General features: G+C 36.8%; 3 protein-coding genes across 3 annotated transcripts; 2 read left to right on the top strand and 1 right to left on the bottom strand.

Annotated features, from left to right (window-relative positions):
- The first annotated feature begins 23543 nt into the window (after nucleotides 1–23543).
- On the top strand, nucleotides 23544–46553 carry LOC104245177 (germin-like protein subfamily 1 member 1). Its single transcript, XM_009800744.2, has 2 exons — nucleotides 23544–23861; nucleotides 45625–46553. The coding sequence occupies exons 1-2, from the start codon at nucleotides 23544–23546 to the stop codon at nucleotides 46294–46296; spliced, it is 990 nt and encodes a 329-aa protein (XP_009799046.2). The 3' UTR covers nucleotides 46297–46553.
- Nucleotides 46554–53313: 6760 nt separating this feature from the next.
- On the bottom strand, nucleotides 53314–54921 carry LOC104245179 (probable galacturonosyltransferase-like 9). The gene has a single exon (XM_009800745.2). It carries the CDS (start codon nucleotides 54654–54656, stop codon nucleotides 53532–53534), a length of 1125 nt encoding a protein of 374 aa, XP_009799047.1. The 5' UTR covers nucleotides 54657–54921; the 3' UTR covers nucleotides 53314–53531.
- A 7988-nt stretch (nucleotides 54922–62909) lies between these two features.
- On the top strand, nucleotides 62910–66369 carry LOC104245181 (uncharacterized). Its single transcript, XM_070159658.1, has 7 exons — nucleotides 62910–63164; nucleotides 63231–63977; nucleotides 64134–64253; nucleotides 64772–64915; nucleotides 65021–65618; nucleotides 65744–65808; nucleotides 65938–66369. The coding sequence occupies exons 1-7, from the start codon at nucleotides 62910–62912 to the stop codon at nucleotides 66367–66369; spliced, it is 2361 nt and encodes a 786-aa protein (XP_070015759.1).
- Nucleotides 66370–72089: the final 5720 nt, after the last annotated feature.

Genomic DNA, 72089 nt, shown 5'->3' with positions numbered 1-72089 from the left:
TGTCCTAGAACAATTCCAAAATACAAAAAGGATCCTCCTAGCAACTCAAAATAGCAGAAATAAATACGGGGAAAGCAGTTAATAGGGGATCGAGGCGTTAATTCTTAAAACGACCGGCCGGGTCGTTACACATACACTAGTGGCTTGCACTCGTGAACAATCGGGTAACCTTTGGCCCAATAGAAAATTTACTTCCTAGTAGGAACTTTACTACCGAGCAAAAGATTATCTAACCATCATAATAGTTCTTCGCTTCCATGTCTTGCTGTTTAAAGGTGTTACTTTTGCTGAAGATGTTTTCTTAGTAGTATGCACTCAAAGCCACAAATAGTATACTTAATTTTTAAGAAATGAATAGAGGCTTCCCTGTGGATCATTCCCCTTCTTTTCAGGGGGGAAGAGAATTATAAGTTTTTGCATTAATAAGCAATTGCATTTTGAAAAAACGCTAATAACTTCTCGAAATCTATATAGGCTCAAGCTATCAATCGTTCGAAATTGCAGAAAAACAAACAGATTTATTCCTAACTCAGCAACTGTGAAGAAGCTGCTGGTTCCCCAAGTACGCGTAAGCATACGTGGCCGTCAAGTTATAAAGTGACTCAAAGTCTGATGTCGAACCCACAAAGACTTAGATTAACCATTAACTAAGCTAAGTAAAATCAATTTACTGTCCAATATAATCTAAAGTTTAACTTTTCTATTACAAGTACTATTGTGAAATTTAAACACGTAACCAAGGGAGATATAGATTCTAAGGTTGTGGTCGGTTTATCAATCCTATTGAGTTCGTAATTACAACTATTAATCCAAATTAGTTATAGTTTCTAGTTGACCGATTCGTTTATATAAATAGCATGTTCCTATAATACTATTAGTCTATCCATAATATATCAACCATATATTCCTATGGTTTTGAATCTATCATGAACGAATATAATACAATATTCAACTAAGCAAGATTGTTAGGTATATTCTTATACTAACCGCGAAATCATTCCTCGAGCCACGGGTTTAGAAACAATCTCTCTCTAATTCTACTCTAATCTACACACGACTTTCCCAAGCATAGCATAAATAGTTAATAGAACTCAACTGCTGGCCAAAAAAATAAACAATTATGCATAGAATTAGAGAAATAACCAAAGATGATAACTAGAATTAACGGTAATATAATTAATAAACTTCAATATTCATGATAACCACAATTCTAGAACGTGGAGTTTAGCTCCACATAGACATGGTAGCAAAATAATGAATCAAAAAATAAGAAGTAAAGATTACTAAATTTGATGGAAGAAAGATGGAATCTGATAAATTCCGGCCTCCACGGCGGCTCTATGCTCTCCCCTCGTCTAAAGTCAGGTCTAATCTCCTAAAAATAGTGTTTAATGACTATTTATATGTGTAGGGAAAAGGCCTAGACGAAATAACCAAGTCCAAAACTGAAAATGAGACAAAATAGACTTGAAACCCGGAACACGCAGGCTCGTGACAGACCGCGCCTAGAAAGCTCAAGCGCGAGCTCCATCTCGCTTCAGCCCTCATGTCACCTGCTCTAGTGCGAGCAAATTGGCTCGCTACGCCTTGCTGCTTCTTCGATTCAATTTTGCTGCCTAAATCTTCTATATCACATTGTCTCTTCCTTTCAAAATCCTTTGTATTATTTCGTTTTTTGTTGTCTTTGTTATACCCTACAGTACTATGTCGATGTTATGCCCCATAGTAGTATATTACGATGATGTTATGACACGCAGTATTATAATACAACGATGTTACACTCTGTAGTATTGTACGTTGAACTTGTCATAAGTTAATCGACGTAAGTTTGAGAATGTCACGATCGCGGTTTGCCCTCCGTGAACCATCGTAATGGCACCTAGTCCCTATGACTAGGTAAGCCTAAATTGCGTAAGATAAACCAAATTGCGGAAATGAAACAATTAAAACAAAATGAAGAGTAATAAAACAGAGTTTAAAAGTGCCGCTCGGCATACACAATTGTCACACCTCCTTTTTCTCACCCCCGAGAAGGGAGTATAAGAGAGTTTTTCCAATTTAAGTGACAATCGAAACGGGATTTTTTATTTAAAATTCAGAGTCGCCACTTGGGATGGTTTATTTTCTGGTGTCTCAAGTCACCGGTTTATTTTATAATCCCAAATCGAGGAAAATTCGACTTTCCTTTTGAAGTCCGCGAACCAAAAATTCTGAATAAGGAATTCTGTTAACCTGGGGAAAGGTGTTAGGCACCCCTAGATTTCGTGGTTCTAGCACGGTCGCTTAAACTATTAAAATTGGCCTATTATTTGATTTTAATACATGTTTTAGCATATGGTATATTTTAACTTACTAAACCGCTTTTAAGTATTTTTAAGGAAGATTCGACGTTATCTAAAACACGTCTTGAACCACGCCACATGAAATGCACCCGCGGTCCGCGACACATTTTATTTAACGCTGTTGAGATTTGGATTTGGGTCACATGAAATGCACACCCGAGTTTAAGGAAATTAATCTAAATTACGTGCCTAAAGCAACTACACACTTTCAAGTTTGTCAGGGCCATAGAAAATTCAACTAAATGGCACACCTCGATTTCTAAAGAATTAAAACTAATTAAGTGAGGGTCATGCATTTTGAGATTTTATTTGGCATGGCACACCTCAAATTATTCTAAAGGGCTTTATTATTCGAAGTTGTTATAATCGGGTCACATAAAATGCACCCCCGAATTTTGAAATTAGGCATCGTACCTATATCACGAGAACTGTACCCATAATCACGATGGTTTATTAGCGTGCCTATATAAAGGTCATATTTCCTAAACCACTTTATTGAAAGTGGTTTCATCTACAATAATCCCAAATCAATAATAAATCATAACTTATTAAAACTAAGAATCAAACCAACTAATATCTTTCCATTCTATATCAAAAAAATATTCCAATCACAAGAAATTAAGCATCTCACGTAAGAAGGAGAAAAACAAAACACTCAAACAAAAACGATGTCCTTTGTGACTAAAACAAAAATTGCAGTAAGTCAATTTACCACTAAATGCGCAGCAGAATCTATATCTTTATAAGATGTAAGAAGCTTTACACAATAAATGAAGTGAAACAGTTTCTGTTCCAATTAAAGTATCATATTCAAACTAAGCATAGACAAATCAAATTAAGGGAAAGTTTTAAAACAACACAAAATAACAGAACAATCATATGCCAATCATAATCATCAAAGAAACAACGAACACGAAGAAAACCTCAAACAGCCGCAATTTCCGATTCACAAGATCTCGAGCTCAGATTACAAAGCAAATCAAGCATTTGTTTCGCAAGGAACTAGAAACCGGAACCGCGAAAAGGACAACCTCTTGAGCCGAAACCCATTGATAAAACCTCGACAAACCTCGCCTGCCTCAACTCCCAGGCTCCATGGTTGCATTTTTTGGTAGAAGAAATGGTGTTTCGGAGCTAAAGTGAGGAGCTATTTCGATGAGTTGTTTCAGACAAGGCTTTAGCTGCGTTTTTGATTGATTTTTTGGTTAGTTCCGGGGTTAAAGTTTGAGCTATAATGGGGGGTTTATGGTTGCCTAAGGAATTAAAGATGGTAGAGTTCATTTATCTCTCAAAATGAGAGAAATTCCATGGAGTTTGGACTGCTCATTCCTTTGTCGAAGTGCTGCCCTCTTTTACTTAGGAAATTTTTGGAATTAGGTTCTTCAGGTCCTTTTGTCATATGCCGCTGATCTCTTTTTTGTTGTTTGATAAATCAAGAAGATTCGAGTTTTTGGTTGGTTTCTTGCTGATCGATGGATTCAATGGGGAGATGAGGAATTCAGATGGGGAATCCCAAAATTTTGCCAAAAGCGGCGGATCTCCTTTTCTTCTGTGTTTTTAGGCATTTTTTTTGTCCCTTTTATTTTAGGTGTTAGATACTATATATAAGGGTAGGGATTAGGTTAGGGGTATGGGCCTAGAAATTATGAGTTTGGGAATTATGGGCTAAGTCCAAAATTAGACCTAAAAATGGGTTGCTCGAGCCCAAGTTTTATACTTTCTCCGCGAACGGGACTAAAATACGACCCTATTTATTAATTAGTCCTACTTAAATAAAATAACTGTTAAAATAAGACTGACCATTAAAACAAACTATTTTTTGTATTTTTCAAAGTTAAAAATGACTAACAAAACATTAATGGAATAATTTTTGTAATTTTATTTTTCTTGTAATAAAATAAAGTAAAAGAGTAAAAATTAGTTGAAATAGCTATATTAGGCCTAAATTAAATATTTACATGCCAAAATATGAAAAATCTTGGGGAGGGTCAAAAGTCACATGTCTACAGCTGCCCCTCTTTGACTGGAAACGCGAAGAGTTTTCAAACAAAGAACGATTAGACAGGTTTTTGACCCTACCCTTATTTGGAGAAACTAAAACTAAGAGAAAAGGGGAATGTGACTGAGCCCCGGTATCTGAGTTGCCTACATATCCTTGGTTATAAAGGAATCAGGCCACGTGTAGTTCAGAGGTGAGTGAGGCGATGGAGTATACCGAGGTGGAGAGCCGGTCGAGGTGCCGTTCCGCCGAGGTTCCGGTCCGCGGTCCTGATGTTACATCAAAAATCAAAACATGAAAAAGACTAGTTAAGTCTATCAACTACGAGTTACAAGATTCCTATCTATAAGTCTTGATCTTGGTTCTTCATGAAGACATTGGATTTGAACCTTGACGCTTTCTAGTTGCAGGTGCTAGCTTGTTCTTCTTCAGCATTTCGGATCAAAACTAGGCATGCAGTGCTTGTGACCTCGGCCATGTATTGAGCAGCCCACATCTTTCATCAACTTCAGCATTTGGATTAACTTCTTGACATTCTCTCTTTTTCCTTATTGTGACTAACTTATGTTGATCACCTCGGACTATTGACTCGCATTCTTGCCACGAGCTTTTTTTGTTGCTGACTGGAATTGTAATCTGAGATGCTTTCCCTTATTCTCCAGGGGGACGCCTGACTGCTGAACTAGAACCATATTCCCTTGCTCTCTAGGTGGGCGCCTGATTGCCAAAACTTCAACTGTATGCCCTTGCTCTCCAGGTGGGTGCCTGATTGCCAAAACTTGAATTGTGTTCCCTTGCTCTCTAGGTGGGCACCTGATTTCCAAAACTTGAACTGTATTCCCTTGCTCTCCAGGTGGGCGCATGATTACCAAACTTGAACTGTATTTACGTGCTCTCCAGGTGGACGCCTGATTGCCAAAAACTTTAATTGTATTCCCGTGCTCTCCAGGTGGGCGCCTGATTGCCGAACTTGAACTGTATTCCCGTTCTCTCCAAGTGGGCACCTGATTACCAAACTTGAACTGTATTCCTGTGCTCTCCAGATGGGTGCCTGATTGCCAAAACTTGAACTGTATTCTCATGCTCTCCAGGTGGGCGCCTAATTGCCAAAACTTAAACTGTATTCCCGTGCTTTCCAGGTGGGCGCCTGATTCCTGAACTTGAACTGTATTCCCATGCTCTCTAGGTGGGCGCCTGATTACCAAAACGTTGAACTATATTCCCGTGCTCTCTAGGTGGGCGCCTGATTGCTGAACTTGAACTGTATTCCCGTGCTCTCCATGTGGGCGCCTGATTGCCAAAACTTGAACTGTATTCCTATGCTCTCCAGGTGGGCGCCTGATTATTGAACTTGAACTGTATTCCCGTGCTCTCCAGGTGGGCGCCTGATTACCAAACTTGAACTGTATTCCCGTGCTCTCCGGGTGGGCGCCTGATTGCCAAAACTTTAACTGTATTCTTGTGCTCTCCAGGTGGGCGCCTGATTGCCAAAAATTTAACTGTATTCCCGTGCTCTCCAGGTGGGCGCCTGATTGCTGAACTTGAACTGTATTTCAGTGCTCTCCAGGTGGGCGCCTGATTGCCAAAACATTGAACTATATTCCCGTGCTCTCTAGGTGGGCGCCTGATTGCTGAACTTGAATTGTATTCACGTGCTCTCCAGGTGGGCGCCTGATTGCTAAAACTTGAACTGTATTCCTGTGCTCTCCAGGTGGGCGCCTGATTACTGAACTTGAACTGTATTCCCGTGCTCTCAGGTGCGCGCATGATTACCAAACTTGAACTATATTCATGTGCTCTCCAGGTGGGTGCCTGATTGCCAAAACTTTAACTGTATTCCCGTGCTCTCCAGGTGGGCGCCTGATTGCCAAAACTTTAACTGTATTCCCGTTCTCTCCAGGTGGGCGCCTGATTGCCAAAACTTGAACTGTACTCCCTTGCTTTCTAGGTGGGTGCCTGATTTCCAACACTTTAATTGTATTCTCGTGCTCTCCAGATGGGCGCCTGTTTGCCAAAACTTGAACTGTATTCCCGTGCTTTCCAGGTGGGCGCTTGATTGCTGAACTTGAACTGTATTTCCGTGTTCTCCAGGTGGGCACCTGATTGCCAAAACTTGAACTGCATTCCCGTGCTCTCTAGGTGGGCGCCTGATTGCTAAAACTTGAACTGTATTCCCGTGATCTCTAGGTGGGCACCTGATTGCCAAAACTTGAATTGTATTCCCGTGCTCTCCAGGTGGGCGCCTGATTGCCAAAACTTGAACTGTATTCCCGTGCTTTCCAGGTGGGCGCCTGATTGCTGAACTTGAACTGCACTCCTGTGTTCTCCAGGTGGGCGCCTGATTGCCAAAACATTGAACTATATTCCCATGCTCTCCAGGTGGGCGCCTGATTGCTGAACTTGAACTGCTTTCTATCCTTAAAACTCGTGTTGTTCTCCCTTGCTCTCTAGGTGGGTGCCTGATTTCAACAAAATATACAAAACAAAGAGAATTTTCTGCCCCAGTTTGGTAGTTGGGCGCATCTGTGAGTGTTAATTGAATCATGTTACCAAATATCTCTAAGAATTTGAAAGCTAGATCCCATTATCCAGGAGGTTCCTGAAAACTCTTATATAAATGACAATTTTAAAGATGAATTATGCTTCCTAAAGGTATGACTTCTGCTAAATCTTGTTACCTAAGAAAGTTTTAATACTACATCCCATTATCCAAGAGGGTCCTGAAAATCAGAATCAAGTCTTATTTTAATGCGTGAAAACTTTAAGGCTAAACTATACTTTCCTACAGCAGAACTTACACCAAATCTTGTTATCTAATAGAGGTCTTAAAGCTAAGTCTCATTATTCAGGAGGGTCCTGGAAATTTCAAATTGAATCCTATCCTAAGAATAAAAACTTTAAAGCCAACTTATATTCCTTTCGGGGTATACTTATGCTAGATCTTGTTACTCAAGAATGTTTTGAATTATAAACTAGGTCCCATTATCCATGAGGGTCCTGAGAATTTATGGTCAAACCTGTCTGGTGCATGCTTTTCCTTACGTAGGGTTTCTTTGAAACAAACAAAATTTTCTACCCCTGTTTCAAATCAAGAAAATCTTGTCAGTTTTAAAAATATGGTGGTTGGTTTGTGGCCTTTACTTTGAGGGCGATTGCTCCTTCACTTCCCACGACAACTTTGATTTCTACTCGAAGACCTTGCTTGTTTATTGACTAACCATTTTCTTTGTCCCCCGTATCACAGAAAATACCTTTTCTACGTTCAGACCCAGTACCTTCTATCTGTTGCATTGCTCATGAACTGACATCTACCAAACCTTTGTGTCTCACATGAATCCTTAAGCACGTCAATTGCCACCCACTCAGTGCGTATGTTGTTCCTTCTTGACTTAAACCACTGGCCTTGGCCTTGAGGTCTATTGCTCCATCACTTGCCATGATAACTTTGATTTATGCTTGGAAGACCTTGCTTGTCACTAGTTAACCACTTTCTTTTGTCAATTTTATCACAAAAAATACCTTTGATCCGTTCCAACCCAACACCCTCTATCTGTTTCATTGTTCATGAATTGACATATACTGATCCTTTGTATTTCACATGAATCTCAAAGCATGTTGATTGTTACCAACTCAGGGCGCTTGCTGCTCTTTTCCTGATTTATGCCACTTTGATATGCTAGCCAGATCCCGTTTTGTGCAATTGGAAAGATGGTGTCAAATTTTGAAGTCATTTCTCACTTGTTCTGTCCAAACAGACTCAGGAAGAGGAAGTAAACAAGACAAAAGGAACAGAGTAAAGGACAATGGAACGAGACGATTCCTAACAAGAAAACTACAAAGTAGAAACTTATCAGATTTGGATATCAACTCTAATGACCATGACATGCACCATTGGAGTAAGTGGCCTAATCTGTCAAGCAAATCTGATGTCCAACTCTTGTTGTGCCTTTTCACCGTGAAACTGGGCTTTAATGCTCCGATTATCCAATCCGATTCCTGATCCTTATTCGACTTGTAGTGACCGAAGGGTTTTCACTATCAAGCCTCTCTCATTTTGTTATTTCTCTCGACTCACTGTCGCCTTATGGTGCCTGTGAAGGTTTTCACCAATAAGACTCTCTCTTTTTGTTCTTTTCTTCTTATTTCCTCCGATTCTACAGATGACAAGGCATTAACCATGGTAAAACATCATATGCTCCTGGCATGGCTAACTCAACACTCTCAAAGATTATCTGGGAGATCTTTTTTGGACTGTAATGTGGCTTTTGGACAGGATTAGAAAGAAATGATATCATAAAGGCTCAAAATAACTAGGACAATAGGGTTAATTTATTTACAACTTTTGGAATCTATTTTAAAAACTATTGCCCCAATTTCTAAATCAGGGGTATGAAATATTTTATTTGGTATGACTGAACCGTGAGGCTACCTACGTATCTTGTGGTGACAAGAATCAGGTCAAACGTAGTTCACAGGACTACTTTTGTTGTTGCTATTTTTCTTTTTCTTTTCTTTTTCTCTCTTTTTTTCTTTTCTTTCTTTTCTTTTTTTTCCTTTTTTATTTCTATTTTTCTTTTCTTTTCTTTTCTTTTTTGAATTTTTCTTTTGGTATGAACCTTTTCAAACAAACCTATTGGGACATAAACCTTTTTTTATGACTCTAACTTGATTCCAAAAGAGGGGAGGTCAAAGAAACTAGTACAGGCTCAAGAGGGTATCAAATGGTATAAGTTTTTGGGTAACTGAAAGAGGGCCTCCCAATCCCTGAAAATGGCAAGTGCAACACATGCAACTGGAAATAAAAATTGAAGATCATGCACAATATTTCTTTTGCAACTTCGGCATTGGTATTACTGATATGCCTTCCACTTTTCTCTAGCGCCTTGTCAAGTGCAGAACCCTCGTTGGGTGATTCCCTTTTCACAATGGATATCCTCCGTCAATTCGGAGACAACTTTCTTGACTTTATCTTGTAACTTGAGATGCACTTGAACTCAAAGTTGCTTGCTTCAAATCCTCCGGGATGCACTCTTCTTTTGACAAATTCTTGTTACCCTATTAACTTCCCAAATTATCTGTCTCAGTTTCACACAGTTCGGGCTTCAAATGATCTCAAAATTATGTACTTATTTCCTTCAAATGCCCCAGTCATCTTCAAAATTGCTTCATTGCTTCATGAGTAAACTAACTTTTAAGACTAGGCCTAGAATTATGTGTGCATGTCATGTCACTAGAGCGAGCAAAAGAGAACTATAAATGAAAAGAGAACTAAACAAAAAATGACTAGAAATAACAGAAAACAGAAAATTACATTAAACAGATGGTGAAAGAGTTTGAACAACAAAACAAGTAAAATAAACTGGGGTTACAACCCTGGAACAAACCTAGACAACACTAAACGAGTTACTACGAAAAAATAAACTAGGCAAAATAAAAGGATAGAAGGGTTTGAATCAAAAGACAATATCCGGATTACAACCCTGAAAATAACCCGGACAACAGAAATGACAACAATATAAACCACCAAGACTCCTCTCCAGCTAGCCAAGAGATGGAGCGTCTTTCCAATTACCAAGCACGACATCTTAGCCACTGGGTTCCATATCAACATTGCCAAAACCATTAACAACTTCAATATCATTAACATCAGTCAGCAAGTTCCCAAGAGGATTCGCATGCTCCCTGTCATTGTCATTGATCACAATTACCCCTTCTTGAATCATTCTTTCTATTTTCCTTTTCAAAGAATGACAATCTTCAATGCTATGCCCTTGGATATTAGAGTGGTACATGAATCGTACAGTAAGATCAAAGCCTTTTGCATATGGGTCTGGAGTATAGCCGAGGAACGGCTCAATCAGGCTAGAATGCTTTAACTTTTCAAACAAGCTTGTGTAGGACTCCCCAATTGGCGTGAAACTATTTCTTTGTCTTTGTTCTCTTCCCTTCCCCTGTTTCCTGGGGTTGTTGGGTGCTCGAAAATGTTGTGAAGGCAAGAATACATTATGCGGTGCTGGTGCTCGCCATAGGGAGCGACCTAGTGGTTGGATAGATGACCGGACATTGTTCGGAGGATAATATTGAGGTGGATTATGTGGAGCTCGAGGATAGGTTTAGAATTGGAGTTAAGGCTGGGTATATTGGTGAGGCGGGCCCTTTGGTCCATGTCGTGACTCTGAAACAACCATGGCAACATCATCGCGATCATTCTGACCCAGCAATCTTTCTGTGTCGTTCTCAATTGCTTGTGTTGTTGCTTTTAAAGCAGAATAGCTCATGATCTTGCTCGACTTCAACCCATCTTCTACCATTTCTCCCATTTTTACCACATCATTAAAAGACCTACCCACAGCCGTGATCAAATGCCCAAAGTAAGTTGGCTCTTGAGCTTGGAGAAAGTACTCGACCATCTCTTTTTCTTCCATTGGGGGATTGACTCTAGCAGCTTGCTCTCTCCATCTGAGCCCATATTCCCTAAAGCTTTCATTAGACTTCTTTTCCATCTTGGTGAGGGAGATACGATCCAGGACAATTTCTATATTGTACTGAAAGTGCCTGGAAAAGGCCTGAGCCATATCATCCTACGTGTACCACCTGCTAGCATATTAGCGGGTGTACCACTCTAGAGCTTCCCCACTCAGACTTTGATTGAAATACGTCATCAATAATTTGTCTTTCCCACCGGCGCCTCTCATCTTACTACAGTAGCCTCTCAAATAGGCCACGGGATCTCCATATCCGTCATATAAATCAAACTTTGGCATCTTAATCCCATCAGGCAGTTGGACGTCAAGAAACAAGCACAAGTCATTGTAAGCCACGCTCATCTGGCTCCCTATCCCTTGTATGTTTCTTAAAGACTGCTCTAAGATTTTCACCTTCCTGGATATCTCATCTTGCTCCACTGTCTTAGCAGGCTTTTCAGTTTCACCGGGAGGCTCAAAATGAGGAATGTGAGAATATGGTCCGAGACTTTGAAAGTTGGTTATAGAGCACAGTGTTGGGCATCGGGGACTTTGAATACAGTCTCATTAGAGGATCAAGTAAAAATAGTTAGTGGAGGAGCTGTAAGAGCATGAGTGGCCAAAGGAGCGGGATATGAGGTGGTTTTGGCGTGTAAAGTGTGAAAAAGGTCGTGGGGAGATATCAACAGTAGTGGGAATCTGGATTTGTGATAGTGGTGGGATAGTTGCAGGGTTTTCAGTGTAGTTAGTGGAGAATGAAGGTGGAGGATGCCTCCTGATCCAAGACTGATACATTTCTGCCATCTATTGTTTCACCCTTTGGACCTCCTCTTTCAATTCAGACTCCGACTCCACAAACTCCCTTGATGGGTCAACAACTCATGTGCCCAAGTTTTTGCTAGTCATGACTACCTTGCCCTTTGACCTTGTGTTGTATGGACAAGTTACCTTAAGAACCACAAACCAACCACCCTTCTGCTATAATCAGGAAAACAAAGAGGAACAAAATGAAGTCATCATATTAGCGTTAGGGCATTTAACAGCTAAAAATATCACATTTCGTGCAATGCACCAAGCAACAATTAACGGTTCAATAATGACTTCGAGGGTCACACGGTCACTTAGCATCATCCCAATTTGTCCATTTGAATCTTCTCTTTTCTTTGCTTTTCTAGCACTTGCTTGCTCATTTTCCTTCCTCTTTTTTTTTTTCTAATTATCACTCTTTTCTTTCCTCTCATTTCTCACGCCCCATAATTTCACCTCTTTTTTTCTTTTTTTTTCCTTTTTTTCCTTTTTTCCTTTTTTTCTTTTAATAATAAAAAAATGATTCGATCGAACCCTATGTAGGTTGCCTATGTATCATGACGCCACATGAATCAGATCTTTGCGTAGTTCGGGAAGATCGGGAATAAAGTAAACAAACTAACGTTCTCTTTTTCTTTTTCCTACCTTAATGACTACTCTGATGAGAAAAGAGAAATAAAAGAATTAAAATCCCCTTTTTTTAAAATTTTCTAGACTCAATGTTCTATAACATATTCTAAACTCAAGCTTAACAAACACTCTATGGGAAATTATTAAGGAAAAAACCCTAAGAGAGAAAAATATTTTTTGATTCTTTTTTTTAGGAAGGAAATCTAAACAATAAACCAAAGAAAAATATTTTGAATTTTCATTTGATATCCTTGAAGAAAGTTTTCAAAATGAGAAATGAAAAAGATAAACAAAAAAACTTTTTTTGGATTTCAATTTTTTAATTACCTAAAGGAGAAATTTTTAAAGATAAACAGAAGATAAGGTATGTTATTTCTTCTATGTACAATGTCCTAAAGTTCTTGTAAAATAAAAAGAAATTTTTTTTCATTCATTTTTTATTAATTTCCCAAAGAATAACCTCAAAAGAAAATCTTTTTGGATTTTTGGACTTAATATCGTAAAGAAAACTTTTAAAGAGGTACTAAAAGGAAATTCTCTTTTTTTTTTGAATTTTTAGTCTTAATATACTAAAGGAAATATAAAAGCAATTTTTATTTTGATATTAATTGCCTAAAGGAAAAACCACCTCAAAGGAATTTTTTTTGAGTTCTAGAATTAGTATTCTAAAGAAACTTATAACGGGAATGTGAAAACACAAAATTTCTTCTTGGTTCTTTGATTTATAACACACTTTTTTTCAATACGAAATAGTAAATACAATAACAAAAGACTCGACATTACTGTATAAAACTAGAAGGTAAAAGAAAACATAAAAAGAAAAATAGATTCAAAACACAAAAAGAAAAATCCCCTTAAGCAACTCCTGAATGATCCTGACTAGATGGTCTCGGGGTGTCTGTCATGCTCAAACTCCGGTAGGTAGATCCGCACCTGTATGAGAAAACTTTAAACCAACGCTATGTGAGACAATAACACTCGCTACTGGACACATGCAAGACATGATTGAGGCTATTTTTGCAAAATGACTTATTTAGCCAAAAGGTGACTAGAAGTGCAAAATTTGGCTAAGACCCCGCAAAGCCAAGAACCTAAGATTTACTAGGAAGACCGGACCCTATGTGGGTTGCCTACGTATCACGCCCCGAAAGACGAGAATCAGGTATGCGTAGTTCGAGCAGATTGGATACGGGCGAGAATTAAAAAAATAACTAATTTATAGAAAACACATTTTTTGTCTTTTTTCGAAAAATGATGAAACATGTAAAATCTTTTGGATTTTCTTTTCTCTTTATTTTTTGATTTTTTAATTTTTCGAAAAATGATAAAAAAGTGCAAAATCTTTTTTTTTCAAGCTCTTTTTTTCCTTAACAAAAATGTGACAGGAAACATAATTGAGCCCTGCTCGCTTTATCTTCACACTTCAACCTCTCTTTTTTCTTTCTTTTTTTATTTTTTCCTTTTTTTTCATTTGCCCTCAACTATCATTGGTCCACCAAATAACCTTTTTACCCTTGAAGAAATGCAACATGTAGCACATAGGATGCATCAGGATGGTCTGTTATTTTAGGGTACACCTGTCCTAGACGGACCCAACCCCTGTGTTGAGTCCCCTAAGTCAAGTGCACATGATGCAACAAACGTTCCTACTAGGGATCTGGCATGAGGCTGAGTTATTCTAGGTTTAAAAACCTGGGTATTTTTGTTCTAGACCTGGCTTACCTGAGCGGACAGCTCGAGCCGAGGAGGGCAGCGTACTGGGAATACAGAAGCTTCACCGGCTTTGCAACTTGTCCGAACCTCGTTCTAAAATTGGGATATGACTCTAACAGAAAAAAAGTCACACGAAGTGTACACTTTCCAGATGATTTAGAAGACTCATAGAGAGGAGGGTTTCGAAAAAATTTATATATAGTTTACAAATATCAAAGCGGTAAAAACATCATTTAGCAGATTAGGCACTAAACATGTAAAAACTCAGATAATAAATAAAGCCAAATATAAAAATTATCCTAAGCTCGAATTCTTGAACCCTGAACTGAAGATTCTGGGTTACTTTCCCCAGCAGAGTCACCAGAGCTGTCACACCTCCTTTTTCTCACCCCCGAGAAGGGAGTATAAGGGAGTTTTTCCAATTTAAGTGACAATCGAAACGGGATTTATTTATTTAAAATTCAGAGTCGCCACTTGGGATTGTTTGTTGTCTGGTGTCCCAAGTCACCGGTTTATTTTAGAATCCCAAATCGAGGAAAATTCGACTTTCCTTTTGAAGTCTGCGAACCAGAAATTCTGAATAAGGAATTCTGTTAACCCGGGGGAAGGTGTTAGGCACCCCCGAATTCCGTGGTTCTAGCACGGTCGCTTAAACTATTAAAACTGGCCTATTATCTGATTTTAATACATGTTTCAGCCTATGGTATATTTTAACTAATTAAACCGCTTTTAAGTATTTTTAAGGAAGATTCAACGTTATCTAAAACACGTCTTGAACCACGCCACATGAAATGCACTCGCGGTCCAGCACACATTTTATTTAACGTTGTTGAGATTTGAATTTGGTTCACATGAAATGCACACCCGAGTTTAAGAAAATTAATCAAAATTACGCGTCTAAAGCAACTACGCACTTTCAAGTTTGCGAGGGCCATGGAAAATTCAACTAAATGGCACACCTCGATTTCTCCGCGAACGGGACTAAAATACGACCTTATTTATTAATTAGTCCTACTTAAATAAACTAACTGTTAAAATAAGACTGGCTATTAAAACAAACTATTTTTTTGTATTTTTCAAGGTTAAAAATGACTAACAAAACATTAATGGAACAATTTTGTAATTTTTATTTTTCTTGTAATAAATTAAAGTAAAAGAGTAAAAATTAGTTGAAATAGCTATATTAGGCCTAAATTAAATATTTACGTGCTAAAATATTAAAAATATTGGGGAGGGTCAAAAATCACATGTCTACAACAATATTTAACTCTCAAACCAACACATACTTCCAAGACCCGGAAACCCATGAATCACAAGCTAAGGATCACTACATAGTGATCTAACTCCAGAATAGTCTAAACAAAATAAATACAAAAGGGCTATAACTACACAAGAGAAAAGAGAGTGACTCCTCGGTCTGCGGATGCAGCAGATATACCTCGAAGTCTTCGGAAGATCGCCTCGCCTCAAGGATGGTAGGTCTGAGTAGAGGTACCTGGATTTGCACATGAAAAACATGCGCAGAAAGGGCATGAGTACACCACAGCGGTACTCAGTAAGTGTCAAGCCTAACCTCGATCGAGTAGTGACGAGGAAGGTCAGGGCCCTACTGAGATTAAATAAATATAAAGATGACAGGATAAGATAAGCAGTACAATTGAGAATCTATAGTAAGAATCTATACAGGATAATAAGGAGCACAATAACGGAAATAGAGATAAAAGGCAAAACACAAGGAAGTACCACTCATAACAAGGATGATAACCGGGAATCTCTTGGTATCCCGAGGATCTCTTGGTATCCTCAATATACGTGACAGGGATCTCTTGGTATCCTCTATGTATACAAGGGATCTCTTGGTATCCTCAATATATGCTAGGGATCTCTTGGTATCCCGAAGATCTCTTGGTATCCTCAATATACGTGCTAGGGATCTCTGGGTATCCCGCACCTCAGTCCAGATCATAAATACGTACAGGGAATCTCCCGGGATGCCGTCTCGTAGTCCCAAAGTAAAAACACACACAGCAGCAACACAAGAATACCCAATTAATGCTAAAATTTGTACTAAGTAAACAGTTAATTCTAGTCTAACATGCTTCACGTAATGTAATTAAGGCAGTTTGATAAACAGTTAATTCTAGCCTAACATGCTTCACATAATGCAATTAATTCTAGCCTAACATGCTTCACATAACAAGGATGATAACCGGGGATCTCTTGGTATCCCGAGGATCTCTTGGTATCCTCAATATACGTGACAGGGATCTCTTGGTATCCTCTATGTATACAAGGGATCTCTTGGTATCCTCAATATATGCTAGGGGTCTATTGGTATCCCGAGGATCTCTTGGTGTCCTCAATATACGTGCTAGGGATATCTGGGTATTCCGCACCTCAGTCCAAATTATAAATACATACAGGAGATCTCCCGGGATGTCGTCCCGTAGTCCCAAAGTAAAACCACACACAGCATCAACACAAGAATACCCAATTAATGCTAAAATTCGTACTAAGTAAACAGTTAATTCTACCCTAACATGATTCACGTAATGCAATTAAGGCAGTTTATAGGCAATTAAGTCAATTAAATATGTTTTTCTAAACTAACAACATGCTAAATTCGCAAGTAGAAAAAAACGAAAAAGGAACTCAATTGAAATACTTAAAGAAAAATCGAATTTTCAACAATTAGCTCAAGTACGCACTCATCACCTCACGTACAAGGCATTTCAATTATCAAATATATCATATCCTAAAAGGAAGGTCCCCCACACAAGGTTAGGTAAGCCACTTACCTCGAACCAGCTCAAATCAACCCGAAACCACGCTCTTGCCACGAGTACTCGACTCCAAATGGACCAAATCTATTCAATTCAATTGCATAATGTAAATAACACTTTAAGTAACTGATTTTACAATTAAATTCTAAGCTTATACGTGAAATTAGGTAAAATGACCAAAACTCCCCTCGGGTGCACATCTCGGAATCGAATAAAATTTATATTTTCAGAAAACTCGCACTCTCACAAGTCTATACATAACAAGAACACTGAAATCAGAGTTCAATTGATCCTTCAAATACCCATGTTAAGGTCTCTTAATCTCAAGCCATAATTATCCATTTTTCCCAAATATTTTACCACTAGTTAGGTCTTTAATCACCTATAAACGAGTTATGAAGTCAAAAAAAATTACCTCCAAGTGATTCCCCTTTGTTTCCCTCAAAAGCTTCAATCCCGTTCAAAAATGGTGGAAAAATGAAGAAGGGTCGCAGATTGAGCTTTTAAAACATTGCCCACTAATTTAATAAAATCCTTCACTGTGATCGCGGTCCATCACACGCGTTCGCATAGAACTGGCTCTCTTCCCTCTACGCGATCGCGTACACCCAATCGTGTTCGCATAGAGTAAACACTCAACCCCCTGCCACACGCATCCACATTATGCGTTCGCATGCAGCCTCACGCGACCGCACTGCTTTGGCTCCTCACACTTCGCGATCGTTGGCCAATCCTGGAGATCACATAGAAAAAATTTTGTCGCCTCACCAACAACCCAATGCGATCGCAGCTCCACTATTGCAATCGCATATAAGGATACCAGATACCGGTAGTTCAGCAATTCCAACAAGTTCCAAAATGACCCGTAGAGTATCTGAAACACACCCGAGGCCCTCGGGACCTCATCCAAACCTGCCAACCATTCCTAAAACATCATTCAAACTTGTTCCAACCTTCGGAACGCTCAAAACAACATCAGAAGACCTATTTTTTATCAGATTCAAGCCTAAAAATTCCAAAAACTCTAAAAACACGCTTTCGATCAAAAAGTATATCAAACCTCGTCCGAATGACCTGAAATTTTGCACACACGTCACATTCAACCTTACGGAGCTACTCCAACTTCCGGAATTCCATTCCGACCCTCAGATCAAAATCTCACTAACGAACCGGAAACTTCAAAAATTCAACTTTCGGCATTTCAAGCCTAAATTAGCTACGGACCCCCAAAACAAATCCGAACATGCCCCTAAGCCCGAAATCACCCAACGGAGCTAACGGCACCATAGGATTTCCATTCTGATGCCGTCTTCACACTTTTCTGACTACAGCCAACTTTCCAACACTTAAGCTCTCATTTAGGGACTAAGTATCCCAAAACCCTCCGAAACTCAAAACCGAACATCCAGCAAATCAAAATAGCAGAAATAAACTTGGGGAAAGCAGTTAATAGGGGATTGGGGCGTAAATTCTTAAAACGATCGTCTGGGTCGTTACACCTCCCACACTTAAACATTCGCTCGTCATCGAACGAGCATAGAGACATACCTGAAGTAGTGAAAAGATGCGGTTAATGGCTGCGCATATCCTGCTTGGTCTCCCAGGTTGCCTCCTTGACCGGCTGACCCTGCCACTGAACCTTTACTGATGCAATGTTCTTTGACCTCAGCTTTCTAACATACCTGTCCAATATTGCCACTGGCTCCTCAACATAAGATAAATCCTTGTCCAACTAGACTGAACTGAAATCCAACATGTGCGACGGATCACCGTGATACCTCCGGAGCATCGAAACATGAAATATCGGATGAACTCCTGCCAAGCTGGGAGGTAAGGCGAGCTCATAAGAACTTCCCCAACACGCCTCAATATCTCAAAAGGGCCAATAAACCTCGGACTCAACTTCCCTTTCTTCCCAAATCTCATAACGCCCTTCATAGGCGAACCTCGAAGCAGAACCCGCTCTCCAGCCATATAAGAAATATCACAAACCTTTCGGTCTGCATAACTCTTCTGTCTGGATTAGGCTGTACGGAGTCTATCCTAAATCACCTTAACCTTCTCCAAAGCATCCTGAACTAAGTCTGCTCCCAATAATCTAGCCCTGCCCGGCTCAAACCAGCCCACCTAGGATCTACACCGCCTACCATATAAAGCCTCATACGGTGCCATCTGAATGTTGGACAGATAGTTGTTGTTGTTGTAAGAAAACTCCGCCAATGGCAAGAACTGATCCCAAGATCCTCCAAACTCAATCACACATGCACGGAGCATATCCTCAAGAATCTGAATAGTGCGCTCGGACTGTCCGTCCGTCTAAGGGTGAAATATTGTACTCAACTCCACCCGAGTACCCAACTCATGCTGAACAGCCCTCCAGAATCACGATGTGAACTGAGTACCTCTATCTGAAATGATGAACACTAGAATACCTTGCAGACGAACAATCTCCCCGATATAAATCTCCGCCAACCGCTCTGAAGAATAAGTAGTACACACAGGAATGAAATAAGCAAACTTAGTCAGTCAATCCACAATCACCCAAATAGCATCGAACTTCCTCAGAGTCCGAGGGAGCCCAACTACAAAGTCCATGGTGATCCGCTCCCACTTCCACAACAAAATCTCTATCTGCTGAAATAACCCACCCGGTCTCTGGTGCTCATACTTCACCTACTGGCAGTTGAGGCACCGAGCTACAAATCCAACTATATCTTTCTTCATCTGCCTCCACTAGTAGTGTTGCCTCAGATCCTGATACATCTTTGTGGCACCTGGATGGATGGAATACCGCAAACTATGGGCGTCCTCTAGAATCAACTGTTGAAGCCCATCAACATTGGGTACACAAATCCGACCCTGCATTCTCAATACCCCATCATCAACAATAGTCATATCTCTGGCATCACTGTGCTGAACCCTGTCCTTGAGGGCAAGCAAATGAGGGTCATCATACTGTCGCTCCCTGACACGATCAAATAAGGAAGACTGAGAAACCATGCAAGCTAGAACCCGACTGGGCTCTAAAAGATCCAATCTCACAAACTGGCTGGCTAAGACCTGAACATCCATCGCCATAGGCCTCTCTAATGCTGGTAAATAAGCCAAACTCCCCAAACTCTCTGCCCGACGACTCAAAGCATCAGCCACCATATTGGCCTTACCTGGTGATACAAAATAGTGATGTTATAGTCCTTCAGCAACTCTAACCACCTCCTCTGGCGCAAATTTAGATCCTTTTGCTTGAACAAGTGCTACAAGCTCCGATGGTTAGTATAAATCTCACAGGGAACCCCGTATAAATAATGGCGCCAAATCTTCAGGGCGTGAACAATGGTAGCTAACTCAAGGTCGTGAACAGGGTAATTATTCTCATGTATCTTCAACTGTCTGGATGCATAGGCAATCACCCTACCGTCCTACATCAACACCGCTCTGAGGCCAATCCTCAAGGCATCATAATAGAACGTATAAGACCCTGAACCTGAAGGCAATATCAAAACTGGAGTTGTAGTCAAAGCTGTCTTGAGCTTCTGAAAGCTCGCCTCACACTCCTCCGTCTACCGGAATGGAGCACCCTTCTAGGTCAACCTGGTCATAGGGGCTGCAATCGATGAAACCCCTCCACAAAACGATGGTAGTAGCCCTCCAAGCCAAGGAAACTGCGGATCTCGGTAGTTGAGGATGGTCTGGGCCAACTTTGCACGGCCTCTATCTTCTTCGGGTCCACCTGAATACCCTCACTCGATACCACGTGGCCTAAGAATGCCACTAAATTCAACCAAAACTCACATTTCGAGAACTTAGCATATAACTTCTTCTCTCTCAGAGTCTAAAGCATAGTCCTCAGGTCCTGCTCATGATCTTCCCGACTCCGAAAATACACCAAAATATCATCAATAAAGACAATAACCAGCAGAGTCGCCAGAGCTGTCACACCTCCTTTTTCCGCACCCGCGAGGGTGCAAGGGAGTTTTTCCAATTAAAGGACAATCGAGACGGGATTGGTTTATTTATTTCAGAGTCGCCACTTGGGAGATTTAGGGTGTCCCAAGTCACCAATTTTAATCCCGAATCGAGGAAAAGAATGACTCCATATTACAGTCTGCGTACCAGAAATTCGGATAAGGAATTCTGTTAACCCGGGAGAAGGTGTTAGGCATTCCCGAGTTCCGTGGTTCTAGCACGGTCGCTCAACTGTTATATTCGGCTTGATTATCTGATTTTATACAAATATGAACTTATGTGCAAATTTTAACTTTTTACCGCTTTCATAATTATTATTATTATTTTTTACAAGGAATTGCAACGTTGTGAAAATGTATCTCGAACCGCGTTACAATCAATGTACCCGTGGTCGTCGACACACTTTGACTCCGTTGAGATTTGGATTTGGGTCACATCAATGTGCACCCGAGTTTAAGAAAATTAAATTATTAAAGGCGCGCCTAAAGCGACTAGCGTATCATCTACTTTGGGTAAGGCCGTGGAATTTTGCTAAACGGTCCATCCCGAAGTCTAAGCAATTTTAAAGCAAATATTTACTGAGGGCCCCGCAATTTTGTTTTTTTATTTGGCGATGCTCATCTCATTCTTATTTTAAGGATAAACCTACAGTGACTACATTTCTTCTATTAAGTTTGTCTTTAAAAATAAAAGAAAATTTCTCAATTAATTACATGCTGAAAAACATAACTTATTAGTTATTAGTTTACGGCTAATGTGAATGGAAAATTGCGATCGACTTGGTACAAAGAAAAATTGCTTTCATTTTATATTCTATTATTCAATAATACTAGAACATGAGATTGACATACCATAATATCAAAACAAATTAACTAGTATTTGATTAATTTAAACTAACATTATTAGATGAAGAAGTTATACATATGCAACCCCATTACTCATTAATTAATCGACTACATTTTTATACAAAGAAAGGAAAATTATATTCAAACACAAATCTAAACAGGAGGGATTCAACAGGAACAAAGCCTGATTAATATTTCATTTCGCTTCAAGCCGAGAGTGTACAAATGTGTACCTGGAAATGGCAGTACAAGAACAAAAGAAGGAGAAGTCAGCAGCAATAATAACACAGCAACAGCAGGTTCAGCAACGCCGCAAAACCAGTAACAACCAGTAGAATAACCCAGCAACGGATTGAAAAACCAGCAATACCAAAGCGCAATTGCAGTCAAAGCAGAAGAGAGACGGATACAAGATGCAGTAGTTTACTGATTTTGAATAACACTCGAGGAAGGACAAACGAAAATTATTCAAGTGAAAGTTCAAATTGTCTTTCTCTTTTCAAAAACTCTACCACACTTCTTCAGATTTTCAGAATGTATTACTCTCAAAAATATTCTCCCCCAAAAATCTCTCTAGAAAATAATCCTCCTTCTCCTCCTCCTCCTCTATGTCAAGAATGACTCTTATTTATAGCAAGACTTTTGTCTTGAACCTCTAACCCAAAATATTCCCCCAATGGCATGCTTTGCCCCCACTAATTAATGTTTTCTTTATTTTAAACATTTGTCCCCCATGCCTACATGCTTTGTCTCCCACTACATTAAATAAATATATCAATCCCAACCCATCACATTTTGTCCCCCATGCCTAACATAAACAATTACAATATTCTCCCCACTACATTATGTCTTGTCCCCCATTAAATTAAACAATCATATCAAACCCCACCCCATTACATTTTGTCCCTCATGCTTATATAAAGAATTATTCAAAATGTTCAATTACCAAACTACCCCTCCGGCCTTATTGCAATTACCATTTTACCCCTGAACATACTGCAATTTACCAAACTACCCTCATCAGCTCTAAACAAACAATTAATCAAACTTAACCAAAATATAGTCAATATGACCAATTTCTCAACAACTTCAACAACAAATCATATGAACACAGATGAGCAACAAATTCAAATTAATGGAAATAAATTAACCATATCGGGAACCAATCCTTGTTAACTTAGACCAAAAATGGACGAGCAAGGAAGCAACAATATTAACAACACAACACATGATTCAAACTAAATCAACAAATCAAAAACATAAACTCACATTAAATCACTGGATTAAAAATGAACTTCAAACAAAGATGAACATGAATTAAATCTATTTTTAAACAACAAACATGACGGATTCAAACGATTTAAACAACGTTAACAATTTCTGGAAAAATATATAACAACATGAAACAAATTGAAGAAATAATCAATTAAATTTCAGTTTGAATCTGACAAACATTAAACTAACAATTCCTTTTCTTACAAAAATAAATAAAATTAACATGAAATAAACATGAAAAACAACTAATTAAATTTCCATTTGAATCTGAAAATTAAATCAACAAAACACATGAACAAACTAAAAAAAATTAATTCAACGATAAACATGAACAAAACAAGAATCGAGCATTTATAGATTTTAGATCCGAGAATATCAAAACAAAAATAACGGACAAAATAAAACGCAAAATCTACTAACCGGATCGAAACGAAATATGTACGGACTGTTTTGACGACCCCAACCAAAACTCGAACAAACGACGACGAACACGAACCTAAGAAGCAACTGAAGCAACGCCGAAGCAGTAGCAGCAGTTGACGCAGCAGAAGCTATGAAACAGAAGTAGTTGGGGTGCGTTTGGTTTGTTTGTGCGAAGAAGATGAAAGCAACGATGAAGCAGTAGGGGAGGTCGACGGACAGTGGCGAACAAAATCAGCAGCTGGACGCAGCTGAAGCAAGCTACAAATGGAGATGCATCAACACTGTTTTGAGCAGCCATGGCTGCTCGTCGTAGCTGGACGCGGGCAGCAGTAGTGACGCGTCGGAGCAGGCTGCAGCGCGACATAGTAGCAGCAGCGCGAATGGAGATGCAGCAGCGCGACACAGTAGCGTCGACTTGCCGGAGGAGAAGGTGCAACGATGGATGTTGGTCGGAGCTAAGGCAGCATGACGAAGAAGATGAAGACGTGAGGGGTCTGTTTGGAGGGTGGTTGACGGCGAGAAGGCAGCCATGGCTTCTAGGGAGTGGAGCTTGGGAACCCATGGTTGTGTGTTTGGAGTTTGGAGAAGGAGAAGCAAAGGGAAGGGGGCGGATGGTTTAGGTTCTTAGGGTTTTGTTTTCTTTTCTTTTTTTTTTGTTTTGTTTTTATGTTGGAAAGAAAATGAAAAATGAAGATAGGGGTGTTGGGTATTTGGGTTAATGGGGTGTACCGGGTCGACCCGGTTTGAAATGGACCGGGTCATAGGGAAGGTTGGACAATTTTTTGGGCCTGTGGCTTACAATTGAAGAAGTGGCCCGATCCGATTTTTCTTTGTATTTTTGCTCTCTTTTCTTCTTTTATTTTTCTAAAAAATACTTAAATTATTATTAAGAACTAAATTAAGTTATAAAAGCGCAAATTAACTCCCAATAACAATTAACACACAATTAGGTAATAATTGAGCATAAAATTGTACAATTGGACATTAAATGCTAAAAATGCAAAAGATGCCTATTTTTTGTAATTTTCAATTTTTGTAAAACAAACTTAATTACTAACAATTGTATAATTAAATCCTACATGCAAAATGTGACATATTTTTGTATTTTTTATTAATTTAACAAATAAACATGCACAGACAAATACAAATAATTATCCAAAAATGTCACAAAATTCTCAAAATTGCACACCAAGGAAAATCATTTTATTTTGAATTTTTTGGGAGTAATTCTCATATAGGGCAAACATCACGTGCTTACAACGGCCAGAACACACTGTGCATCAAATGCATAAAGGCTGCTGGGGCATTGGTCATCCCAAATGACATAACAAGGAACTCGTAATGACCATACCGAGTCCTGAAAGTAGTCTTCGGGATATCTGGCTCCCGAATCTTCAACTGTTGGTAACCTGAGCGCAAATCGATCTTAGAAAACATCGGTGCGCCCTGAAGCTGGTCAAATAGGTCATCAATATGAGGTAAGGGATAACGGTTCTTCACTGTAACCTTGTTCAATTGGCGATAATCAATACACATACGCATAGAACCATCCTTTTTCTTCACGAATAAGACAGGAGCACCCCAAGGTGATATATTGAGCCGAATAAAACCCTTATCAAGCAATTCATAGAACTGATCCTTCAACTCCTTCAACTTAGGAGGAGCCATACGATACAGAGGAATAGAAATGCGCTGAGTGCCCAGCAATAGATCAATGCCAAAATCAATATCTCTATCAGGCGGCATGCCTGGAATATTCTGGAAACACATCAGGAAAATTCTATACTACAGGGACTGAATCAACCGAAGGGGTATCAATACTGACATCTCTCACATAAGCTAAATACACGTCACACCCCTTCTCAACCATTCGTTGAGCCTTAAGGAAAGAAATAACTCTATTGGGAGTATGATCTAAAGTACCCATCCACTCAACACGCGGCACACCTGGCATAGCCAGCGTCACGGTTTTGGCATGACAATCAAGAATAGCATAATGGGGCGACAATCAGTCCATGCCCAAGATAATATTAAAATCTACCATGCTAAGAAACAATAAATTGACTCTGGTCTCAAAACCACTAAGAGCAACCAAACACAATCGATAAACGCGGTCCACAACAAGAGAATCTCCCACGAGAGTAGAAACATAAACAAGGGAACTCAAAGAATCCAGAGGTACACCCAAATGCGGAGCAAAATAAGAAGAACCATAAGAGTAAGTGGAGCCTGGATTGAATAGAACCGATGCATCTCTGTGACAAACTAGTATAATACCTGTGATCACAGAATCAGAGGCAACAGGCTCGGTATGGGTAGGAATGGCATAGTATCTGGCCTGGCCTCCCCCTCTAGGGCAACCTCTACCTTCCCGACCTCCACCTCTAATTGGCTGAGCAGGTGGGGTAGCAACTGGAGCTATAACCATAGCTTGAGAACTTTGCGGAGTACGTTGTGGCTGAGAAGTCTGTAGAGATGCACCCCTCCCAAGTCTAGGGCAATACCTCACCACATGGCGCATGTCGCCACACTCAAAACAACCTCGCGGATGATGTGGCAGTGGAAATTGTGCGGTACTGTTACTCTGAGGCTCTGAACACTTGAAATACTGTGAAAAATCTAAGATGTAAACTGAGATGGCTGACCCAAAAAATCTCTATCATGCCATAATCTTCCTCCGAAATAAGGACCAATGGGTCTCTCCAATCTACGAGGTCTCCTTACTTCACTATACTCTCTCTCTCTCCTGACCTTATATATTCTCTCTCTCCTGGACCCACCTGTCCTCTACTCAGCGAGAGGTCCTCACCACCCGCTAAACTGGGACGACAAGCTGCATCATTATGACATCTGGAACCCGACCAATGAGAACTCGCTGCTTTGGAGTGGGGATGGCAGGAGTCTAGATCCCTTCCCTGATCTGTGAAGTAGGTGGTATAACCAGAATCAATCATGCCTGAACTAATGTACCAAACATGCTCAAGAACTATGCTAATGTCTCTTGGAGTGCTGGAGTAATAGTAGAAGGCATATCCGATGCCTGGACTCTGGCTGGAACTGTTGGTGGATCCTCAGTGGCAGCTCGCGCAGGTGCTCTAGCTGCACCGCATGCACGTCCTCAGCCTCTACCCCGGCCCTGACCTCTGGCGGCACTCGTAGGGGGCATGGGTGTCTGATCATCTCTGGTAGCATGTGTTCTCACCATCTATGAGAGAATGGAAGACAAATGTTTAGGATTGTGATGTTAAAATCTCGAACGATAGGGAAATCGAATGAAGTGAAATTTTCCTAACGGTTACATAGCCTTTCGTAGATAAGTATAGACGTCTCCGCACCGATCAGTGAAACTCTAATAAACCGGCTTGTGACCCATGACTCTTATGAACCTAGAGCTCTTATACCAACTTGTCACGACCCCGGTTTGCCCTCCATGAACCATCGTGACGGCACCTAGTCCCTATGACTAGGTAAGCCTAAATTGTGGAAGATAAACTAAATTGCGGAAATTAAACAATTAAAATAAAATGAAGAGTAATAAAACAGTGTTTAAAAGTGCCGCTCGGCATACACAATATTTAACTCTCAAACCAACGCATACTTCCAAGACCCGGAAACCCATGAATCACAAGCTAAGGATCACTACATAGTGTTCTAACTCTAGAATAGTCTAAACAAAAGAAATACAGAAGGGTTGTAACTACATAAGAGAATAGAAAGAGACTCCTCGATCTGCGGACGCGGCAGATATACCTCCAAGTCTCTAAAGATTGCCCCGCCTTAAGAGTGGTAGGTCTGAGTAGAGGTATCTGGATCTACACATGAAAAACATGTGCAAAAAGGGCATGAGTACACCACAACGGTACTCAGTAAGTGTCAAGCCTAACCATGGTCGGGTAGTGACGAGAAAGGTCAGGGCCCTACTGAGATTAAATAAATATAAAGATGACAGGATAAGATAAGCAGTACATTTAGAATCTATTATAAGAATCTATACATGATAATAAGGAGTACAATAACAGAAACAAAGATAAAGGCAAAACACAAGGAAGTACCACTCATAACAAGGATGATAACTAGGGATCTCTTGGTATCCCAAAAATCTCTTGGTATCCTCAATATACGTACCAGGAATCTCTTGGTATCCTCTATGTATAAAAGGAATCTCTTGGTATCCTCAATATATGCTAGAAAACTCTTGGTATCCCGAGGATCTCTTGGTATCCTCAATATACATGCCAGGGATCTCTTGGTATCCCGCACCTTAGTCCAGATCATAAATATGTGCAGGGGATCTCCCGGGATGCCGTCCCGTAGTCCCAAAGTAAAAACACACACAGCATCAACACAAGAATACCCAATTAATGCTAAATTTCATACTAAGTAAACAGTTAATTCTAGCCTAACATGCTTCACGTAATGCAATAAAGGCAGTTTAAGCAAATAGGCAATTAATTCAACTAAACATGCTTTTCTAAACTAACAACAAGCTAAATTCGCAAGTAAAATAAAATAGAAAAAAGGAACTCAATTGAAATACTTAAAGAAAAACCGAATTTTCAACAATTAACTCAAGTACGCACTCATCACCTCACGTAAAAGGCATTTCAATTATCAAATATATCATATCCTAAGGGGAAGGTGCCCCACACAAGGTTAGGCAAGCCACTTACCTCGAACCTGCTCAAATCAACCGGAAACCACGCTCTTGCCATGGGTACTCGACTCCAAATGGCCCAAATCTATTCAATTCAATTGCATAATGTAAATAACACTTCAAGTAACTGATTCTACAATTAAATTCTAAGCTAATATGCGAAATTAGGTAAAATGACCAAAATGCCCCTCGGGCCCACGTCTCGGAATGAGATAAAATTTATATTTTCAGAATCCTCGCACTCTCACGAATCTATACATAACAAGAACACTAAAATCATCGTTCAATTGACCCCTCAAATACCCATGTTAAGGTCTCTTAATCTCAAGCCCTAATTACCCATTTTTCACCACTAATTAGGTCTTTAATCACCTATAAACGGGTTATGAAGTCAAAAAATGTTACCTCCAAATGATTCACCTTTGTTTCCCTCAAAAATCTCCCTCAAAAGCTTCAATCCCGTTCAAAAATGGTGGAAAAATGAAGAAGGGTCGCGAATTGAGCTTTTAAAACACTGCCCAGTGATTTAATAAAATCCTTCACTGCGATCGCGGTCCATCACACGCGTTCGCATAGAACTGGCTCTCTTCCCTCTATGCAATCGCGTACACCCAACCGCATTAGCATAGAGTAAACACTCAACCCCCTGCCACACGCGTCCACACTATTCGTTCGCATGCAGCCTCAGGCGACCGCACTGCTTTGGCTCCTCACACTTCGCGATCGCGGGCCAATCCTGGCGATCACATAGAACAAATTCTGCCACCTCACCAACTACCCTATCCCATCACATCCCCACTATTGCGATTGCATATAAAGATACCAGATACTAGCAGTTCAGCAATTCCAACAAGTTCCAAAATGACCCGTTGTGCATCCGAAACACACCCGAGGCCCCCGGGACCTCAACCAAACCTGCCAACCAATCCTAAAATATCATTCAAACTTGTTCCAACCTTCGGAATGAAACAACATCTGAACACCTATTTTTCATCGGATTCAAGCCTAAAAATTCCAAAAACTCTGAAAATACACTTTCAATCAAAAAGTCTATCAAATCTCGTACGAATGACCTAAAATTTTGCACACACATCACATTCAACCCTACGGAGCTACTCCAACTTCCGGAATTCCATTCCAACTCCTTGGATCAAAATCTCACTGACGAACCGAAAACTTCAAAAATTCAACTTTCGGCATTTCAAGACTAAATTAGCTACGGATCCCCAAAACACAATCTGAACACGCCCCTAAGCCCAAAATTACCAAACGAAGCTAAAAGAACCATTGGATTTCCATTCCGAGGTCGTCTTCACACTATTCCGACTACGGTCAACTTTCCAACACTTAAGCACTCATTTAGGGACTAAGTGTCCCAAAACCCTCCGAAACTCAAAACCTAGCATTTCGGCAAATCAAAATAGCAGAAATAAATTTGGGGAAAGCAGTTAATAGGGGATCGGGGCATAAATTCGTAAAACGACCGGCCGGGTCGTTACAGGGAATGAGATTATTTTGAGATTATAAGCATTATGCTATTTCAAACAAGTGATGAGAAATTCGTAAAGGTGAGAGGGTAAGCAAATCGAAGAAAATGAATTTCATTGAAGATTGTCATTTTGAGATAAAATACAGTCCAAGCTATAATACCCTGTATTTATGGACTAGTGTCACACAAGGTATCACATGACCATGATAGTAAGATGTATAAAGTGTATTAAAAGTGAGTAGTATTTTAAGTAATTTGAGATAATTCTTAATTATGTGGGTAATTGGTTAATTATATGATAGTGGAAGATTATCAAATTAATCAAAAAATTAGTGGTTAATTAATTAAGATTCTGGATAAGCTTAAGAGCCTCCTAACATGGCAACAAAGTCCATTAGGAAGTGTGACTCTTAAATCACTATTCAAGGTGGTAAAATTTATGAGATTATGTGGCTTAGTCATACAAAGTGTGGGGCCCACACCACTTATATAAAAAGCCTCTCAAAATCATAAAATTGAGGCTTATGACTACATGTAGTAATGAATGAAGATCATTTAGGTTGTATCTTAAGGCTATGCTAAGATGAAGATTATTTAGGTTGTATCTTAAGGCTATGCTAAAGGATGGAGCTCAATTAGCTTGTTTGAAACTTCATAATACGATAAAACGTAAGATTTGAGGTTCTAAGGGAGTACGATGCAATCTTTCTCAAGAATATTATACGGATTTTTTCCTACTTCGATCTGCTATTACGTGTTGTCACAATTGACGTGTGTTAGAGGGATTGTCAAGAGAATCGGCTCAGGTATGTTAAGGCTATCCCTTTTTCTTTTGGCATGATCCATACAATACAAACAAAATGAGAAAATGCACAACTTCCATAAATGACTCTATTCATAGAAATACTAGAGGTTCCTATGTTCTTGATTTCCCGTGTGTCTTATTCTATCATCTGTTCATGGGTCTCAGAAAATATGTAAGTTGATAAATTTTATTTCATGATATTAATCAAAGGCATAGTGGTCTTATGACACTCCGAAAGATTTTATTGACGTACTTCTCATGCATTGCATTTATTTATATTGGCCCACGACCAGATGGCATTATATGTGTGTATATATAGTGGTATTAGAGCAGTTCGGTCCTAGGGAATCTACAAGCCGTGTCTAGTAGAGTCTTGTTTATGGGTGTGTTGTGCACCACACTTATAAGCAGGGGGCTACAGCGCATTTAGGACTATCACTCTTTTTTCTTACTCTAGATCATGTGTTAGAGCTCAGTTGTAAGAACTCAATTTCCTAATCTCTATCTTATTCATAATACGACGATGTCTACATCCAGAATGACGGTTGAGTAAGAGATATAGCGGTAGAAGAGTTGAGTCAGAGGAACGAGACTTTGCATCATGCTTATGATGGATAAATATGAGGTATTCAGCAGATCATGTGTATACTAAGATGTGTAAGCTTCTTGGTAAGGATCCCTAAGGCAAGAATGCCTATCCACTCTTATGATAAAAAGGAATAAGAGAATCAGAAGGTCGATACAAGTTTCAGCAAGTAAAAGAAACAAGGTGAAGAAGGATACGAGGTACCTAGTTAATGAAGATTAACAGTATTTACAATTCAAGAAGAGAAATATAAGCATTTTAAGTTACCTTCAATTGTAATAGAGGTATGTACAATTGGTCACACCCATTTCAATTATGCCCTATGGGGGCTAACAGGTGTAGTTTAAGGGAAGGGCGAGATATTAGGATCTGGCTGGGGTTAGACTAACCCAAAATGGTGGATGGATTGTTTGCGTTAGTTGACATTTTCGAAGGGTATTGCTAATAGATCTTCTTGTGAGACACCCAGATGACGCATTCTAAAATAGTATAGCTAGATATGAGCACTACAAGGATAGGCACTGGAAGCCTTGAAGGGATAAATATTACCTTAGTGTGGCTCTCGTCCCTAGTAGATAAAGAATGTTCGACAATTCGAAGAGCCAATGGATGGATCAAGGGAAGCTAAAAGCAAAAGAATGTCTTGTTTGAATTTTTCAGAATAAAGTGATAGATATAGATGTTAGCGTGAAATAAGAAGAGAGTTAATGAAGCATTATGAGTAAGATGTAATACATGGATGAAAATAGTAGATCAAAAAGATGATAGTATTACCGAGTCTATAGTCAAGTGAAGGAAAAGATGAGAGATGACAGGCCTTGAGACAACAAAAGAGTATAGGCCATAAAGTCATATCTTCACTTCGAGAAATAAGTTCGTGACTCCAATGCGACTACCAGAAGGAAAAGTTAGACCCCCGAGTAATAAAAATCAATATGGGCTGATGAACAGGATAACTAAACATGATTAGAGACATAGTGATTTGGTAATAGTCCGCATCATGAAGATTTCAAAGATTGCATTCCAGCGATAATTAATGAACGACAGAAGAATAACCTTTAAAGGTCATTCAGGAAGACACTTCTCCAAAGCAAGCAATGTGAGCAAAGTTAAGCTTAATGGACTATGTGTTCTAGTTACACTAAGTAAGGAATTTTCTTATCCTTAGTAAAGAGGGATTACCGCAAGGCGAGTAAGGGTCATCGATGATGTGAAAAGACGTCAAAGATGATGAGATAAAACATCTATACATAGATCATCGTAGCACTAAATCTTAGTACTCCCATAAAGGGGGAATATGGAGTTATGTGGCATTAAGTCGGAATTAAGTAATTCTAGTAACTATGGAATGGTAAAAGAAGAGTGCGGAAAAATGAGAAAGGGATGATATTGCACTTATCCAAATCCTACAGATATGCTATGATTCCAGAACATTATGCAAACACGACGTCAAGGAAAGGAATTAAGGGTCCCTGTCCGAGATGTTATTGATAGATAAGGAGCCAGTGCGAGATGTAAATTAAGACAATGGAAATAACCCAAGAAAGATTACGCAGAATATTGATATGAGAATGGGACAACGAGTAGTTAGTAATTTATTCAAGAAGAGCCTAGTTATGGCTAAACAGGATGTTACAGACTAGCCAGCAGATCGTGCAAGATAAATATAGTAAAACCCAATATAGTAAATTCAACCTTGCAGTAATGTCATTGCAATACTTGAGAAGTATTTAGATAGGAGTTGGGGGAGTTAAAGGTATCGTATAAGTATTACGGGAATAAAAGAGAGTGACACTGGGAAGACAGTCAAAATATCATTTCAGAAGCAACCCTACAAGCTCTAGGGCATGGAAATAAGTAACTACGGATAATTATAGGCAAGCAAGGACATCAAAAGGTCCGTCGAATATACAACGTAATAAGCTCACAACTCTACAAGAGTTAGAGGATCCTCCCTAAATACTACAATGAAAGACTAACTGAGGAAGTAAGGAAGAAAGCTTCAACATAAGCTCAGTAACCTAAGGACGAAATCGTCTTATAACAACAGTCTCACAACAACATTGTATGCCCTCCATAAGAAAATGGCACCTAACGTGGCTAATGAACAGGAAGTAAAATCATAAGTGATATTCAAGATCATATAAGTTGTACGGAATTCCCATGTGTGTGGGCACTAAGGTAAGCTAAGTATGCACGCAACAAGGGGCAGAAATACCAGGAAAAGTAATTGCTTATATTTTAAAAAAAAAACTGAGAAGGAATGAAAAGAATTATTCGATTAATGACCCAGAGTACATTATGAATGCACTTAAGAGTTCGGAGTTTTATTGATGCAGCATATATGTTGACAATCATACAGACACAGAAGACTCCGGTATAAGTTAAAAGAAAGAATTGAGCACAGGGCATAGATAAAGGATTGAGTTGTTAGAAGATTATATCATGGATATTCCATAATGCCCATGAAAGGCTAAAGTAATAGCTAAAAAATAGGAGCCGCAGATCGGAAGATAGCTTAAGCCTACATAAAAGCTGATCAGAAGGAAGAGGAAACTAAAGAGTTACATCAATCAAGTAAATCAGGAGTCTGATTATTGGACCCAGAAAATTATAGAAATCATGGTTGAGAACATTGCAGGATCACTCTTAATATAAGAGGTACAAGAGAGAAAGTACAACAACCATATTCTATAACGGCCCTATGATAAAGCCAGTTAGAAAAGTATCAGCCTCATAAGAAGTCAGTACGAAGCTCCTACCAGATTGTGTATGCACCAGAGGTGCAAGTATTATAGTAGAGCTTCCATTTATGGGCGTGAATTATACCTATGTAGAAGGGAGGTCATGGAAGAAATAGAAGATATGATGCAAATTTTTAAGGTAGTAAGGTAAAGGTGAACAACATACGAAATACTCAAATGCAGAAGGTTGTGAATAGTCCATACTTCGGATAAAAGGCTAAAAGTGTGGGGATTCAGTATCCAGGAATAATAGCGGCATCGTCAGTAGCATATCTTCCATCCTATGATTTCTAGGTACTGAGAAGTCTAGTTAAGAGAGTAGAGAAGAGTTAGAAATGATGTGATGTCTCGCTTGATGTTCCAGAATAACACAAGAAAATCTATGGTGCAAGTAACTTGAAGGAAGGTTGATCATATAAATAGATATGTGTAGGTCACAAGCTAAAGTATGGTAAAGCAACGAGGTTTTAGGAAGACAAGAGTAAGGATAAGAAAGGGCGAGTGAGAAGATGACGAGAATGGATAAATCCTCAAGATTAAGCCCATGAAAATAAGAGAGTTGATGGTTTCTCTAAGTTATAGAAAGCTCAGTATAGCCTGAATGAAGTCAAAGGAATTTTAGACTAGTAGCATTTAGAAGAGATGGAACGTTGCCCCGGTAATATAATGAGGGTGTAATTGTGACAAATATAGGATGACGTTTGGGCCTTCGATTGAGTAATGATTTGAAGAAGAAAAGGGGGAATTTGATAAATTGTACGGGATCAAAATACCCACGTAAGATGAATCATATTGGGATGATATGAAATAGGGTTATGGAAGTATAGTATCGCCCCCAAGTAGATCAGAAAAATCACTTCAAATGCTCCTCGATGCAACATGAGCCCTAGTGATTATGTAAGAGGTTTCAAGTTATCAGTGGTAGATTGTAGATCAATATTAAGGTGAATCAACAAGGGATGGATAAAAGTTACAAAGTATGAGATGAGATTAGGCTATCAGTCTTAAGGATAAGCAACAAGAGTAACCTGGAGTTGGTAGTAGACCTCAGTAACGATAAATCGAAATAAGAGTTATGGTATAGTACGGCCTACTTGGATGCAGTAAAGCTAATGACGCCCAGAGGTACAGCTTGACATAATTTAATATATGTTCACAAAGTGAGGCCTAGATATTGGCTAAAAGCTGGAGGAAAGAGGAGAGAAGAGTCGCACATGCATATATACAAAGTTAGAGTCGTACAGGCTGCATGATAGAAGGTAGCAACAGTTACGAGATTAGAAAGATTCTGACTATAAGTCATGCTGTGAGAAAGAGGCTTAAAGGGGGGAATGCCCTGGCCTTTGAATTTATTTAAAGAACAGTTGCCTAAATGGCAAGGAGAATATTAAAGTATCTGCAAGAGCTATGAGTTATAAGAATGATGAGTCCATCAGTCAACATTCGAGGACGAATGTTCCAAAGGGGGAAATGATGTGACGCCCCACAGTATTACGTCAATGTTACGCCCCGCAATATTATATTACGTTGGTGCTACACCCCGCAGTATTATATTATGACGATGTTACACCCTGTAGTATTATACGTTAAACTTGTCGTAAGTTAATCGACATAAGTTCGGGAATGAGATTATTTTGAGATTATGCATTATGCTATAATCGACATAATGCATAATCTCATCTCTGTAGCCGAAAATCGGAAAAAATGAATTTCGCCGAAGGTTGTCATTTTTAGATAAAATACGGTCCAAGCTAGAATACCTTGTATTTATGGACTAGTACCATACAAGGTACCACATGACCATGATAATAAGATATATAAAGTGTGTTAAAAGTGAGTAGTATTTTAAGTAACTTGAGATAATTCTTAATTATGTGGGTAATTGGTTAATTATTGGATAGTGGGAGATTATCAAGTTAATCAAGAGATTAGTGGTTAATTAATTAAGATTATGGATAAGCTTAAGAGCCTCCTACCGTGGTAGCAAAGGACACTAGGAAGTGTGACTCTTAAATCATTATTCAAGGTGGCAAAATTTGTGAGATTATGTTGCTTAGTCATACAAAGTGTGGGGCCCACACCCACTTATATAAAAAGCCTCTCGAGATCACAAAACGGAGGCTTATGACTGCATGTAGTAACGGATGAAGATCATTTAGGTTGTATCTTAAGTCTATGCTAAGATGAAGATTATTTAGGTTGTATCTTAAGGCTATTCTAATGGATGGAGCTCAATTAGCTTGTTTAAAACTTCATAATATGATAAAGTGAAAGATTTGAGGTTCTAAGGGAGTACGGTGCAGTCTTTCTCAAGAGTATTATACGAATTTTTTCCTACTTCGATCCGTCACTACGTATTGTCACAATTGACGTGTGTCAGAGGGATTGTCAAGAGAATCGGCTCAGGTATTTTTAGGCTATCCCTTCTTTCCTTTTGTCATGATCCATACAATACAAACAAAACGAGCAAATGCACAACTTCCATAAATGACTCTATTCATAGAAATACTAGAGGTTTCTACGTTCTTGATTTCCCATGTATCTTATTCTATCACTCCAAAAGATTTTATTGACGTACTTCTCATGCATTTCATTCATTTACATTAGCCCTTGAACATATGGTGTTATATACACGTATGTGTACACACACACACACATATATATATATATGGAAAAAGATTACAGTGTTATATACACACCACCACCTGATCAGCTGGTATACGTTGATGATTTTCCCATAGTGGTCGAGATGATATGATGAGATGCCCTCAGAGGCTTGATGATGCTATGAACTCATATACCCATGCATGGTATGACATTTACACGCATATGCATGATATTATAATATTAGATGATTCACAGAGCTATTCAGATATACATGTTGAGTCTTTTACTCCATGTTTCTCTCATGTCTATTGTTTACGGATTTTCATTCCTTACATACTCGGTATATCATTTGTATTGACGTCCCTTTTGCCTAGAGACGCTGCGTTTCATGCCCGCAGGTCTGATAGACAGCTTGAGAGTCCTCCAAGTAGGCTATCAGCTCAGCGGAAGATATTGGTGTTCTCCATTTGCTACGGAGTTTCTTATTTGGTTAGTATGATTTAGACGTGTATTGATTGGTATGTTGGGTCTATGTCCCCGACTTATGACGTTTATGTACTCTTAGAGGCTTGTATACATATGTCATGTATATGAAAGATTGTATGGCCTTGTCGGCCTATGTTCAGTGTACGTACATCATATGTATAAGTCAGTATGTCAGGTTGGGTCATTTTATGTCGAGTGTTCTCTCATGTTTTGTTCTTGTTACCTCATACGGCCCTTATGGCCCATTTACCCATGTTGATGTAATGAGAAAGATACATTATGTTGGTACTCGGTTGAGTAATTGCACCGGGTGCCCGTCGCGACCCATCAGTTTGGGTCGTGACAGTCTTCTTTTGTATTTGTCTTCAATCATTGTCTCATTATATTTGTCTCATATTTCGAATCAATAAATGATCATGAACTATTCTTGTAGTGTATAAAATACACATAAAATCTCTATTTTGCTCCCAATTTCATTTTCTACGTACCTATACATAAAATAAACTCAATTAAGCATAAATATAATATAGTTTAGCATTAAAACACCAAAATATAAGTTAAGTACTGCCCTAAAATATATAATTATAGCCAAATATCACTACCCCATACTTAAACGTTGCTAGTCTTTGAGTCAACCAATACTTTACACTATCTTTGAGCACTTAACATAGTTAATACTTTTGAAGCACACTACACCAGTGATCATGGTTTATAGCAATAATTAAACTCTAGCATATGCAATCACATACACTTCCATTTTCTTATACCACAACAAAGACAATATACTCCTAACAATCCTAGCCTCAAAACCAACTCATGTCATAATGCCCTTATGGCTTAAACACCCAACATCATAGAGAGAAGTCTAATAACGTTACATGTCCCTTTTGAAACCATGTTCCCTCACAACAAGAACAAGAGAGTAAGTTGAATCCATACATTCAAATCAAATGCTCAAATATATTAAAGGACTCATATATATCACAGAAATCTCTCACTCTCATAAAAGAAGTCACGTGCATGCAATTGGTACCATAGGCTTGTCCTTAATGTAAATCTCTACTAATGTAGGCTTACTCGATATAAAATCAATTAGGACTTTTTTATGATTGTAATATGGGCTAAGAGACGGGAAGGATATATTGAGGAATAGTGGATAACCCTCCTAAGCACTTTAACACATCACATAATCATCTGTAAGCGCATATTCTTCAATCCCAATCTTAATTTCACAACTAAAATTATCCCTAACAATGTTCCCTCTTTCTTTAGACATTACTTTAATCCATACCCACTAGCAAGAACAAGATATCAATTTATTCATCTAAAGATTTTTTTTTCTTTTTTCTCTTTTGCAATTTCCACTAGTGGAGTATTCTTTTACAAAATAAGTGAACCTTTCTTACTTTTATTGATTCCACTCAAAAGTCACCCCATACTTAGTCTCATCTTACTCCTTTTAGTATTCATTTCACAATTAAAGTGCTTTAAGAGGTAAAAGGATCAAAACACCGTCAATTAAGAAGAAAAAAAAAGATATAGACTTGTAATGTGGGTGCCAAATAAAAGTCTATAGGCTCAAAAAGATTAACTAGGGATAATTTTTATTCATGGTAAGCAATAAGCTCAAAAAGATCAAAGAAAGCCTAAAATCATTTTTCAAACTGAGCATCACCTCGAATTTTGCTTCAACTCACATGCCGGGCAAGTTCTAGACACAAGTACAATGACATGGACTACAAAAAAATCTCACTTCACACATGGCACATGACTCACTAAGGACGTTCCCATTCCGACTCTCAACAAATGCAAATATTCACAGATCCACAAGATATTAAGCATTAAGCCCAAAGTGAACATAAGTCAAGAAAACGAGACATAGGCGTCGCAAAACATGCTACCCAAATAATCAAGGCATCATAAGCACTTTTATCACATAGGGAATATACTAGCATGCCAAAGCCTAAATATGTTACTATCGAACAAGTCAAGGGCGCCTAGGAATCTCATCTTTCTTCCTCAATTTTTTCCTAAGTTCTACTCTAAAAAAAAATGAAAAACTACTACCCGGTTTATACTACATCCCATGAAAAAGAACTGAGGCACAAAGAAAAACCACTGGGGATTATTACTACCTAAAGAAAGCTAAAAGACATATTTTTGGATTTTCTTGTTTAGACTTTAATCCCTCAACAAAACTGTCGAGGAGATCCATCGTCGGAAAAAATCCAAATTTTCTACCCTTTTTTTCGAATTTTCCTTTAAAGAAAACAAAAAAAATTAAGCTACAAAAATACTACACAACTACAAAAATAAAAATAAGAAGCTAAAATCAAAATAAGAAGTTAACATTTTCCTATCATACTACTACTAATTATCTAGAGGAATTCTCCTACCCTACACTTAAAGGAGTACAGTATCCCCAATGCACAAATAAATCAAAATAATAATGAGGGTGGACAAGAAACTCCCTGAAAGGCCAAAGGCAGAAGCACTAGCGGCTTACGGGGTACTTACACTTCCCTCAGGCATGGTCCTTTGTGTGGGCACCCCACACTTAGTTCTTACCATCTAGCTCGCTTTTTCACTCTTTCAATGGCTTTGCTTCCTATGTTTATAATCCTACAAAATAAAAACAGGCACTACAAAAATAATATAATAAAAAATAAAATAAATAAATAATAAAAGTAATAAAGGTGGGTTGCCTCTCAACAAGCGCATGATTTAACGTCTCGGCATGACTTGAACCACTTTTTCCTCCACATCGAACTTATGAATTGTACCCCTTATGAATTGTACCCCTAACATGATATCTAGTTTGTGGCTATGCTCCTTCGGTGGGGCTACAAAGAAAACCAGGTCAAGCAATAAAATTTTTGCTCTACACCTCTTGACCTTTAGATGAGGAATGTAATTTTTGTTTTTTGGCACAACAAATTCAAGAACATAAGCACTCGGTTCCTCGTCCATTAGCTCCTCCAAAGGCTCAGATGACTCGATTTCCATGTCATCATCCAAACACAATATTGAAAAATGCATGGAATGAGGACCAGTATGCCCCAAATTTAGAATTGCATCACTATTTACATCCCTATATGTACACAGACTAGAGTATTCACATTGAATATTATCTACTTCCTCACATGACTCTAGAGTGCTTTCCTCAGTATGGACATCATTAATAAACGTACGGTCGAATGATTGACTCTCCACTCGTATTTTGACAGTCCCGATGGATACGTATTGAAATATAGGACCTGGGCATATGCCTGAAATTGAATTCCGAGGTCTCTAGCCCGAGAAATGAATTTTTGACGAAAATTGTAAGACTAAAAATCTAATGATTTAAAGAATTTGATTAATGTTTGATCTCATTGGTATCAGACTCGTATTTTGGTTTCGGATCCCAGTACAGGTTCAATATAATATTTAAATCATGTCTGTGAAATTTGGTGAGAAACAAAGGTGGTTTGACGTAATTTGGACCTTCGGTTGAGAAAATAGAAGTTTTGAAACTTTCTTGAAAATTTCATGCAATTTGGTGCTAAATTCGTAGTTCTAGGTATTATTTTGGCGATTTAATCACACGAGAAAGTTCGTATGATATTTTAAGACTTGTGTGCATATTTGGTTTGGATCCCCGAGGGCTCGGGTGAGTTTCGGATATGCTACAGTGTGTTTTGGAACTTAGAAAATTTTGCTGGTATAGTTGAACTTGTTGCAGGCCTCTTATCTCGCATTTGCGAGCTCCTCGTTGCAAATGCAAAGAGAAGTTGGGCCAGGCAGACCTCACAATTGCGAGGAAACCTTTGCATTTGTGAAGTAAGGTGGGAAGGCGGTGATCGCAAATGCGATCTTTTGGTCGCTTTTGCGGATAATTGAGTTCGCAATTGCGATCGTTTCTTCGCAATTGCGAAGGCAGAAGAGGTGTGAGGGTCCTCACATTTGCGATGGTACCTTCGCATTTGCGAAGCTCAGGTCGCAAATGCGACATCTGCAGCTGTGTAAAATGGACTTAGACGGGATTTTTGATTCATTTCCCAAATTTTCAAAACTTAAACCTCAAGAGGCGATTTTTCAAAGGCTATTTCTTCCCCAAATCATAGGTAAATGATTCTTAACTCATTTCTTTCAATCTTTCACTTCCTATAACAAAATTTCAACCTAGAATTTAGGATTTTCATGGTGGAATTGGGGATTTTTGGGTAAAAACTAGGGATTTCGAAATTTGGGGATTTAAACCTCAAATTGAGGTCGGATTCAAAAACCAATTGTATATCGGGGCTCGTGGGTAAATGGGTGATCAGGTTTTTTTCTGAGTTTCGAATTTGGACCAAGCGAGCCCGGGTGTTGACTTTTGCTGATTTTTTTCCAAAATGGCCTAAATTGAATTCCTTGCAATCGTGGGTAGTTCCTAAGGCTTAAATTGAATTGTTTGGTTGGTAATTGCTAGATTCTTATTGCCCAGAGGCTAGTGTGAAGGGAAAAGCGGTGATTGAGCTTTGAGTTTGGTCGTGGTAGCGAGGTAAGTGTTGTGGCTAACCTTAGCTTGAGGGATTAGATATTGTTGCCTATTTGCTATGTGTTTGGTTGTTGAGTACAACGTATAGGTAAGGTGACGAGTACTTATGCGTTGTCGTCGAGTCATAGCATGCGAGTGAGTCTTATTATTGTGATTGTTGTATTCTTTACTCATATTGTTCATGCTTAAACTGGTTATTCTTCATGTTGAGAAATTCTTATCATGTTTTCTTGGAATTAGATATTGGTTGAGTTTTGATTTAAAGTTGAGGTTGACGTTGTGAAACTAAATGTTGAAATGGAGCTTGTTATTAATAATTCTATTGCCTTGTTGTTATTGTTTTATTGTTTGGGTGAGGAAAAGTGTAAAGCACGAAGGGTGATGTCATGCCATTGTATATTCATTATCATGTGAAGAAGAGTGTAAAAGCACAAAGGGTGATGCCGTGCCATTTTATATGCATTATCATGTGAGGAAGAGTGTAAAGCACGAAGGGTGATGCCGTGCCATTTTATATGCATTATCATGTGAAGAAGAGTGTAAAGCACGAAGGGTGATGCCGTGCGATATCATATTCATTATCATGTGAGGAAGAGCGTAAAGCACGAAGGGTGATTCCATGCCATTTCATATTCATTATTATCATTTCTTTCATTTGTTATGGTGAGGATGAGAGTAGAAGCACGAAGGGTGATGTCGTGCACTTGTTTTGCTATGTTTTCCTTACTGTTCTATTCTCATGATCTTGTACTTCCCTCAGCACGTTTTTCCCTCCCGTTATTATGTGTTTAGCTTCTATCATTTGTTATTATGCTCGTATATTGCTTAACTACACAGGTTTATGTACGTGTCGTGTCCTAGCCTCGTCACTACTTCGCCGAGGTTAGGCTCGGCACTTACCAGTACATGGGGTTGGTTGTACTGATACTGCACTCTGCACTTTCTATGCAGATTTTGGTACTGGACCGTGTTGACCCGAGGGGAGCTGTTGCCTTCAGTCTAACAGGAGACCCAAGGTAGATCTGCCGGCGTCCGCAGACCCTGGAGTCCCCTTCCAGTTATCCTAGTTTCCTGTTTTCTTTTACTTCGAGAACAGTTTATTTTCTTTCAGCCAGTATTTGTAGTGACTCTTAAAAGTTCATGGATTATGACACCAGATTTTGAATAGTCGTGTATTAGTATTTGGATTATTATGAAAGTCCGCACTCCTTTAATCTGCTTTGGTTTAATTGCTGCTATTTATTGAATTGGTTAGTGTTAGCGTATTTAAATCTCTATCTGTTGGCTTGCCTAGAATTCCGAAAGGTTAGGCTCATCATGATCTCGAGGGTGGGAAATCCGGGTCGTGACAATATTCCTATCCTAACCGCGAAATCATTCCCCGAGCCACGAGTTCAGTAACAAGCTCTCTCTAATTCTACTCTAATCAAAACACGGATTTCCCAAGTAAATAGAACTCAAGTGCTGGCCAAACAATTAAGTAATTATGCACAGAATTAGAGAAACAATCAAAGATGATAACTCGAATTAACGGTAATATAATTAATAAACTTCAATATTCATGACAACCACAACCCTAGAACGTGAAGTTTATCTTCACATAGACATGGTAGCAAAACAACAAGTCATCAAGAAAAACTAAAGATTACTAGCTTTGATGGAAGAAAGATGGAATCTAATGAATTATGGCCTCCACGACGCCTCTGTGCTCTCCCCTCGTCTAAAGTCAGGTCTAATCTCCTAAAAAATGGTGCTTAATGACTATTTATATTCGTAGGGAAAAGGCCTAAACAAAATAACCAAGTCCAAAATCCAAAATGATGACAAAATAGATTTGAAACCCGGAACACACATCAAGAGCTCCATCTCGCTGCAGCCCTCGCGTCGCCTGCTCTAACGCGAGCAAATTGGCTCGCTACGCCTGCTGCTGCTTCGATTCAATTTTGCTCCCTAACTCTTCAATTGACATTTTCTCTTCCTTTTAAAATCCTTCGCATTGTTTTTTTTTTTTTTGTCTTCAATCATTGTCTCATTATACTATTATAATATTTTCAATTAATAAATGATCACGAACCATTTTTATAGTGTATAAAATATAAATGAAATTTTTATTTTGCTCTTAATTTCGTCTTTCACGTATTTATATATAAAATAAATTAATTAAGCACAAATATAATATAGTTTAGTATTAAAGTACCAAAATATAAGGTAAATAAAATATATAATTATAGCCAAACATCACAAGCTAATGAAGACAGCTGAGAAGTGTACAACTGGTATTGTCTAGAGAATTGCCATGCCTCAGTCCAGTTGCTTGTATATTTCCCTGATATCATACCGTAGGAGCTACACATAAAACTTAGAAGAGTTTGGAAGAAGAAGTCAGATATTAATTGTATTCGCAGAAAACAAGATTAAGATACTGGTACATGGTATTAGTTTGCCATGCTTTAATAATTACACAAAACAGTGAAATTAAGTGAAAGTACGAGGAGACTAAGAGGGTGTTTGGCTAAGCTTATAAGCTGGTCAAACTGGCTTATAAGCACTTTTTAGCTTATATACGCGTTTGGTAAACACCCAAAGTGTTTATAAGCTAAAATCAGTCATAAGTCATAAGTTGGTCACCCCTAACTTATAACTTTTTAGCTTATAAGTACTTTTAGTTTGACAAGGCTTTTTACTAGTTTATCCTTAATAATATTTTCTAATTCACAAAATATTTTTCCCAAAATAAATTTTCTAACTTTCTTTGCATTTCATTCGTTGTTCATCTTTTTCTTTACAAAGAAACTTTTTAATTTATAACCTTTTGTAAAGTTTTTAAGGATATTTTAGTCATTTTAATAAAAGAACAACTTATCAATACTTTTCTACCAAACACTTCGACGGATTATTATCAATTTCAATACGTCTATCCAAACACGTAAATACTTATTTAAAAAATTAATTTTAGCACTTAAAAATATTTTTCAATACTTCAAGTTTATCAGTTATTTACAATCAACTAATTCAAACGGGCTCTAAGCAATTACCTGAATGAAAGTAAGAAGCATAATAACACGAGAGTTCCAGAAAGTAAAGAATTGTACTAGATCAAGTCAGGTGCAATTTCTTCTGAAAAGTGGGAGAAATTAATAGCCACAATTTTAAAAGTAATCGAAATTTAGTCACTCTTCATGTAAAGATAAATCTGAACGAAAACGGTGTTCAAAATTCAAAAAATGTTCCAGCATAATACACTGGAATTCCACTATAACATACTGGAATTCCATTATAACATACTGGAACTCCAGTATAATATACTGGAAATATATTGGAACTCCAGTATAATATACTGGAAATATACTGGAGTTTCAGTATATTATACTGGAACTCCAGTAATATACTAGACTTCCAGCATAATATACTGGAGTTCCAGTATAATATATTGGTCCAACATAATATGTCGGAAGTTCATACACAGGTTCTTCAATCTCCAGCATATTATGTTGGAACTTTCTATGTTGCAGCAAAATAGTGGCTATTTTATAATGACTTTGCAAATACTGGCTATTTTTAAATTATCAGTCCGAAAACTAGCTAGCTCGTGCTATTTTTACCTTAAAAGTTCATTATCTGTTTAGTGGGCTGTTATGTAAAGATGGGTTACGATTGACTTGCAAAAGATCTAAAAGTTTTCAAATAGAAAAGGGCCCAAGAAAAGTTAAAGAGGTGAATTAGCTGCATGGTAAACATCATGGGCCTCAAAGATATATAATGTCGTCAAAATAGCACGGTATAGTCAGTTTTCGTACTGGTCATTCAAAAATAGTCAACGTTTACAAAGTTAATGAAAAATAGCCATTATTTTGCTGAAACAGAGACCGGTCCAGCATAATATACTAGAGTTCGGTGCACCTGTGTATGAACTCCAGCATATTATGTTGGACTGGTATACTTTGCTGAATCCAATATAATATACTGGAGACTGGAGCACCGGTGCTTCAAACTATAGTATATTATACTGGACAATTATACTTGCTGGAACTCCAGTATAATATGCTGGAGTTCAAGCATACTTATGCTGGAACTCTAGTCTAATATACTGGCGTATTTTCCGGGTTTTGAACAGTGTTTTCGCTCAGATTTATCTTTACATAAAAAGTGGCTAAATTTCGATTACTTTTGAAACTGAGCTATTTTTGAACGACCTGTTGTAAATTTGGCTATTTTTTAATTTCTCCCTATAATGTCTGCTAAAAGGCCAATTAAAATTCGAAAAATACCCTACCCTATAAACCTTTGCACTTTACCTTTGTGGTCCCTTAACTTTCTATTTCTGGTCATTATCAATCATTCCCAGCTTTGCCTTGTTTTTTCCTCCTCTAATGCTCTTAAGCTACTCAATCTCTAGTCCAACTGGACAAAATCCTATATACTTACCAACAACTTATATATATGTATCACTAGTTAGTAATGTTCAAAATTATCTGTAAGTGTAGATAAAAATGGAAACTAACACTATCCTATTCAGTATGAGTCTACTTATTGTATTGGGCTTGGTCGGATCCGACCCGGATCCACTCCAAGATTACTGTGTGGCTGATACCAAAAAAGTCACAAAAGAAAATTTCTATTGCAATGGTGTGCCATGTATCAATCCAGACCATGTAGAAACTTCACATTTTGCAACATCAGCTTTATCCAAACCTGGTAAAATTAGCATAATGTTTGGTTTTAATGTAACACTTACTACAATTTTCAATTTGCCAGGTTTGAACACTCAAGGACTAACTATGGCACGAATAGACATCGATGCAAATAGTCTCGTGCCCCCTCATTCTCACCCTCGAGCCTCAGAAGTGGCTATTTTAATAAAGGGTTCACTTTTAGTAGGATTTATCAACACTTCAAATCACTTGTTTACTCAGAATATGCAACCTGGAGATTGTTTTGTTTTTCCTAAAGGTTTGATTCATTTTCTTTATAATACGGATTCTAATGAGCAAGCATTGGTTGTGTCTGGGTTGAGTAGTCAGAATCCTGGTGTCCAAATGGCGTCTCCTGCTGCATTTGGGACGAAACAAAATATGCCAGATGAAGTATTCAAGAAGGTATTTCAGATCAATAATCAAGAAGATATTACAAGAATTAGAACAAACCTTGGAGGATGATTATGCCTTTTGATATTTCTAGTGTTGAGTGTATATGGTATTTTTGTTTCAAAAGAATTTTATTTATTTTTGGAGTAAAAGTTTGCTTAGGGTTGTTTAGTTATTCGGAAAACCAAAAAAAAAAAAAAAAAATAGTTTAGATTTGGTTGTAAAATGCCTTGCCTATGGTTACATCATATATGTGTGTTATACTAATTTTATTGAACAAATTACCATGCCAGCCTCTGACAAATGGTTCCTGTTGGTGACTAATTGGTGGGAGAATTGTATGTGTAACTTTTATTTATAATTAAAAAAAATTGAATTTAGTGGTATAAATGGTTCCTGTTCGTGGGTTTATTTAAGAAACAACAAAAGTGTTTTTCAAATTGGAAAAACACAGATGATGTCCTAAATTCATGCTTTGTGATCAAATGAAAGAATCCAATTAGAAATACTGAAGTAGTTTCAATTTACAAGCTATGATTGATTTAATATACGAACAAATTAACAATCGTTTTTATCTAAAGGATGTATATTCATTTTCAAGGCCTACCAAAATAGGGACAATAATCGCTTTGTCAAGATTCTTGTCTTTATATTGTCAAAACGAAACAAGTGATCTTCGACTGGATATCTAAATAATTCGAACTTATTGAACAGAACTAAATCCAATTGAAACCAGCAGGTTAACGCTTGAACAGAGTGTCATAATTCTTATTTTGAAAAAATTGCTTACTTTGATTTCATTTGTTAAAGCGTTAGAATTAGATGGTCTCACAATTCAAATTAATATTAGAGAAGACAAAGCTTTTGTGTTCAGGTGTTACCATCACCCACTATCAAAAAAATCTTTGCATACTTGGCCGGGCCGGCCCAAGGGTAAAGCTGCTGCTTTTGGCCTCATAATTTTTGGGGCCCCAATATTTCCTAATAGCTATATATTAATTTATTTTTAAAAGAATATTCAGTGTTTTATATGAGAAAGTACAGATTTTCATAGTAATTAAGTAAGATTAGATTGTTGATGATAAATTAAGAATTTTTTTATATATTGGGAATCATTTTCTAGATCATAAATTGAGAAAGAATTTGATTGTTAATTCATAATTCAAAAAAAGGTTGAAACTTTAATACAATCTCAAAATATGTTGTTGATAAATTTTTAGCGAACAATAAAAACCTTAAATTAGAAAGTAAATCTCAAGAGAAATTAAATGAGTTAGATAAAATTATTAATAACTCAGCATAAGAAAAGCTAGAAATATATAATTTAAATGAAATTACATATGAACTTTTTTTATATATATAAAAAAAATGTCTCTCATTGAAATTTCGCTTTAGGCCTCCATGTTTATTGAGCCGCCCCTGATACTTGGCTATGAAAAAGATTCAGGTATGCATGTGAAAGAGGGGCATGTTGGAAACTTAATTTAGTAAATAAAAGGATGGATTTCTCTAGCAACTTAGATTTTTAAATGAGATTGTCATATAATCTTATATATTAGAAATTAGAAATTAGAAATTAGACAACAAATTTTGAGTTTAAATCTCACCACCACCCTAAAAAGAAAACAAAATAATATTTATGTGTTTAGCCCATGAAAATGCTTGTTTTGAATAGCGAAGTTATTTTTAGTAGTAAAAGAACCAATCTTGTTAAGGAAGTAGTAACTTGCTATTAAATTGATTTATTCAGTTTGAAAACATAGAGATACAACAAAACTATGACAATGATGCAGGAAATGCTTTCTTTCGCCTATCCCAACTATTTTAATCTACTATTTTACTATTCTTTCCGTCCAAATTTATTTGTTCTTTATTGACTTTGGCAAACCCCTTTAGAAATAATAAATAATACAGTAATTTTATTATATTATTCTTATTTATTATATGTTGGAAAATCAAACTGGAAAAAAATAGTACTTAATAAGAAGGGTAAAATAGGTATAATATATAGTATTTGATTTTTCAAACTGGACAAGCAAAAGTGAACATTTATTTTTAGTATAGCAAACTAGTAAAATTAGATGGAGGGAGTCTCTCCCACTAAAAGAAGTATCAAATGTCGATCAAAACTTAAGCATATGAAGAGAATATTTTATTTGTTTGAATATATTCGAGACAAATAGAAGGAGAGCCTTGGAGTAATGAAAAATAATCTTCGAGTGACCTATAGATTACGGGTTCGAGCCGTAGAAGCAGCCGTTAATGCTTGCATTAGGGTAGGTTATCTACATTATACTCCTTGAGGTGCGACCTTTTACTGGACTTGCATGAATGTGGAATGTTTTATGCATAGGACGGAAAAGAAAAGAACGACAAAGAAAACTCTTATGATACATTGATCGGATTATTAGCATATATTGTATTATGATACATTTCATTGAAGAATATCATCCATAAACAGAACATTAAAACAGAACAAAGCCAGAGGACTAAATTTTATTTCCTTCTTTGAGACAAATCTACACTATAACGGTCAGCGCCACTTCATATTCCAACAATGACAGAGTATAAATTTTTAATGTGCAAATTGCATGATAAATGCCAATTATTATATTTCGAATCTGATACCTGCAGCAAATATATGGCCAATAATTTATTCCCTCTTCTAATTTTGTTTTTGTTGAAATTATACAAAAGCATGTGAGGAGACGCCAAATGAGGAATTTTAAATGCATATTATTCTAATTATTGACAATTATAACAATATAAAAAAAGGCAAATAAATAAAGTGCGCAATTACCAAAACCTCTAAGCTGCCACATGACGGTATCAATGCTTTCACTGTTTCAACCACATGAACATGACTCGTAAATCCATGTTTTTTGAAATTACAAATCTTGTTGCTAAGATAATGGACTGTTGAATTCATACACATTAATAATATAGTAGATATATTAAGAATTACTTGTCTACTATTATCCAAGAGAGGTTGGAATTGTAAAATAAGTGATTTTCATTAACAAAAAAAAAAATCAAAAAATATTTTCGATGTTTTGGTTATTGACTTAGGGAGTAAAAATATATCTTCTGAAAAATAAAGATTGATAATATTGTTAGCAAATTGAATGGTATTTTGTTAAAATATCAGTATTAAAGATTGATAATAATGTATAAGTATTGGTTGTAAACGAAATGCCTTCTACCCATATATGAGAGAAGTTAATTCGTTCCTTTTAATGAAAATATATTTTTTGGCATTCAAATATCAGAAACTGACTTATATTCTAAAAAAATTCTGGTCATTCTAACTACCCTTAACCTTATTATGTTAACTAGTAAATTTACCCGCGCGAGAATTTAAGTTTTAGCTAATTAAGAAACTTAACGAAATATCAATAAGAATTTAAAAGGCTCAAACTAAAATTAAATTTAGATAAATTTCATCTTAAGACTACTAATTATGAAAGTAAAAATATTTAAATTATAATTATTCATATATTAAAAGATGAAAATATATAAATGAAATACAAATTTTTATATTAGCAGAACCGTTGCCTCTTACCTTGTCAATATTTTAATACCTTCCTTGTTTTTGGAAAGTATATTCTACATACCTTGTATTAAAATAAATAATAAATATCTAAAAGTAGATTGTATGAATTTAATTATTTCAAATTAATACTTACGACGTAAATCTAGAACACAATGAAGCTTATCTTGACAAAACAACCCTTTTGTTGCAAGGTTATCATATAAAACAAATAATAATCTTCAGTAAAAGGAATATATATAACATTTAAAGTATCAATAAACATTGGAAAGTACGCATATGGAATAACTACATAAATATATACAAGTTTTCTATGTAGAAATAATATACTCATACGTACCTATAACTTCAAGTATAAATATTTTCAAACCAAAAATCAATAAAAATTGCACCTATATTTTTTGTTATACACAGGTTAAAGGATTAAAATAAAAAGAGATAGTCCCAACAGCACAACAACAAAATGCAAAAAATTATTCATGTACTCGAAAAAAGAGTATTTAACTGGTGATGCTTTTTGGAGATACTTCCTACTACCAATTTTCCATCAACTTTCTTCTTCTTTTTAATGTAAACTTATGTGTATGTCTTTTATCCGTATGTTTTATTCATCACATAAATATAAAGAATTTAACCTAAGTTTGAATGATTTAATAGCATTTGAATAGAGTCTCTATTTACTTATGATTAGAGGAAAAATAACCCATTTATGGAATTTTTAAAATCCAAGAAACATTACAAATGAGTTTATTATACTATTGTACTCTGCACCACGTCAAATCCAGAAAATACAATTTCTTCATTTTATTACATAAAAAAACGACCAATTTAAACCAATATGAGATGACCAAACACAAAAAGGGAAAAGGAAAAGTAAATACACCGAGAGTCTTGTGTTAAGTTTATCCCTTCATGACTCGCTTCATTACTATCAATCATTCTCATTGCGACGCATCTTTTTATCTTGTGCTTCATCTGCATAAATAAATTAAATAAAAAAGTCAACTTTTACTATTTTTAATTAAAACTTATAGTAAGCAGAACATATGAAAAAGAAAGAAAGCAAGAAAACCTTGAAGTTTAGAAACTGCCAATAAGAGCTTTGCCTTTAATTTATTCATTTTGTACTTCCTCTGCATCACACGAAACTAACCATGAGTAGTCAATTTTCATTATTCTAATTAAAAATTAAAAAATTAGTATAAAGCCGAATATATATAAGAAAAAAAGCAGACCTTGAAGTTGCAAAAGTTTCAAAGAAACGCCTTCCATTGAGAGAAGAAAGCAATACAGTTTCGTTGAATGTTAGGTGCGTTTAAATAGGAACAAAGAATGATTAGATATCAGAACTGATTGACTTTTGAAATCTAGTGTTAATGACCTTGTTAAATACGGGAAGGGAAAAAGGACGTTTCGAATATTTGAAGAGCAGCCTTTGGTGATGACTCTGTTCCAAAACGCATGGATAAAGTTGTAATCTAAAGAATATGTAAGGTCATATCTTTTAGAGAAAAAGAAATTAATAACTACGGGAAAATGTGAGAAAATGCCAAATAAATGAGAGAACGATAAATAGTAATCCTAATGCCAAATAAATGAGAGAAAAGATAAATAGTAATCCTAGCTTAAGAGAGGTGTCATGTCAACTTTCTTTTTCCCGCCTTTATATATACTATATAGATTGTTAGCAAGGCTTATTGCCCTATAGTTCTTTGAGCTCATTATAGCTTTCTTCTTCAATCAAATGGCATTATTTTAACTTGATGTGAACAATATGATGATTTTAAACAACACATGGAAAAGATGCAGTAAAAGTTTCATTTCCTTGTTTTATTACATTTTGTGATCTTCCATTTTATTTTGCATTTTTTTGGATAGCCGCGATCTGATGTTAATTTTCAATTTAAATGTCAGCTCTAGGTTTGAAGCGACCCATTTAATTAACTCTCACAATGTCAATGAATTCTTGTACCCAAATTAGGAAAATTGGTCCAAATAAAAAAGAAAAAGATTTATTTTTCATGAATTAATGAAGCATGGCACGTACGTACACATCAATGTGAAAAGCCATAATCCCAATTAGATACTATAGGGCAAGGAAATGTTCACTAGACCGACCAAACTATGAATGGTCAGCTTGCCTGTGCAAATAGTGGCTAAAGTTCATAACAAAGAGATCGTATTTGGCACGATTTCTTTTGAGTATTTGTGGACATAATAGAAACCAAACAAATATTAAAACATCAATGGTTGAAGTCAATGGTTATCAAAGGCAAAGAACACTTCCAGCTATTTTCCATGTGCTTCACTTTGATATTCACATTAAGAATTTGGAGCCCCACAAATCATACACACAAAAATTTTACAACTACAAGTTGGACAAGTCAAGTATATATTTTAAGCATATCCTTCTTGCAAAGGAACCTCCAAATAGAAATTAGAAAAATTGATTTTGAAAACTACTACTTTGATGCTAAGTAACAACTAAAGCTTAAAGCTTCCCCTTATGAGTTGGAGTTGGACATTCCCTTTTTTAACACTTCATCTTTTCTATTCGCCGTTTTATGTTTATCTTTACTTTGTCAACTCCCCCAATCATTAATTCTTTCTATAAAGTTCCTACTCACATTAATCTTTTTCCTAACAAAAGAAAGAAAGATAAACAATTATTAACATTACCTAATCAAGAGAACGAAAGCTAACTAAGCTTCCGTTACTAAGATACCTATATTTTAGAAACATCTAAACGTGTTAGGCAATGAAGCATGAAAGACTAGGGTTAAAATTCGCAATAAGGACAAAAAAATATTTAAGTGTTAGTAGACAGAGTTATCTCTAAATGATTTTTTTTTTTTCATTTTTCTAAGTGATAGTATGATAGATATGGTTGTCTGTTATCTATATTGGTGGAAAGTAAGACATTCGATAAATTAGTTAATATACATATAAACTGACTTCGGGCGATGCTATTAAAAGAAGTACCATAAAAATTACGTTGAAAGTAACACATAAGTATGCTTAGATTATACTGGTTGGCTGAAATGGACACAAAGATTATGCGTAGGTTATACTAATTGGCTGAAAATGGGAAACACAAAGATTACTAACTCGTCTCCGAGGGATCGTTTGGTTATCGGGATTAAGATATTAATCCCGAAATAAAAGTTGAAATGGTAATTATTTCATACTTGTCTATCGGAAACAACCTCTCTATCTTTATAAGGTAGGGGTAACGTCTGCATACACAATACTCTCTCCCGACCTCGTTTATGGGAATACATTGGGTTCGTTGTTGTTATTGTTGTTTGCAATTATTTCATATTTGATAATGAATATTAGTTAATACCAATATAAATTTTATACCAAAATCTTGATATTAACTATCCACATCGGAAGTGAGATAATAATCCCAAGAGTACTATTTGAAAATTTTGGCAGTCATTTAATCTCAAGAAAATTGACTGTAGCAACATTATTAACAAACTTGTGTAATTATGTGGAGTCTTCAAATGGGAGAAATTAGAAATACCAAGAGAAAGAAACAAGAAACGAGTTATTCCTCTTCTCAAGTATATACCAACATATAAACCGAATCAATTCTCCAAAATTGTTCCAAGTCCGTGGAACCAGCAAAAAAATTTAACTCCTAAATAAAACACATTACATCATTTTTTTCCATCTAATCACTCTGTACAAGGCTATCAAAGAATCACTTAAATCACCTTGTCAACCAAAAAAAGTGTAAAAGAATGATCAATCAAATGAAATAATTAGAGTAACCAAAAGGATTAGAACTAGTTAAAAAACCCAAATTATGTCTCACTTTGCTCCTGTAATTGTGCTTGTATAAATCATAAGGCTCCCAAAGATAATCCAACGGACATGGTCTTTTCTCATCAAGTCTAACCCATGGTTTTCCTTTTCCACTCCAATGTAACAAACTTACTGGACCTGGATGTAATGACCTACACGAGCCTTTTACATTATCACCGCCGAGCCCATGTTGATTCCACCGGTGATTAATGGGCTCGACGAGCCCACCAAATACGAGCAAAAACGGCGGCAACGAGCCCAATTCGTAAATCCTCTTTTGTCTCTGTAACTCCATCCACCTCTCTATTTTCTGCCTGTAATTTCCTTCTCTCCATTTCTTCAAGTCCATTACCATTACGCCCGTGTTGAAATAACAAGGGTTTCTCGACCCGAACACCCGGGGCAATACCGGGTCGGACCAGAATGTATCGGTGAAGTATATCGTGAAATTCGCGTGGCAGTATTCCGGTGCTCCGATGATTCGGGACCCGGTAAGGTTCACCTTCCACAGCTTCTGAATATCGTCGACGAGTACTACGTCGGAGTCTAAGTAAATGACACGTGTCACACACGGGTCTAGCATATCGCCCAAATAGTTTCGGGCGTAGTTTAACGGGTTTTCGAGAGCTTGTCGGATCGATGAAGAGATGAGATTTAGGACTGTGTCTTCTCTGAAAATGTAGACTTTGAAGTTGAGCGAAGGGAAAATGGATCGGACCAGCTTTGTCAAAACTCGCGGGCTCGTCGCGTCGAACTCAGCGGCGATGAAGTGGAAGAAGACGTGTTCTGGACAGGACGCGTGGCGGAGGACTGAGTGAACAGCCGCCATGGATCCACGGAGGTACTCGGAATCCAACGTCATCGCCACGTGGACCAATGAGGGATCACAAGACGATAACGTTTTGCCCTCCGCCGTTACCGGACATCCGACGCCGTTCCTGTACTCCGGCGCCTCCGCAAATCGTCTCTCCTCAGGAAAACTACGAATCCCATAACACCGCGAAAACGATAGAGCTAACAGAAAACAAACCACTGTAATATCAAAAAACCCAAAATGACCCATTTTCATCTGGGTTTCTGGGTTTTTTTCTTTGTTGAGAAAATATGATTAACGTTCTCAAGTAGTTTCTCTCCCTATATATTAATGTGACATTATTGATACAGCAGTATGGTGAAGGAAAGAATAGAAGGAAAGGGAGAGTTCTGGAAAAGGAAAGGTCAATAAATTACCATATATATACATATTGAACATCCAGATTCGTTCAACAATGGTAAATTCGAACAAAAAGACTGTATTCAGTGATTATACTCAAAAACTCACTTTTAATTTTATTACCATAAATACAGAGAAAAATATGGGATTTTTTATTGCTCTTTTTCGCTGTCATTATCTATCATTTCTGGATGGCATGGGGTTGGCTTGATTATATACTATATATAAAAACTGCAAGCTCAATGCTACTGTTTACACGCGCGGTTTAAGGTGCGCGTGCGATTCAGTTGAATGAGTGTATAATCTAAAGGTGATTATAATGGGGAATTACGTAATCCGTGGAGATTAATTTAGTAATTACAAAAACAAAAAAAAGGTAAAGGGTTTTCGTAGTTGGTAAGTTTTGGAATTTAATTATTGGAGTTGTTTAATGAAATACTATACGTGGAAGTTTGTTATGAGAAAAGACATAATTTTCGGTTGGGTATAGTTAGTAGTTAGCTCTAGTGTATTTTTTGTAATTATTTTTAAGTTTTTTTTTTTTTTTATATCTCTTCCTCTTCTACCCAATGTCACATATATATCTTTTTGGCATATCCATTATTTACCTCCAAATTAGATAAACTGGGGGGATGAAAATGCTCTGTTTGGAAAGATTTATTTCACGTGCAGGTTTGATATAATTGAATTTATATTTAATTATTTGGTTCACATCCTAATTATGCGAAAATTATGTATTTGCAACAACTTATACTAGTATTACTCAAAAGTAGAGTCCCAGGCCTAATATTTTTTCTCTCTAGCTTTCTTTTATATACCGCTACTTTATTTTGCTTTAAGTGGCCCTTTTCTTAATGTTTGCTTATAAAATTGTACTTGTAAGCTTTTGACTTAACTAGTCAATTTTGCATATTTTTTCTTATTTATTGCCATATTTTTCATTGGGTTATTGGTTTTATTTAAAATAATTAATTATAACTATTTATAATAAGACTAATTGTTGAAGAACAGAAGAAGCAGCAGCATCACAGAGACAGAGAGACAGAAGAACAGGCGAGGCATCAAAGCAAAGAAGAAGAAGACAAAATGAAAACACATTGATACTGATAAGTGGACAGTGACGTGGCAGCATTATAACTGTTGATACTCAGATCAGAAGATCTAATCCTGACCGTTGGATTAGAACACATAAACACATCCTGGCCATTCATTTATTAGTACCATACACATGAGTGAGCACATGCCCACATTTGTATTAGTGAGCATGCACTAAAAGTGAGTATGGACTCACATAGTAAACAATACCATTGTCTAGGAATATTATATGTACATTTGTTGTATCTATAGGATGTAATGTATATAGCAGCTACAGGGTAAAATATACAAGACAAAAAAAATTCACTGCATCATCAGTCCTCTCATTCTTTCATGGTATCAGAGCTTACCTGTTAATTCACTGCATCACCACCTGTTAAGAAGGGGTGGAGTGTGTCACAACTCGATGTTAATAATGCCTTCTTGCATGGGGATCTGCAAGAAGAGGTCTATATGAAATTCCCAGCAGGTTTGTCCCCTTCTCAACCTAATCTTGTCTGTCGACTAAGGAAGTCACTCTATGGTTTAAAGCAAGTGTCGAGGCAATGGTATGCTAGGTTAGCTGGGGCTCTGAGCTACAAAGGTTACTCCAGCTCTCTAAATGACTATTCATTCTTTTTCAAGCAATCAGGTGATTTAATCTCCATATTAGTTGTATATGTGGACGATATACTACTCACAGGTAATGACACCACAGAAATTGCACAACTTGCAGCTTTTCTACACTCAGAATTCAAAGTAAAACATCTTGGTCTCATTCATCATTTTTTGGGCATGGAAATTCTCAGAGAAAAGCATGGTTTTATAATAGGGCAAAGGCAATTTACCTTGGAACTTTTGGCTGAATTTGACTGCACAGGTCCTGCTGTATCTTCACCTCTCGACCCTTCCTCTAAATTGCAAGCTGATATGGGAGAGCCTATGCCTGATCCTACCATTTATCGCCATCCCGTTGGAAAGCTCAACTACTTAACAAATACTAGGCCGGACCTCTGTTTCGCTGTCCTCTGTTTGAGCCAGTATATGCAACGCCCTTGCATGTCTCATTATTCTGCAGCTTTGCGTGTCCTCCGCTATTTGCGCACTGACCCTTCTCAAGGGATCTTTCTTACTGCACATCCCTCTTTTGATCTACTCGGTTTTTGTGATGCAGACTGGGCGGCTTGTAGAGATTCTCGCCGGTCTGTTAGTGGATTCTTCATCACACTTGGTGGAGCTCCGATCTCTTGGAAGTCGAAGAAACAAATCTCAGTCTCTATGTCCTCCGCAGAAGCGGAATACAGATCTATGAGAAGGGTGACCGCAGAAATCACCTGGTTAGTCCGATTGCTTGCAGATCTATCAGCACCACCCACTTTACCAGTGCCTGTACACTCGGATAGCCAAGCCGCCATTCACATAGCTCGTAACCCAGTTTTTCATGAACGAACCAAACATGTGGAGTTGGATTGTCACTTTGTTCGTCAACAATTTCTGTCCGGATTGATCTCTCTCTCATTTGTTCCGTCAGAATCTCAGCTCGCCGATCTATTTACCAAACCCTTATCTGGGGGTTCTCATCGGAGATTTTTGTCCAAGCTGGGGGTCCATTCTCTCCCCTCCACCTTGAGGGGGATGTTGAAGAACAGAAGAAGCAGCAGCATCACAGAGACAGAGAGACAGAAGAACAGGCGAGGCATCAAAGCAAAGAAGAAGAAGACAAAATGAAAACACATTGATACTGATAAGTGGACAGTGACGTGGCAGCATTATAGCTGTTGATACTCAGATCAGAAGATCTAATCCTGACCGTTGGATTAGAACACATAAACACATCCTGGCCATTCATTTATTAGTACCATACACATGAGTGAGCACATGCCCACATTTGTATTAGTGAGCATGCACTAAAAGTGAGTATGGACTCACATAGTAAACAATACCATTGTCTAGGAATATTATATGTACATTTGTTGTATCTATAGAATGTAATGTATATAGCAGCTACAGGGTAAAATATACAAGACAAGAAAAATTCACTGCATCATCAGTCCTCTCATTCTTTCACTAATCATGATAAACGTTGGCACAGTTTACATAAACATAATTCTCGTTTCAAATGTTTAAAGCTACGAGCAAATATGAGCTTGAGAATATTCTTAATAAATGTAATAATAAGAAGTTAATTAAGCATCGGTTTCGAACCCAAAAAGGTTTAAGAGGTCAATTGAATTGAGATCAATCTTACGAGGCATTTTATAATTTGGAAGGTAACAAGTGTCTAAATTAAATCTCTACGTTTGCCTAAGTTACTGTTACGTTTCCTTCTTTGTGCATTTCGAGTTAAAGATCCTTGATTTACCTAATTGAATTTGTCTTCAAAGTAATTTCGATGCCATAAATCATTACGTGGACATCACGTCTTGGCTTACATTTATGACTTTCGTCGTCATTGTAATTATTCGCAGAAATAAAAGAGAAAACGCAATCTTACAACTTAAACGCGTCATAATTTTCTTAGTTTTTACAAAATTAAAACTTAAATTTGAACAGGCGAACGATCAATATGTATCCTTGAACTATTCAAAATTGACGAGGAAGTTTAACAGAATATTTTCGACTTGATAATGTGATAAATGTATATATGTGTTGATATTTATATATAACCATTGAGAAGTCAAAAGCTCTTTTACATCAAATGTCACAAGTGGAAAAAACTAAAACTAAAATAAAAAGAATGTTGCTCACACCGAACATTTCTAAGATGACTAATTGATTTCGTAATCAGATTGATCGTTCGCATCATTTGACCTAAACATATGATATTTTGATAAATGATGGTAAATACTTTATTGAATTAAGAATCTAAATTAACTCATTTTATCACTAAAAAACTGAACCAATTAGAATAGTTTGACGTATTAGAAAACTGCTTGTTTCAATTAAAATGGAAGTCCACCAGGAAAAACCCTCAAGCACCATACCTTCCCCCACACTATTAATATTCCACCTTAAGCTCATCTTTATATATATATATATATATATATATAAAGACTCAAATTCCAACAATTATAAAGGTAAATTTGTTTCAATTCTCTAAAAGTGATCATATGCAAGAAGTAATGGATAATATGGGCCGATTAATTAGTATTTTTTATCTGTATTAATTATAGGTCGGGTCGAATAATTTGCCCACTTTTTCATTACACGATTTGGACCTGAACCATATCCGAACGGGCACGCATGTTTGCCACTCCTATCGGAAAGGAATATGCCTAACTTTGAAGAGGCCAACTGGGTGACAGCTGGGGAGAATGGGAATATAAGTGAGTTGTGATTGATGTAGCCGCAGCTACCTTCCCTAACACTACTACTAGTACTATAATATATAACCCCATGCCACGTGAGATCACGTGCTCTCTTTTCTTCCTCCACTTGTAATTCTTTCCTTATTTTCTCTTCAAATTAGAAAGCTGTAGTAATTTTCACCTGGAGTACATGATTTTTGTAGTATAAAGTTTTTCTTCTTTTTATTTTACGTTAATTTGGTGGTACCATCTTTAAAATATTACATATGATGTAGGAGATGGCCATGTGGATGGTGGTATTTTGTTGACACTTTGGAAGTGTTAACAATTACTATTACCTCAATTTTAATTAACATTGACTAAGTACAAAGATAATAAAAAATATTTAGACTTTTAAAATTTTGGATCTTAAATATATTACTATAATTTTTCTATATCAATAAAATTATATCATTTGTTTCTGAGCCGAAGGTCTCACGGAAATATCATCTCTACCCCTCTGGGGTAAGGGTAAGGTTTGCATACGCTCTACTCTCCCCAGACCCCAGTGGTGGATTAATGGGTTATTGTTGTTATTGTTGTAATAAAATTATATCATTAATGATAAAATGATATGTTAAAAATTAAAATAATAGAACTAAAAGAGTTTTAAGTATGAGTTGGACCAAAATTATATATGTAGCACATTAACATATATTTGGTAATTATTCAAACCACCATGACACTTTAGGCACACCTGATGTTGTCGAAATGTTTTGTTAGGTGCAACCTTTCTTTTTTTCTATTTAAAGAGACATGCCAACCGCTAAATCTAATTGACTCCCTCTGTCTTTATATTTTTCTTTTTAGCTTTTTTTTTTATATATAAAAAAAAGGATAGTCTGGTGCACGAAATTTCCATTATGTGCGGGGTTTAAAGGTCTATTGTATGCAGCCTTATTTTATATTTCTGCAAAAAGTTATTTCGACGGCTTGAACCTGTAACCTCATGATCACATAGCAGTAATATTTGTTATTTCGACGGCTTGAACCTGCTTGAACCTGTAACCTCATGATCACATAGCAGTAATTTTTGTTATTTCGACGGTTTGAATCTGTAACCCCCTGATCACATAGCAGTAATTCTTTTCTATATTGAAAATAAAAAACATGGCCCTTAGGTCAACAATTAAAGCTGTAGTGACCGAATATTTTATTGTCTTCAACAGGCAGAAATTTCACTGCACGATTTATGTATATTTTAAACAATAAAATTAAAGAGGAAGTTGGAATTACAGTAAAGTATATAACTTTTTAATGGTTGCTTCAGATTCTGGGTACCAACTTGTTATTAGATATAATAACCACTACTTTTTACAAGATTTGTTATGTTGAAGACATCGTTTGACGAACTATTAACTAATCATAGTAAACAACATGGTGCACATGAAAGTTTGAAACTTCACTCTTCCGAAATTTGGCAACTCTCTGCGGTTGTTATTGGCTGCACGTATTAGTCCCTGGGTTTTTCCTCAAGATCTTTAATAAATATATATACACACACTTACTCACTTTATTTCCTTTTTGTCTTAGTTTGGAAATAATTTACCTCTATGCAATAATTTATTATCACACAAATTATATGTACCTCATTTTACACCACAAGTTCAAAAATCTTCTCTTTTTTCTTAAACTCCGTGTCCAATCAAATGGGTTCACATAAATTTAAACGGGGGAGTGTGTGTATATATAAAATAAAAAATTAATAAATAATTATAAACTCAATTATTATTATATACGGACTTGAGTTTCCTATAGAACCGAGAAGTTTTATTGTGAGTCTCACACAACTTACATTAGTTGTGTGAGACCCCTTTTTGTCTCACAAATTTGTGAACCACAATCTTATACGGGTCTACAAAAATGTGAGGAAAAAAAAAATGTCTCATACAATTAATATCAGTTGTACGAGACACAAAATAAAATTTTCCCTATAGAACCTATAAACTTCAAAATATATACACCTCTTCCATCTAAAAAAAACAGAATAAAGAAAGAAAAAGGACACTCACTTGCTGGTCCTTTCTTTTCTTTTTTTTTCTGTTTCTTTTTTATAATAGTTTTTTTCCTCTGTGACAACTTTGGTATATATAGGATTACAAGCAAATAAAATAGAGAGTTTATCATCTGTTTCTATTAAATTGCCAACTTCTAAATTTTGTTGCTTGCCGTTTTTGCATAACTCGACCTTTTCTTTTCTTGCTATCTAATTCCTAATGGTTTATCTATTTATTGATTGTAAATGCATGCATCCATAAACTAGTTAATTATTGCCTTTGTTAATCTAGCTAAAAACTGTGAAATATCATTTGAAAATGTAATTAAGAATCGCTTCCAATATCTTACTTTTCCCCCATAACGTATGTTACGTAAACGAGTGAGGAAAATGCATTTCAAATAATAAAATATCGTACTATAATAGAATTAACTCGAAATGTAGACTTTAAGATTGTGGGAAAATAATAATCCAGCACATAAAAATGAATTTAAAAACAGAATTGATATATTATGTCCTAACAGCAAAGCTAAAGTTCAGTGGGAATATGAAATAGGAGGCCTAGCTAGTTCTTATAGTCCAAAGAGAACTAGCGGTTGTAAATATATTTCTTGGCTAAATAAATTTTTTTAATGTTTGACCCAAAAAAAAAATTAGTGGAAAAATCATACTATATAGCCGAAAAATTATATATTTTTTGTGTAAAGGATACTTCGTGTTTCTTTGTTGTAAAGGATTATATAACACCCAATTCATGACAATGAATAAATACAAAGTCTTTATAGACCTCTTTATATGCCCTCATATATCCGATAAATTATACAACGTAACTCTATTGAGTATGATGGAAGAAATAAGAAGTAGAGATAGCTAAAATCTAACTCAGTTCATAAACTTCAAGAAGTTAGTTAAGTTAGTTAAAGTTTGTTAGAGTTAGTTAAGTTAGTAAAATCTGTTGAAGTGTTAGTTAAGATAGATTCTTTTCATAACTATAATCTAGCGCTGCAATATCATGGATATGCACTCTATATATATACATGTATTATAATACAGATGAATCATAATAAAGAGATAAGAATTCTAGCCTAATTGATTACATTTCTCTGTTCTCTCTTCCTCTTCTTCCTCTTTGTTCCTTCTTCTTCTTCTGTCTAATATGTTCTTGATCTTCATTCATCCTCTATAATTTGCTCTACATCTGAATTACTACATGGTATCAGAGCAAAAGAGTCCAATTACTTCCGCAAAGTTCTGAAAAATCCACAGTTCTTGAAAGATCTGCTGAAACTGTAAAGAAGGCAGAAGCAAATTCTATATCAACTTGAGTAGCTGAACAAACAATTCAATCATTGAAGCATGGCAATCAATGATGCAGAAAATCTGGAAAATGGAACTGGAGTACCTGTGATTCAAGTTGATGCGAGTACAACACAACCTGCACCAGGAAGCACACCAGTGATGGATCATAACCACCCCTTGTATCTGCATTCAACAGATGTAAGTGGCATTTCACTCATCTCTTTACAGTTAACTGGAGCAGAAAATTATTCTCTATGGAGCAAATACATGAGAATAGCTTTACTAGGAAGAAACAAGATGGGATTTGTTGATGGTTCTTGGAAGAAAGAAAACTTTAGGGAGGAATTATGGTACTAGTGGGAAAGGTGTAATGCCATAGTTCAATCTTGGATAATGACTATTGTTTCTTGCAATCTATTGGAGGGAATGGTGTATGCTGATAGTGCTCAAGATGTGTGGGAAGATCTTAAAGAAAGATTCAATAAGGTGGATGGGTCTAGATCCTTTAGTTTATATCAAGAAATTGTTAGGCTAACTCAAGGAACAGCTTCTGTAGCAACATATTTCACTAAGCTTAAAGAACTATGGGTTGAACTAGAAGCATTAGGGCCACTACCTGAATGCAAATGTGATAAATCAAGAGAGTTTGTTCTTTATCTCCAACGACAGAAATTGTATCAATTTTTAATGGGACTAAATGATAACTACCTATAGGCTAGAAGTCAAATTCTTCTGATGATACCATTGTCATCAGTAAATCAAGCATATGCTATGATAGTAAGTGATGAAGCTCAAAAGGCTATGGGGGCAGCCTCCAACTCAGTTGGTTTGTTGGGTACTATGCCTAATCTTGATCCTACTACTATGTATTCCAAAACTGGATATCAAAATCAGAGGTTTAGAAAAACCAGTAATCTTTACTGTGACCATTGCAAAATGAGGAATTATACCAAAGAAAATTGTTATAAGCTGAAAGGGTACCTTCAAGATTCTAGGTTCAAAAGGAAAGAGGGATCTGGTGGATCATCTGCAGCTTACAATGTGCTCTCACAAGAAGCAAATGATCAAATGACACAACTGGATAACCAAGGAAACAATAAAGTAAGCAGGATACATTACACAGATACACCTTCACAAGTGACACAAGTTCCAGGACAAATAACTCAAACAAGAGTGTGTGCTTTCACTCATTCTCAGTATGATCAGATTGTTCAAATGCTGAATCAAAGTCATCAACAAAGTACCAATTCACGCACTGGCTCTTCAGCCAATGTAGCAGGTATAGAACCATGTATTTACAGTAGTAAAGTCATGTTAATATCCAAAATTCTTAAAGATCGGATCATTGACACTGGTGCAACAAACCACATGGTGTCTGATATAAACGTGTTAGACAGAGCCTCTTTGCTAAAAAGTACAAATGGAAAAAATGTGCAGCTACCAAATGGTGAAGTATCAAAAGTAACTCACATTGGCTCAAGTAAAATTTCTAATAATAGTACTCTAACTAATATCTTTCTGTTACCTCAGTTTAAATATAATCTTATGTTAGTATCACAGGCTACAAAATAGTTGAATTGTGTAGGTGCTTTCTATCCTAACTTCTGTGTTTTTCAGTATCTTTACAATGGCAAGGTGAAGGAGATTGGTAAAGAGGATGATGGATTATATCTGCTATCAAACAAGTCTACTGGAAAACTTGGAGGAACAGGATTAAATGCTCATGAAGTTACTGTTGTTAGTATAGAAGAAATAAAACTATGGCATATGAGATTCGGTCATGTAGTTAGTACTACTTTGAATAAGATTTTTGCCTGCTAGTAGTCAGGTTATAACAGAAACTATTGACAAGTGTAGCATATGTCCATGTGCAAAACAATGTAGACTTTCTTTTCCTACTAGTTTAAGTAGAAGCAGTGCTAAGTTTGATCTTATTCATATGGATGTATGGGGACCTTACAAAGTTCAAGCATTAATGGAAATAAATACTTTCTAACCATAGTAGATGATTACACTATACCCCAACAAAATGGCATAGCAGAAAGGAAACACAGACATATCCTAGAAATAACAAGAGCAATTAGATTTCAAGCAAATATTCCTCTGAAATTCTGGGGACACTGTGTACAAACAGTTGTATATCTTATTAATAGACTACCATCATCTGTGATAAAATGTCTCCCTATGAAAAAATGTATCATAGCAAACCTCATGTTAAATATTTAAGAGTGATGGGATGTCTTTGCTATGCAAAGAATATTGCTGAAATTGATAAGCTTCAACCTAGAACAAGAACAAGTGTTCTAATGGGATACTCAGAAGTACAAAAGGGCTACATACTGTATGATATTACTAACAAGTGCTTCTTTGTAAACAGAGATGTTAGTTTCGGAGAAGATGTATTTCCGTTTAAATGGAATACTACTGAGAGTCCTATATTTAACAATATTATAACAGAAGAGTCTCAAGTAGATGAACAACACACACAAATGTTGGAACAATAGACCTCTAGCAGCTATCAAGAGTCAAGTAGAAATCAACAGCTACAAACTCCTATAGCAGTACCTCTAGCTGAAATTACTACAGAAATACAGTCCACATTACAGTCACAGATCAGTGCATACATACAACCTATGCCACAAATCACAAGGGCACCAATAGTTCAACAACTGTCATCTCAGCCTGTGTCAAAGCAAAAACCAAGAGTGGAACTTACTAGAAAGTCTACAAGAACTTCTAGGCCACCAATATGGAAAAAAGATTTCATATCACTCAGCTTACATAACAAAGCTAATTATCCAATTTCTAACTATATTTCTTATAATAACATCTCACCAAAGTATACTGCTTTCCTTGCAGCTTTTTCATCAGTCACAGAACCTCAGTCATATACTGAGGCAGCTCAGGATCCATCATGGATTGAAGCTATGCAAGCAGAAATTAAAGCTCTACAAGAAAATAATACATGGGAGATAGTAAACTTACCAGAAGGTAAGAAACCAATTAGATGCAAATGGATATACAAAGTCAAATACAAGGCAACAGGTGAAGTAGAAAAAGTTAAGTCAAGACTAGTAGCAAAAAACTACAGTCAACAAGAAGGTATAGACTACCAAAAGACATTCTCTCATGTAGAAAAAATGGTGACACTAAGGTCAGTTCTATCTATAGCAGCTGCAAGAAGTTGGCACATACATCAAATGGATTTATATAATGCATTTCTACAGGAGATCTTACTGATGAGATCTATATGACACTACCACAGGGATTTCAGAGTCAGGGGGAGACTAAAGTATGTAGACTCATAAAATCCCTATATGGACTAAAGTAGGCACCAACACAATGGAATGCTAAATTAACAGAAGCCTTGTTAAGGTTCCAGTTTGTTCAAAGAAAATTTGATCATTCTATGTTCATTAAGAGAACAGACAGAGGCACTACAGTGGTGCTCATTTATGTTGATGATATGCTGATAACAGGTGATAGTTTAGAACTCATACAAGATACCAAAGTTGCATTACAGAAAGCCTTCAAGATAAAGGACTTGGGTGAATTAAAGTACTTTCTAGGGATTCAATTTGCAAGGTCAGAAAAGGGAATCTTAATGCATCAAAGAAAATATGCATTAGCACTAATATCTAAACTTGGTCTTTTAGCTGCAAAACCAATAGGAACACCTATGGACAGTGATTCAAAACTCACAACCAAGGAATATGATGAACATTTATCACCTGTCTCAATTACTAAGGATGAAGTCATATCTGGCATAGGTTCCTATCAAAGGCTTATTGGAAAGTTGTTATATCTCACAGTCACAAGGCCTGACATAGCTTTCAGCGTACAGAATCTATGATAATTTCTACAACAACCAAAAAGATCTCATATGGAAGCAGCCCATAGAATAGTTAAGTATATAAAAAATGAGCATGGTCTAGGAGTACTCTTATCCAATAAGCCACAAGATAACATCACAGCATTTTGTGATGCTGACTGGGCAGCATGTCCACAAACAAGAAAGTCAGTCACTGGTTTCTTAGTAAAAATTGGAGATTCAACTGTGTCTTGGAAATCAAAGAAACAAACTACAATTTCAAGGAGTTTTGCTGAATCTGAATATAGAAGCATGGCTTCAACAGTAGCAGAATTGACATGGATAGTAGGAATGCTCAAAGAAATTGGCTTCAAAGTTGAACTTCCTGTAACCATCTACAGTGACAACAAAGCTGCAATTCAAATTACAGTTAATCCAGTTTTCCATGAAAGAACAAAATACATTGAGATAGATTGCCACTTCATAAGAGAAAATATACAGCAAGGTCTTGTGAAGATAGAATACATTGGTACTACTGAACAATCAGCTGACATACTTACCAAAGAGTTAAACAAAGCTCCGCACATGTATCTAAGGTCCAAGCTAGGATTGCTCAACATCTTTACACCACCTAGATTGAGGGGGAGTATTGAGTATGATGGAAGAAATAAGAAGTAGAGATAGCTAAAATCTAACTCAGTTCATAAACTTCAAGAAGTTAGTTAAGTTAGTTAAAGTTTGTTAGATTTAGTTAAGTTAGTAAAATCTGTTAAAGTGTTAGTTAAGATAGATTCGTTTCATAACTGTAATCTAAAGCTGCAATATCATGTATGTATATATATATATATATATATATATATATTATAATACAAATGAATCATAATAAAGAGATAACAATTCTAGCCTAATTGATTACATTTCTCTGTTCTCCCTTCCTCTTCGTTCCTTCTTCTTCTTATTCTTCTTCTTCTTCTTCTGTCTAATATGTTCTTGATCTTCATTCATTCTCTATAATTTGCTCTACATCTGAATTACTACAAACTCATGTCACACCTCCCTTTTTTACTCTACACCCCCGGAAGAGGGTGTAAATAAAGGAGTTTTTCCAATTAAAGGACAATCGAAACGAGATTTATTATTAAGAAATTCAGAGTCGCCACTTGGGAGATTTATGGTGTCCCAAGTCACCGGTTGAATCCCGAATCAAGGAGAATATGACTCTGTTTAACAGTCCACGAACCAGAAATCCGAGTAAGGAATTCTGTTAACCCGGGAGAAGGTGTTAAATATTCCTGAGTTTCGTGGTTCTAGCACAGTCGCTCAATTGTCATAACCGGCTTAATTATCTGGTTTTAAACAATGATGAACCTATGTGCAAATTTTAACCTTTAACCGCTTTTAATTGATTTTTAAGAAGATTGAACGTCGTTTAAAACGTGCCTTTGGATTGCGCCACATGAAATGCACCCGCAGTCCGAAGCACATCTTATTCAACATTTTAGGATTTGTATTCGGGTCACATGAAATGCGCACCCAAGTTTAGGAATATAATATTATTAAAATACGCGCCTAAAGCAACTACGCATTTGGAATTTTATTTGGTGTAGCACACCTCGACTCCGTTTTAAAAGGGAATTTAAATTAACTCTAGAGGGCATGACTAATTAATTAAAGACCCAACCCAATTGTAGCGATTGGGCGATTGGGCCAGTTATTAAAGCCGATTGGGCCCATTAGCGTCCACAGCAAGACAGTATCCATGCAACAGGGCCTGCCCGGTACTATTTCCAAATGTTCTGAAGTTCTGGGCCCAAATTGAGCCCAAATCTAATAAATTGATGGTAACACTGTATCCTTCATAAAATCCTTGAATCCGAACCAAATGTTGACTACCTTAAGCACATACACATCACATTTGAATACCACATACATTCTACACTGAAAATAAGATTCCCAACATGATAGCAAAACCCTCGCGCCAATTATTCATCATTTAATAACAGAAACTCGGAGATCTGAACTCATACTAAATTCTAACTTCATATCAACACGTTAAACAAGACTACATGACTTAAAATTTTCTAAAAGAAAACCAAATGTAAAGATCAGTCAGATTTTAGTCCCAGATTGACATGATTTCAAGAAAATAAACCTATTAACATGGATTTGAACTGGACTTGAGAGGAAAAGCTCATGCTTACGGACTTTTATTAAAGAAGAAAACCTAGTAGAAGCCAAATACTGACTATTGGCCTGGAAATGAATCAATTACACTTCAATGAGATGAAGTAATACACGACTTTAATTAACACGCTACAACCACTGAGATGCATTCCAATTGAAAGTTGCTAGCCATTCCAATTATGCTTGACATTTAGCAAACTTAGGCAGAAATCAAAACCAAGCAAACACTGATTTCAACAAAGCCAAAACAGGTATGACCCCTTTTGTTGCAGTACTCTAAAAGGTTCATTCCAGACTTAAATTCATATCGGTTAATTGGCTAAAGATCATGATTCAGCCATTATTACAAATCAAAACTGAAACAGAAAATATCAAACGTAACAAAGAAACTAAGCTAATTGTAAAGTCTAGTAATTTTCAGGAATATAGGAAACAATATTTGATAAGCATAAATTGCAACTTAATCAAATAAACTCATGTTCTTCCATTTCACATGCCAAAGGGCTGAGTAATACCTGGTCACAATAGCAAAAACCAACAAGAAAAGTGAGTTGGGAGTATACAGAAACAACAACAGTGGTAACCTCAGAAATGACCAATAAACCAGCCTTGAACCCAACTTTAAACCAGCAGAAATAACCACTGATACCCAGCAATCAAAAAAACAGCCAAAATTTGAACCAAACTTTTGAAGACCAACCAAGCTCAAACCATTTTAGCCCTCGATTGTTCAGAGATCGTTTCAGAAGTGAGAGCCTCAAGAATTACAGAAAAACTTTCAATGGAACAGTGATTTTTGTTTTTTCCAGTTGTTCTGATTTCCCCTATATTTTCAACCTTTTTGGTCTCTCTAAGGTGTAAAAAAACTGTCTGTTGAATGAGAAGAAGGCTTCCTTTATAAGGCCGAGGGTCTGCTGTGTGCCTTCCAAGGCAAGGCAGTCAGATTTTTCCAAAATACCTTCATAGGGCATCTTTTTTAAAATTGATTTTTGGACAACTGTCCATTTCCTTTAGATATTTTCAATTCACAGCCTGTTTTCCCTAACCATTTTGGGCAGCTGTCCATTTAGGAAGCTTCCCATCAGTTATTAAAGATTCTTCAAGTTAAAACAATCTCCAAAATTACCCCCTAAAGTTCCCCATTATTCACTTACCCCCCTTAAATTCTGAATGCTCACCATCACAATAATAGTAAACAAACGAGCTGACACTTTCAAACAAATTGAAATTCAAAACAACTATTGAAATTATGAAGAACTAGCTTGAATATCCTTCACACATAAACATGAATTCAGAAAATGTTCTTGAAACAAGAATTAATGCGTACGATGAACTATACTTGACAAATCTCAATGCTTCAGTTCCAAAATTAATTCACAAATATAATGAAACCTAGCGAAAAGAAGAAAATCTCATGAATTGAAACCAAATTAAACTCAAACCTTACGAAGCCGATTGTCATTGACAATTAAGCAAACAAGCTAACTAACGAACTTACAACCAGAACATAATGCAATTAAGCAAGAAACGAAATTCCGAAGGACGAAAACTGGAAAAACAAACAACCAGGCAAACAAACAGAAAAGATCAAAAGGAAACCAATCGACGCAAAGGAAAAATCACAAAAATCTTTTTCTTTTCCAAAATTGAAATTTAAAACTTAAATTGAGTCCTAAGCCAAATTATCCTACCATATTAAATTAATTAACCCTAATAATTGTTACTATCAATAATTAAAAATTAAATTAAAGGGAAAACTACCAAAATTTGACATTAAAATTAAAAGTGCAAAATAAACTATTTTTGTGATTTTTTCTATTTTATAAAATAATTGATTTGTTTATTAATCCTAAAAATGTAAATTTAAATCCTAAATGCAAACTGCAAAATATTTTTTGTATTTTATCATCAATTAAAATACACAAACAAAATGCAAACAATCGCCACAAAATTCGACAAAATTGCAAACACTGACAAAAATTATTTTGTTTTGAATTTGTCGGAATAATACATATAGGACAAAAATCACGTGCTCACAGCTGCCCCTCTTTGCCTGAAAACATAAGGAGTTTTCGTGCAAAGATAAGTGAGCGGATACGAGCGATTTTTGCCCGTTTGAATACTCCATGGGAAGCATTTTTGAAAGATTTGACCGCACCCTGCTTCTGAGGTTGCCTACATATCCTTGGCTATAAAGGAATCAGGTCAGTGTAGTTCGGGTAGTTTGGGTAGCTGGGACTACCATGAAGCTGGGATTTCACTGCTGCTACTGCTTGCTGAACCTCCTTATTACACCATGTCAAAATAAAACAAGAAGCTAGTCTAGACTATGATCTATGGATTACAAAAATCCTATCTATATCTTCAAACTTGATCTTGTGCTTCTTGTTGCCTTGTTGTTCTCCATTCTTTCGGAGACATCCGTTTGTTGCCACCTTGAATTGTAAACTGAGGTGTTTTCCCCTTCTTCAGGTGGGTGCCTAACTGCTGAACTTGATATGTATTCTCTGCTCTCCAGGCGGGCTCCTGACTTCAAAACGTGAATGTATCCCCATGCTATCCAAGCGGGCTCCTGATTGCTGACTTGAAATGTATTCCCTGCTCTTCAGACGGGCTCCTGACTTCAACATAAACAAAGCAAAGATTCTGAAGGCTCAAACTTAAGTTGTACTCCCTTGTTCTCCAGGCGGGCTCCTGACTGATGCATTTGAAAGTATTCCCTGCTCTTCAGGCGGGCTCCTGACTTCAACTTAACATGTATTCCCTGCTCTCCAGGCGGGCTCCTCACTTCAAAATAAACAAAGCAAAGAATTTGAAGGCTAAACTTAAATAATACTCCCTTGTTCTCCAGGCGGGCTCCTGACTGCTGCGCTTGAAAGTATTCTCTACTCTCCAGGCGGGCTCCTGACTTCACTTGAAAGGCTTCTCCCTATTCTCCAAGCGAGTACCTGATTTCAACAAAAAATAGACCAAACAGAGAAAATTTGTTGCCCCAGTTTGATAATTGGGCACATATGTTAGTGTTAAACTGAATCATATTATCAAATACTGGTAAGAATTTGAAATCTAGGTCCCATTATTCAGGGGGGTCCTGACAACTCTCAACTAACGACAATTTTAAATCTAAGTTATATCTTCTCCATGTGTGACTTTTGCTAAATCTTGCTATCTAAGAAGATCTTTAAACTACTCCCCATTATCCAGGAGGGTCCTAAAAATCAAAAGTCCAATTTTATCTTAAGAGTGACAACTTTTATGGCTGAATTATACTACCCTACAGCAGACTTTACACTAAATGTTGTTATCTAATCGAAATCTTAAAGCTAAGTCCCATTACCCAAGAGGGTCCTGAAAAACTCCTAATTGAATTTTATCTCGAACATGCAATCTTCTACGCCAACTTATATTCCTCTGGGATGCATTTATGCTAGATTATACTATTTTTGAACATTTAAACTAGGTCCCATTTTCCAGGAGGGTCCTGAAAATCAAAAATCAAACCTGTTTGGTGACTGCTTTTCTCCACGGATAGTTTCTCCGAATCCAACAAATTTTCTGCCCCTGCTTCAATCAAAGAA

This window comes from Nicotiana sylvestris, chromosome 10, assembly GCF_000393655.2.
Source record: "Nicotiana sylvestris chromosome 10, ASM39365v2, whole genome shotgun sequence".
Classification (NCBI taxonomy): Eukaryota; Viridiplantae; Streptophyta; class Magnoliopsida; order Solanales; family Solanaceae; genus Nicotiana; species Nicotiana sylvestris.
This window is presented reverse-complemented; position numbering and strand designations above follow the sequence as displayed.

Excerpts from the sequence above, each read along its gene's own strand:
- LOC104245179 (XM_009800745.2), bottom strand. The coding sequence starts at position 54,656 with ATGAAAATGGGTCATTTTGGGTTTTTTGATATTACAGTGGTTTGTTTT.
- LOC104245177 (XM_009800744.2), top strand. The coding sequence starts at position 23,544 with ATGGCTGCTCGTCGTAGCTGGACGCGGGCAGCAGTAGTGACGCGTCGG. Across the intron at positions 23,862-45,624 it reads CAAAGGGAAGGGGGCGGATG|ATAAAAATGGAAACTAACAC; the intron begins GTTTAGGTTCTT and ends CTGTAAGTGTAG.
- LOC104245181 (XM_070159658.1), top strand. The coding sequence starts at position 62,910 with ATGACTATTGTTTCTTGCAATCTATTGGAGGGAATGGTGTATGCTGAT. Across the intron at positions 64,254-64,771 it reads ATGCTCATGAAGTTACTGTT|AATATTGCTGAAATTGATAA; the intron begins GTTAGTATAGAA and ends TGCTATGCAAAG. Across the intron at positions 65,619-65,743 it reads AAACTACAGTCAACAAGAAG|GAGATCTTACTGATGAGATC; the intron begins GTATAGACTACC and ends GCATTTCTACAG.